This window comes from Mauremys reevesii, linkage group 9 (assembly GCF_016161935.1).
Source record: "Mauremys reevesii isolate NIE-2019 linkage group 9, ASM1616193v1, whole genome shotgun sequence".
NCBI lineage: Eukaryota > Metazoa > Chordata > Testudines > Geoemydidae > Mauremys > Mauremys reevesii.
In genome coordinates, this window is record NC_052631.1 from 38,026,788 (window position 1) to 38,097,483 (window position 70,696).

The 70,696-nt window shown below is 40.6% G+C and overlaps 2 long non-coding RNA genes across 2 annotated transcripts; both read right to left on the bottom strand.

Moving 5' to 3' along the window:
* Positions 1-32,549: 32,549 nt before the first annotated feature.
* LOC120372268 lies at positions 32,550-52,206 on the bottom strand. Its single transcript, XR_005584824.1, has 3 exons — positions 52,156-52,206; positions 50,573-50,685; positions 32,550-33,692 (listed from the first exon to the last, which is right to left on the bottom strand). It is a non-coding gene; the product is annotated as an uncharacterized LOC120372268 (long non-coding RNA).
* A 3,204-nt stretch (positions 52,207-55,410) lies between these two features.
* LOC120371506 lies at positions 55,411-59,606 on the bottom strand. Its single transcript, XR_005584415.1, has 3 exons — positions 59,539-59,606; positions 57,099-57,303; positions 55,411-55,625 (listed from the first exon to the last, which is right to left on the bottom strand). It is a non-coding gene; the product is annotated as an uncharacterized LOC120371506 (long non-coding RNA).
* Between the last annotated feature and the right edge of the window lie 11,090 nt (positions 59,607-70,696).

The window sequence follows — 70,696 nt, forward strand, 5'->3', positions numbered from 1 at the left end:
TTAGGAAATGATATTTTTTCAGTTGGTGCTTTTTCAGAATGGTAGAGTGAGACCAAAAATTACAACATTTAGGTGATTTCTATTTTCCTCCAAACCTGAAAATTGCTGGAACCCCATCAAGTTCCTCATGCTGTGATTTGTGCATCAGCCAGTGATTTTGGAGCTGTGACCTCATGCACTCAGACTGGGCTCAGAATTGTAAAGATGCTTTGGGAAACTTCCAGATCATAAGCAAGAGCAACTGTAATCAGCATCCAAGAAGAGTTCACAGAGTTTCAGACCTTTAAATGATAAACAGTAACAACCCAGCCTGTGGGGTTTAAATTTTAATAGACGCTTCTCCTACCATAGCCAGAGTGCTAGCTTTAAGCCAGAGTTCAAAGTGGTTAGAGTCACAGACACAGACTTCTGGGATTGGAGGAATCAGGGTGGAGTTTGATACAGTATTTTCTGATTTGCAAATGGAGCAGGCAAAAGCTCAACCACTGGGAGTTTTCCATTAAGGAATATTAAGTTTAAACAGGGAGGGGAAAAAAGTCTCTGTTCATTTTAGGGCATGATGCCACTTGCTAAGGTCCTTAGAACTCATGCAGTGTCCCACCACTAGTCATGTGGTCTCGAGGAACAAAGAAATTATAAGGAGGGGCCAACCCTAGAGGTCAAAAAAAACCTGAAGCCTTCAGGACTGAATCTGAAGAACACAGAAGCAACCCCAGCAGGTGGAGGAAGGTATGTTTTCTATAGTTTTCATTCTGGATGTCCTCACCCGCACGCTAATTAGATACTTTAACTCCTCCCACACTCCAAATTTCATTACCTCTGCAGCAACCTCTATGGAACTTGGAGAGAGAAGCACAAGCTGCAGGAAAGAAGAGTTTGGAGGTAGCACCAAGAAGTCGGCCTGTTTGTACATAATTTGAATGCTAGCTGCAGTTGAAGCATCTCTGTAAATAGTTCTTTTAAAAAGAATCAGTTTAGCTTTAGACAAATGGAGTCCTCTAACGTAATTATCCAGTATCCAGTACATGAAACACCTCAGTCACATGCCCTTGATACCCTCTCTTTTCTCCTCTGACCTATCTCTTCAATGTCCCTTCCTTTGCCTTCCCATCTAGCTAATCTCCTTCTTAACAGAAAAACACTCTGAGAACTAACAAATAACAGTGCCACCATCCCCATTCCCCCCAAAACAGTGTTGCTTCTTTCTGACCCAAGCTGCTAGTCAAAGTTTGGACCCCTGGGGAATCATAGAATATCAGGGATGGAAAGGACCTCAGGAGATCATCTAGTCTAACCCCCTCCTCACAGCAGGACTAATCCCCAGACAGATTTTTGCCCTAGTCCCCTAAATGGCCACCTTAAGGATTGAACTCACAACCCTGAGTTTAGCAGGCCAATGCTCAAACTACTGAGCTATCCCTGTTCCAGGTGGTAGTCAGGTATTTCTTTACTGCAGTTTTGTTTATTTCCAAAGATTGCACAAAGTCCTCTTTCTCTGAATGTAGAAGGAATAAAATAGCAGGAAATAGCTGCCTTTGCTCACAGTACCAAGACCATTCTTTACAGTCTGTATCTTGACCCAAAAACTCCTCCTCAGGTTTCTTCCAGTAACCATGTTTTTAACTGTTCCTTTTGGCTGTCTCTCTCTGATTTTCTTGTCTGTTTTCAATTTATTATCTGCCTTCCCCAACACACCCTTACCTGAAACAATATTCAGCAAAAGTTCGTGGGTGGCTTCACATACTCCTTTTGTCTTAGGTGGATTGTGTGCTTACTTTTATGTTAATTGAAGGCAAGTTCAACAGCTATCAACCTCAATCCCAAGTTTCTTCCAGTGCATAACAAGTGGAGAAAAAAACAAAAATGTGACAGTAACATGATCTTTGAAGAGCTTCATTCTGGTCCCTCTGCTTGGATAGTCTATCCATTCTTAGTCTCTTAGCCCTGGTCTACACTATGAGTTTAGGTCGAATTTAGCAGCGTTAGATCGATTTAACCCTGCACCCGTTCACATGATGAAGCCGTTATTTTCAACTTAAAGGGCTGTTAAAATCGATTTCGGTACTCCTCCCCCAATGATGGGATTAGCACTGAAATCAACCTTGCCAGGTTGAATTTGGAGTAGTGTGGTTGCAATTTGACGGTAATGGCCTCCAGGAGCTATCCCAGAGTGCTCCATTGTGATGGCTCTGGACAGAGCTTTCAACTCCGATGCACTGGCCAGGTAGACAGGAAAAGGCCTGTGAACTTTTGAACCTCATTTCCTGTTTGACCAGTGTGGCAAAGTGCAGGTGAGTGCAGATCTCATCAGCAGAGGTGACCATGATGGAGTCCCAGAACTGCAAAAGAGCCCAGCATGGACCGAACGGGAGGTACGGGATGTGATCACTGTATGGGGAGACGAATCCGTGCTATCAGAACTCCATTCCAAAAGACGAAATGCCCAAACATTTGAAAAAAATCTCAAAGGACATGAAGGCCAGAGGCTATAACAGGGACCTGCAGCAGTGCTGCGTGAAACTTAAGGAGCTGAGACAAGCCTACCAAAAAAACAGAGGGGCAAACGGCCGCTCCGGGTCAGAGCCCCAGACATGCCGCTTCTTTGATGAGCTGCATGCCATTCTAGATGGTGCAGCCACCAGTACCCCACCCCTGTGTTTTGACTCCGTCAATGGAGTAGCACGCAACAAGGATGCAGAATTTGGGGATGAGGAAGATGAGGAGGAGGAGGTTGAAGATAGCTCACATCAAGGAAGCGGAGAAACTGTTTTGCCCGACAGACAGCCCGGGCCCAGAATCGGCGTTCCACGGCATGAACATGCCCCATTAACACCATGATGTCCACATTGCCGGGGCCCGCACTTTGAGATAAGTCTGTGTCCATGTCCTCATCACTCTCGTTACCACGCTGCCATTGCCTACTCACCTGGTTTTGCTTTTGCAGGTTCTGGTTTTGCATATACTGCAGGATAACGTGCATGGTGTTTACAGTTCTCATAATTGCGGTGGTGATCTGAGCGGGCTCCATGCTTGCTGTGCTATAAAAAGGTGGTCTGCTGTTGCTCTAACAGAGGGAAGGGTGATTGATGACATGGCTTACAGGGGTGTCACACAGAATGGCCCCCTCAAGGATTGAACTCACAAGCCTGGGTTTAGCAGGCCAATGCTCAAACCACTGAGCTATCCCTCCTCCCCCCCCCTATTCATGGAGGGAGGTAAGGATGGGGGAGCAAATGAATACAAAACAAATCTGGTCTCTATTGTTTTGATCCACTCCATCTCTCTTATACATCTTAGGCTGGCAGCAGACGGTGCAGTATGACTGCTAGCCATCGTCATCTCCTGGCTTCTCGCCAGAAGACAGTGCAGTACGACTGCTGGCCATCGTTGTCTCCCATTTATGTCCAGGCACCCCTGACCAACCTCACCGAGGTCGGCTAAAAGAGCACCCAGGAGACAACGATGACAACTGCCAGTCGTAATGCACCATCTGCTGCCAAAAGGCAATGATCTGCTGCTGTGTAGCAGTGCAATACCACGTCTGGAAGCACCCAGAAGACATACGGAGACGGTGAGCTGAGCAGGCTCCACGCTTGCCGTGGTATGTCGTCTGCATGGGTAACCCAGGAAAAAAGGTGAGAAACAATTTATTGCCGTTGCTTTCCCGGGGGGGGGGGTCGCTGAGGACATTTACCCAGAACCACCCACGATAATGTGTTTTTGCCCCATCAGGCATTGGGAGCTCAACCCAGAATTCCAATGGGCAGTGGATACTGTGGGAACTGTGGGATAGCTACCCACAGTGCAATGCTCTGGAAGTCGACGCTAGTTTCAGTACTGTGGATGCACTCTGCTGAGTTAATACGCTTAATGGTCTTAAGTTGGGACACAATCAACTGTATAAAATTGATTTCTAAAAAATCGACTTCGATAAATTCGACCTAATTTCGTAGTATAGACATACTCTTAGATCTATTTATATTGTGAGCTCTTCAGAGCAATAACTGTCTACTCCTTTGTGTTTGTACAGTGCCTAGCACAGTGAGTTCTGGTTCTCAGGTGGCCCTTATCCAATACCACAATACATACTTCCAATGATACCATAATGTAAACTTGCTAGATGGGGATACAGGTACTGAGAAGGGCATTATGTACATTTGACATGGGATATAAATCTCTTGGGGTATTTTTAGGGGGGTGGTTTTTTGGGGGGTGGGGGTGGGCTTCTTGGGTTTGAAAATTGGGTTTTGGTACTGCTCCTATTTTCCAGCTCTGGAAGCCACATCAGGCTCTGTTGTGTTTTTTCATTGGGCCCACACCAGGCCAGCTACATTCACACACCACTACTCAACCTAGTTGACAGATACAGACCACTTGAACTTACTGACCACATAGCTTTTGACTGTCTTTAAAAACAAACACTCTCTGTGAATTAATGAAGGGAAAGCATTCTAAATGTATTACAGCAAAAGCAGTGAAGACACAAAATGTTATTCTATTAAGTATCCAAGGGTATGTCTGCACTAGTCCTTTTGACCTGAAATTAATTAAGTTAAGTTAGTCAACATGCTTGTAAAGACCAGGATGGGTTTGCTCCAGGTTACAAATACAGAGCAAAGCAGAAATATGCATTCGTCCTGGAATAAATATTTGGGAAGTGATTTCAGTTTTAGAATTGTTGTACAGGTGATTAATGTTTTTCCTCAAGAAATTTGAGAAATCTAGTTGGACTGAACCAGGGATCTCCAGATCTTCAGCTTTACCAACTATCCATCCATGTTTTACTGGCCTGCCATCATCAGCAAGTTTCTTTTCAACATAGTTCAGTCTATTTCAGAGCAGCTATATTCCAGATGAAAGAGTAGCAACCTAGGTCAAAATGTCCCCTTCAGACTGATCATCCCAATACAGTAAGCTGCAGTAAAGTTTTAGGCTTTGAGGAAATCTAAAACAATTTTTTGTACTACTATCTGAAATACAGCCATGAAAAAGAGCATTTCATTGCATGTTCTCATCATCAAAATATTTTGAAAGAAATGACGAAGCTTTGATAGCACCTAAGCAACGTGAAGGCATGCGCACACGCACGCGCGCACACACACAAAAACTCACAAATGCTAATAACATTATTTGAAAGAATTTAGGGCATTTTCCTCAGTTTCCTGCGAACTGCTGCAAGCAAAAGCAAAACAAATGAAGTGGGGCATTTGGCCAAAACACAAGGTATTAATAACTTTTCTGTTTTTTAAATGGAGCTGTTTAATATTTGTTCAGAAGCATATATAGGCAGTTGCCTGAAATTCAAGCAGAAGTCTGTCTTGGTTAGAGAGGAACAGAAAAGAGGCTACTATTCATGGAAATGGTACACGTCCTATTTTCTATTGGGGTTTGTGTGATAGTTGCCATCTTGGCTGACACACTCAGGATTCAACTGGGGATCTCCAGAGCAAAAAAGCACAAGATGCTACAGCTAGATTTAAAGAGTTAAGCTTGCTAGCTGGGGCTGCAACAAACACAAACTCTGTGGATGGGGCACAGACCAGGGACCTATAACTTAGGTATAAATGTAACCCATTTGTAAAAAGTGAGGTAATCAGTCACAAATAGCAACAAATGTCAGATTCTGAACCTAGAAGAGACCTTTGTAATCATCTTGTCTGACCCCCTGCATAGAACTTCCCCAAAATAATTCCTAGAGCATATCTCTTAGGGTATGTCTATACTACCCGCCGGATCGGCGGGTAGTGTTCGATGTATCAGGGATCGATTTATCACGTCTCGTCTGTATGCAATAAATCGATCCGTGAATCAACGCCTGTACTCCACCTCGGCAGGAGGAGTAAGCGGAGTCGACGGGGGAGTCGCGGCAGTCGACTCGCCGCCGTGAGGATGTGCAGGTAAGTCGAACTAAGATAGCTGAAGTTGCGTATCTTAGTTCAACCCCACCCCTCACTAGTGTAGCCCAGGCCTTAGATAAACATCCAATCTTGGTTTAAAAGTTGTCAGTGATAGAGAATCCACACGACCCTTGGTAAATTGTTCCACTTGTTAATGGCTCTCACTGTTAATAATGTATGCTTTACTTCCAGTCTGAATCTGTCTAGCTTCAACTTCCAGCCATTGGATTATGTTAGACATTTCTCTGCAAGATTGAAGAGCCCATTATTAAATATTTGTTCCCCATGCAGGTATTTATAGACTGCAGTCGAGTCACCCCTTTCATATTTGCATATGCCAAAGAATAATTGTGCAATACAGCTACAGTCAGGTGCTCAGTTATTGAAAATGGGTGTATTTTCACTCCTGCACATTTAAACCTGTTTTCTCAGTTACATTCCGTATTTTATACTGAGCTCCTCATATATGGTTCCTATAGGTTTTATATCTATCAGGTCTTTATTTAAGCACTAAAAATCTCATATCTCAATAGAATTTATTTTATGTCTTCCATTAATTCCACTGAATCCATTTCACTAAGAAAATGAGTGATGCAGCTGCCAACTTCCATCAGCAAAGAGATTACTATTTTGATTCTCCTCCTTTAATATAATTTGTGGTAATCAGTTATAGAGTTATGGGTTTTAAAATACTACATAAGAATTCCCAGCAGTTATTCTATCTGTCTCATATCCTATGTTGCACAAAACATTTATAAAAGTTGAAATCACTTCATTTCCCAACAATATGAGAGGATATAAACAATAGAGTCAATATGTCACAGCTCAAAAGTAGGCAACTACAGAATGTAGATGCTTTTACATTTGTGTATACACAGACTGGTTATGGAAAATTTTAGTCCAAGTGCAGATAAGCAATTTGGCATTTTGGAACTAGAATTTTCCATTCACCCTGCCCATTTGTATGTACAAGTGTTGGTTTGCATATACAGATGTGGACTTTCTGGGGAAAAAATGTTTTGTATATACAATTTTTCTCACCATTACTTCAGCCCTTGTGTGTACACATTTAGCTCTACATGTACTATTTTGTTGATCAAAAACTAAACAAATTGCAGAGTTCTATTTATAAGTTACATTTGCACAGAAGCTGACATCTGACATCATAACAGATCAAAATGATATCATAGGCTTGTGCAACTCACCACTGTGGCACCTCCTGCTGGCTGTCTTAGGAATTAGCTCTGCACCCTCTTCTGGTGGTTTCTCACCCGCCGTCACCTCTGCTCCTGGATCCGTGTCTCCCCAAGGACCGTGACATCCTCTTTAGAGCACAGCACTCCAGATGTGTCACACTCATTTCTCCCCACTTCTGAGGGAACTGCAGTCAACTTACCAGCCACTTCCTTCAGTGGCAACCACAGCCAATTTTATGGCTACTTCCTCAGTGGTGAGAAAGTTGGAAGGGGGGAACAAGGCCCACCCACTACTTCAGGTCCCTGCTCAGGGACCCTGTAGATGTAAGCCACATGCTGTGTCCCTTCCAACCTCTCTGTATCTTTCCCTGGGCCACTTCCCCGTGGCCCCCAGCACTTTGTTCACCATTACCTCAGGGCTTCAGCCTGCCAGTCTTATCAGCTAGCCAGGAGTAATCTCTAGCTTCCCTGGTCCCTGCTGGCAGCATTGCTCTCTCCAGGGTGCTGGCACTCCTTCCTCTTGCTAGGAGCCTGAACTTCCCTCCTCAAGCTCCAGGCAGCTATTGAACTCTTCTCTGTCCTGAAAACCTTCTTATATCAACCCGTTGGGCCATGATTGGCTACTCCTCTTAGCCCCTTTCTAATTGGCTACCTCTGGCGCAGCCTCCCTAGGGCTGCTTTTAATCCCTTTTCTACCAGTGAGGGGCAGCTGCCCTATCACCAGGGGCGGCTCTACCTTTTTGGCCGCCCCAAGCAGTCATGTGCGGGAGGCGCCCTGGAGCCGCGGGAGCAGCGGACCTCCCGCGGGCATGACTGCAGAGGGACCGCTGGTCCCACGTGGCTCGGTTGGACCTCCCGCGGCTGCAGAAGGCTCGCAGGTCCGGCGGCTCCGCTTGAGCTGCCGCAGTCATGCCTGCGGGAGGTCCAGCCGAGCCGCGGGAAGAGCGCCCCCTCCGCAGTCATGCCTGCGGCAGGTCCAGTCATCCCGGGGCTCCGGTGGACCTCCCGCAGGCATGACTGCGGCAGGTCCGCCGGCCCAGCCTGCTGCCCCCCCAGCGACAGGGGATGGGCCGCTCCTCTACTCGCAGCGGCAGGATGAGCTGGGACCCAGCCTTTTGCCGCCCCCTAGATTTTGCCGCCCTAGGCACCAGCTTGTTTTGCTGGTGCCTAGAGCCGCCCCTGCCTATCACAGGGCTACTGTTACACAGTCTTTTACCTATTAATACCTTTCAAACAATAGACATAATCTGTTAGATATCTACTGCAGTCAAAATGGATTTTAACAATCCTTGTTCTAGGTCTCTAAACTGCATTCTATTATTCTTAAAGAATTACTAATTTTGATGGGTATAGAAATGCACTAAAAACTCTCTTGCTCTCCTCTACAGGAATCACCATAATGTCAGGCAGACAAATGGGCATGGAAGTTTTTCACAGAAGGTTTTTCATTTTCCCAGTAGCAGGATGAGTGTAATAACTGGATTCAGTAATAACTGGACATAATGTTTGTTAAGCCACATATTTCATAGCGATTACAAAGAGTTCCAGGATGAAAAAATTCACCTTGCATAATCCACAGACTGAATGAAGAATAATACTCTCCTAAATTTCATTGAACATTGCAGGCCACGTTGATATCATGTACATGCACAAACAAATTAAGCTCAGCAAGAATGGAGAATAATTTTCTACTTTGGAGGGAATCCTATGTTTCAATACACTAATAGCCTTTGGAAGCCAATGTTTGAGAATGATTGCTGCATAGGACAGTTATAGTTTACACAGTTATGCTGTTTTATGTCTAGTGTGATTAAATGTTTCTCTTTTCAAGTATTTGGCCTTTATCTGCAAGTCCTTAGGCTAAAATAAAGGCCTCTTTTACTATGACAATGTCTGACGACATTGACATAGAAGAAACAGACGCCAATGAAGCATCATGCTATGAAGCTACTGAAATACTTCTTTCCTCAGCCTCTTTCATCCAGATATGCTAGGCTATTAGTGAGCTGTGGGAGTAACAGACATCACTCTTTACAGTAGAGAGGTGTGTTTGATCTGGCTAAAGATGTCCCATATAGAGCTGAGGAGGAAATGGTTTTCCCACATAAAAGTTTTTTAATTTTTCCCCCCATTCTGAATTGGGACAAATTCAAAGTTTTGAACATGTTTCTGAACTAAAAATTTAGAGGAAAAAAAAGTCAGATCGGATCAAAATGTTTCATTTCAATACTTTTGAAATGTTTTCTTTTTCCTGTTTTTCACAATAAAAATTTAAATTTTAAAATGCAAAGTCATTTTGAACCCAAAATGGACCTTTTGGTTTAAAAAAGTCAAAGCAGGACATTTCAACAATTCCAAACCTTTTTTTGCCATTTTTTTTCCAAAATAGAAAAGTTTTCAAAACTAACCGTTTTCCACAACAAGTTTTGATTTCTATGAACTGGCACTCTACATTCCCCCCCCCCCAACAAGTTTTATTGAAAAATTTCCAACCGCTCTAATCTCATCATGGTACCCAGATATTTCATCTCAACTCACGTGCGTGGGGCAGCACAAATAAATTGCATAGATCCAGCCTGGATCCAATAAAGCTACTGACCAATGGATACTGGCTGCCTTCTGTGGAGAATGTCCATTTATGAGGAACACTCTTTAATAGAAGTTGAAAAGATGTTTATGACAACACATGAAAATCAATAGGTGTAAAGGCCTGATTCTATTTCACACTGGGCAAGGAGGTGTTTCTGTTTGTTTGCTAGTTTATTTGTTTTAACAGTTGGAGTCAGAAATTTTGACTTTTTGCAGAGGTGGGTTTTTTTTTTGGGGGGGGGGGCCCTTTTACTAAGCGATGGTGGCATTTGCATTGAAGACTATTACCTATGTTGCACTGAAATGCTCTGCACCTAGGGTCTGTACACCTGATTCATGCCAGTTGATGCTACACTCAAGTAATCAACTTCCTTCCTTATGTATATTTTATTTGCTTTGGCCTCTGCATTAAACTCTTCAGGGTGACAGCATTATAAGCACTGATTCACTCTTCCAATGAGAAGGAATAAATCCAGTAGTATTATGAAAAGGAAAAAAAAAAAAAAAGACTTCCAGCAGAAACTATCCCCTAACCTTACAATTTAGATTAAGTTAAGTTCTTTGTCAATAATTAGCTACCCACCCTTCGGTACCTGTACACATTTATTGTGTCAACTCATTAGTTTAGCAACATATCCCGTAAGTAATATCACTAAGAAAGGGGACATGAAAAATAACAAAATGGTAAAGTAATTGCTATTCTCTGTTACTAATTCAGATATTGATCATCCAGCTTTAACTTTTTGTTTAAGAAATAGCAGTGGAACAGAACAAAAACAGCTATATTGTAGAATGACAGATCACCTTTTGACTCTCATTTGAACTGTAGTTAAAAAAGAAAAATACCTGATTTTTTTTTTTAGTCTTATATACCACAAAACAGGCTCCACAGTAATTTTGCTTTCTGAACTCAGTGTATAATCTGCTGGAACATTTAACTGTCATTGTAGGAGAAATATCTTCACATAGTAGTTACAAAAACATGGATACTATAGAAAAGCCTATGATAGATACATAGATAAGGTTAATATGCATCATTTGATTTTGATATTCAGTGAAGTTTTGCCTCTGGCACACTGCATGATTTAACTCAGGAAACCATGAAGTAGCCTTTCGTTAGGCAATGGTGGGAGTTGCTTGAGGCCAGGCTAATTGTAAAGAATCTGTTGCTTTAAAAAGTGCTTTAGATGGGAAGGCTATCCCGGGATAAAATCGAGCCCATCATTCCCTTGTGAAGTTGCAACTAACACAAGGGCACTGAGAGTAAATACGTCACTAGTGCATTTCAAGGAAGTTTGGACACTAAATTGGGAGAATAAAATTAGGGCCTAGTGAGCAGAAATCAGCCTGTATAAGGTTAAAACATTGGATTCTTGTGACCTAATGAGTATTATTTGACATATATGATATCTACTGCACATTACACTTACAAAGTAAACTGTATGCCATAACCACTGGAGTTATTGGTCATTGCATTGCATGTATGCAATCTGAAATATCATTAGTTATTAATAAACAACAACCTTTTAATTATACCTTAAATTACTATAAATAACCTGGAAAAAAATGGTACGTATCTTTTAGATAGAGATTTTTGAAACATCAGAGAAGAGATTGAAACAGAAAAGACAACAGCTAAGAGAAAATTACCCAGTTTCTTTATCAGCTGCCCTAGCCTGCTCAATTCAATCCTAGTTAGGAGTGCTCCTGGTTCCTTGCTTACGCTAAGATTCGCATAGCAACTTTCATGAACAGTGGGCTAAGAGATTTCATTTAATTTTGGTGAATGATGACACTGGCCTCAGTTATACTTACCTTTTCACCTGTCAACTGGACTACAGCAATGCAATATACCTGGGCATAAAGCCATCAGCCCTTAGGAAATTCCGGCTAGTGCAGAACATTGCAACATGCCTCGTCACCAACATGGACTATTATAAGCACATCAAACCTGTCCTCTGTGTACTACAGTGACTCCCCATAGAATATTGAATCAAGCTCAAGATCTTGGTTTTATGGTCAAGACGCTCAATGGACTGAGCACAGAACATCAAAAAGATCACTTAAGGCTCTGCAGCGAGGACTGTGGCCTACAATCCCGCTCCTCTGGCACAATGGAATTCTCTACAAAAAGGGTAAAGCTCATTTGGGGATGAGACAGTACTTTCCCAGGGCAGGTCTGAGACTGTGGAATGAACTCTCACAGGAACGAAGGACCACCATAAGCATGACCACTTTTCACTTCAAGTGGAAAGCACACTGCTCCAACCTACCTTCCCTAACACATATAGAGCAGTGTGTAAATTTAAACATTCCAATGTACTTACAATCTCTCATCCTCCCAAGAGGTGGAGAAAAGAACAATCTACATAACAGTTATTTGTCAAGTTGCTTAATACACTTCTGTAAAGTGCTTAAATACCAGATGAGAATGGCATACAAACCTACATAGAATAGTTTCTCCTTATGTGTCATTCTGCTGTTATGACTGCTTATCAAACTGGGCAGGGATTAATAACTACAGATGCTTCTTCAGATCAAATGTTGGCAGCCTAACAATTGGGAGAGTGCTTTAAAAAAACAGAACTATATCCAAATCCAGACTGTAACCCAATCAAACAGTAAATCAATCTGCTGCGTGTAGGAATCCAGAGGAAATGGAATCATGTTTGAGGTTTCATATACAAGACATGAAGACCATACAGTTGTCCATTATGCACAATAGCATATTTTTTAGAAACCAGTTTTCTTGTAAGTAAGCAGAGACACCAACACCATTGCATAAAATACTCAGTGAGCGTCCAGTTTTCATACTCAATGGAATACAAGGAATTTATTTCACTTCTACTGAATCATGTTTCAGTGTAACAATCTTTACACTGAATGCCATCCACTTAAATGCCATAGAAAACACTGACCTTTAAGCCACACAGCTGTCTCTTTCCCATTTCAGTCTGCCAGTTGTGAAGTCATCTTTGAAAGTTTACAGCTTCACAGGAAACACAATAGAAATAATGGAGCGAAAACTTGATGCTAAGGAGAGTCTTAAAAAATGAATTCCCTCACCCTGAAAAGTAAGCAAGCTAATGCTCTGAACCTATGAATACTTAAACACATGCATATCTTTATGAAACAACTCATGTGAGCAAATACACACAATTATTTAACTGTCCGCAGGATCAGAACCCAACTCAAGGTTATATCTACTCTGCAATTGGGCTGTATGATTGCAGCATTCATACACAAATCTGAGCAAGCTTTCATCTAGCTAGCTTAGATAGCAACAGCTATGAAGCTATGACAGCATGGACTTTAGTGCAGGCTAGCTGTCTAAGTAATTAGCCTGGGATCTGGGTGGGATTGTATTGCCCACACTTACCTCCACAGTGCTCAGCTTCACTGCTAGTGGTACCCTATTAGCTAGATTAAAACTAGCTCAGGTATGTCTACATGTGCTTCAATTACACACACTGACTGCAGTGTAGTCCTGCCCTAAGGCTTAGAGAATATTATCCATTTAATTGGTTTCCACTTCTTTTGTTTAACTTAGTTTAACTAAACTATCATAAAATACACATCCAAATGTGATAACCAATAGTATTGGATGCTGGTCCCCTAGCAAGTGTGTCTGGACCATTATGGTCAATATTAGATTGATGGCTTCCTATAAATCATAAAGAACTCAATTTACATTTTCAGTCAGGCCCATTTCTGCCATTATGGCACTGGAAATAGGTCTTAAACAAGATTTAAATTACTAGAATCCATTTTAACATTCCTTTAGACTGGCAGGGAGGACTTAGTGAAAATGTGCATTAGGCCCAGAGTGTTTTGTTTATATTGAGATAAGGGGATAAACAGAAAAGTATTTACTGATTTTTCCCCAAAATTGGTTTGTAGTTTGCAGAAAAAAAAGGATTGGAAAATGACATAACATATTCATAAAATTCAAACAATTGTTCATTTATGCATTCAATGGGCATGCCTGTTATGTGATCTTTCAACAAATCTTATTACACTAACAAAATTATACAGATTAACTAATTGGCAGCAGATAAACAACCAAATATATTGAAACAAGCCAAAATATTTTCTGTACCATTTTAATTATCCTGACTGAAGTACTTCTGTAATTCTGTTAACCACTCTGGACCTTTTTGTTACTTATTTCCTGTCACCAACTATTAAAGAGAAAAAAATTTCTTTCACTCAAAAGATATCTTACTAGGCCCTGCACACTCCACTTCACTTAACAAGTTAATGGTGCCTTTACTAGCACAAGATCCCAAAACACCTTAGAATCATAAATACAGAAATCTATAATGTGTGTTTTATTTTTTATATATACACACACCAAGAGACACAAACACATATGCAGACACACAGACCTCTATATTGATTATTTATATGATAACAGATCCATGGATTCCAAGGCCAGAAGGGACCATTGTAATCATCTAGTCTGATCTGCTGTATAAGACAGGCTAGGGTTGCCAGGAGTCTGGTTTTCGACTGGAACACCCAGTTGAAAAGGGACTCTGGCGGCTCCAGTCAGCACTGCCGAGTGGGCCATTTGAAGTCCGATTGGCACTGCTGGGGTCTAAGGCAGGCTAGTCCCTACCTGTCCTGGCACTGCGCTACACCCTGGAAGCAGCCAGCAGGTCCGGCTCATAGGCGGGAGGTGGGAGCATGGGGCTCTGCACGCTGCTCCAGCCACAGTCATCAGCTTTGCACTCCCATTGGCTGGGAACCACAGCCAATGGGAACTGGGGGGGGCGGCTGTGGGCGAGAGCAGCAGGCGGAGTCTCCTGGACCCCCGCCTAGGACACGGACCTGCTGGCTGCTTCTGGCGCGCAGAACAGGACCAGAACACACAGAAAAAGCCTGCCTTAGCCCCACTGCGCCGCTGACTGGGAACCATCTAAGGAAAGCCTACGCTCCAACCTTGAGCCCCAGCCCCCTGCCCCAGCCCCCAACCCAGAGGCCCCTCCTGCACCCCAAACCCCTCATTTCTGACCCCCTCAGAGCCCACACCCCCAGTTAGACACCTCCCCCAGCCCTATGAAAGTGAGTGAGAGTGGGGGAGAGTGAGCCACCAAGGGAAGAGGAATGTAGTGAGCAGAGGGCGGGGCCTTGGGGAAGGGGCGGGGCTGGGGTATGCGGTTTTGTGTGATTAGAAAGTTGGCAATGCTACGCAGGTGATAATACTTCGCAAAATAAATTTCTAGAGACTATATTTTAGAAAAACATCCAATTTTGATTTAAAAAAATGTCATCATGATGAATCCACTATGAGCCTTGGTAAATTTTTTCAATGGTTAATTACATGAAGTGTCAAAAATTTACATCTTATTTAGGCAGTATTTCCTGTCCATCATCCACCATTGAAACACATTTTGATTATGGACCACGAGTCCAATCGATTTTAGGAATTTAAATATTGCTAAAATAGTGTGTAGTCAATAGAACTAGATAAATAATTTGAATATTTGCCAATTGTGCATCTTTTTTCTCATTTGAAATTGTCCATGAGGACTGTGTATGTATTCTGTGTATGTATTCCAATGTATTCTTATTTTTAGATTGTTTGACAGCTAGTTTCTGAAAATTCTTGGTCTGTATCTTGTTTGTGACCAATTGTTTGTGAGTATTCAAAATGTGAGCTGATTTGTTGTGTCACACAGGTCACAGGGTGAAGGTGATGACAGACATTCCATGACTGAATAAGCATTACTCATTAACCTTCTAGTGTGAATAGTCCAATTACAACTTTGATGTACACTTTCTGTGAACATTATCCAATACTAATTAAATTGCTGTGTCAGTGACTTCCTGCCTGTAAAACTTATTCACTAGAATACTTACAGAAAAATAAATACAAGTGCAATCAAAATGAATTAAGAGATTCATATTAACATTAACAGATTTTTTTTGTGGTATTAGCCCATTACTAATAGTAGTAGTAACAGAAAAAAAAAACGGGGAGGCGAGTGAAATACTATGGGTATGCTTGAAAATCTCCCCCTATAGTCCTTAAATGCTATACTGCCATTTGTAAACTAGAACACTGCACTGGGATCAATTGCAAGCTAATTAGAGCTGTGGAATCTCCACATTTTGCTTTGCAGAGGTTCATGGAAATGTTTTTATTTGGTTTCTTTCATGGGAATTTGCACTTCTAACATTTACTGAGAGTTTCAGGTTCAAATAAATACAAGCCCTCAAAGCAAAATCCAATAAAAAACACCAACTTTCACATCATATTCACACACCACAATTTGCATGATTTTGAGACAAAAAAAATCAGTCCAGGTTTTCTTTGAACTGAGGCCACGGATGCCCAAAACTTTGACAAACATATTAGCATAATCTACATGTTTGAATTTGTGAGGAAATCTGAAAGCAGGCTAGTTTTACTTACTTGTGAACCTTAAGGACATGGCTTTAAAAAAGTGACTGATCGCCACTGAGGAAAAGAGGACCTTTCTTGCAACAGCAGTTACTACTTAAATAAATGATATACCCACAAAAGATAGAGCAGAGCTCTGTTGAATGAATTGTAACTAAAACATACCAAGACAGCCACATGTCTGCAGCACTTGTGTTTCTGATGGCTATAAATTTGTATTGCTTATTTTAATTTGTTTCATGTTCCCATGACCCTTCATGGTCACAAAAATAGATTCATGGTTTTCTATTTTCTATACTTACTAGGTGAACGTATTAAAGTCTAAAGTAGAGTTTTATTAAAGTTGATGCAAAAAAAATAAAACAGGAAGGAATACATCTTGCACATCTGTGGAATATTACCCTATTCTCTTTTACATTGGCATAAGTGAAGAAAGTCAATGAATTTAGACAAATGTAAAACAGTATAAGGAGAAAATCAGGCTGAATGGAGTTACTCAGGTTTTACATCACCATAAATAAGAGAATTCAACATTATATTTTTATACTTCCTTTACTTGAGGACAGGGAAAAGGAAAGTTGAGAGGTTTTTATATCCAGCAAATTTCTGTGTCATGATCTGCAAATGGATGGATGAGTGACATACTGTACTTACATGCTCACAGATTAAAAGGATAGTGAACTCGCAAATCTATAAAAAAAGCACAGTAGAGAGCAACCCAGCAGGATCCCATAAAATTCTCTACAGGACTCCAACAATTTTTATCAAAGGGCACAGTAAATATGTTCACCAAAATAATGTTCAGGATAACAGTAAGATACAACAATCTGATTTTGAAAGTGATGGTTTCAGCATATCTGCTGCTTTCTAAATTTAGCCCAGAAAAGTTTGAAATCATCCGTCCACACGAAAGGGCAATTTTTTAGTGACCATCCATTACAGAAAAGATAAATGACAAAGTCTGCAAATTTGAAGGCACTTGTTACTCAGAGTTGACGTTTCAAGCAAAAGAAACATTTTACTGTACAATAAGTATAATGAAAATCTTATCTAGTCCTCTTCATATGAAGTGCTCATTGGCAATCCTTGAGTATTTCACAACAATCTTTTTATATACAGCCTAAGAACTCAACAAACCCCTCCTCTCTCTCTTCAAAGGCTTGTTAACTATGTGATGAATAAATCCGTCACTTCCCATTCTGAACTTACTTTCTGTCCTGATTGCTTCAGGATCCTGTATCTAAGGCAACATTTCACCACTCAGCATCGATTAAAAAAGTGATTGGCTTATCAGCATCACTGTGCCGATAGACAGAACTGATTGGTTTCTAGAAATAGCAATCATGACAGATACTGTTATTTCCCTTGATTGGCTACTTTTCAGTGATACTTTGAGAATTCATTATCTGCTGTATCTATCATGGTTTGTTGAACTAACTTCATTTCCCCTCCCCCCTTTAAAATAGAGCTGTAATTAAATGTCCCTGAAATCAATAGCTACACTTCTGTTTAATTTGTACTGCCTTCATTTAAGGAGATTGCTACAGTTTACAGATCCTGTTAAAGACCTGAGCTGTATTAGTCCAACCGGGGTAGATTTTTATTTGCTTTTTTAGTTTAATTGTCCTAAGGGACAAGTTTCATTTAGGGAATTTGGGGACTGTTTTGCTTTTTTTTTTTGTTTGGTTTTTTTTTTTAAGTAGGAACTATCAGGGTTTCCAGTCAAGCTTAGCAAATGTTCAAATTAATTAGAGTTTGGTATTCTGATACACCATGAAGTGCATCCAAACCACTGCTACAGGTAATGGAATGAGAAAGGGGGAAATGATGGCAACGCATAATCCTCTTTAAATATTGTTTCAAGTTTATAGAACATCCTTCTTCTGCACATTTGTTAAACTATAATTAGATCTTAACTCATGTATTATATGTGCAGAGTCCAGGGACAAAACATTAAAGACGTTAAAACCACACTGGAAATGTTAGCGATTAATTTGGGTATTTTATCAAGTCTACACAGGGATTCAAAATCTGAGGAAGTGCTGGAGGAAAAAAAATCCTGTCTTATCTCCAAAGAACAATGAATGGACAAGAGTGAGTTTATTTGGGTTTACTTGCCAATGCATTTAGATGTTAAAACAGCAACCCCAGAACTACTTACTTCAAAGTAAAATGATATAAATTATCGCACAGTGCAGAACTTTAAAATAATGTAATTTTGGCTAATTGAAGAGAGAAGTTTAATTCACAATCAATTCTAATTATATCAATATCAGTATGGAACATCCAGGATGCAAGTTAGTTTAGTAATAGAGAGGAAAGGGATTTTGTGCAAATTTCTGAGGTAAACTTTCAAATTCCAGGTGCGAGTCTATTCAAGTTGTCTGCTTTTCCATACATACCCAGTCAACAAGTGATACAAATTTAATTTTGAAGTCCTTGTAGCATGATACCTGATACTAACTCACTTTCATTCAGATTATTCTTCAGTTGAATAAGAGTACTGAACTCCTGTCTCATCACATCTGCCACATGCCACACTTCTATGATTTCAACCTTATTATTTAATAAACAATTGAATGAGGGCCATGTAATGCAAATCAACATGGGTTCATGGAAAATAGATCCTGTCAAATTAACAATGTCTTTTTTTGATGAGATACAAGTTTGGTTGATAAAGGTTATAGTGATGACATATACTTAGACTTCTGTAAGGTGTTTGGTTTGGTACCAGGGGTTTTGATTAAAAAACTGGAAAGATATAAAAAATAACATGGCACACATTAAACAGATTAAGAACTGACTAATTGATAGGTCTCAAAATGTAATTATAAACAGGGAATCAAACAGATGTGTGTCCAGGGGGGTCCTGCAGGGATTGGTTCTTTGCCCTATGCATTTGCCATTTTTATCAATGATCTGGAAGAAAATACAAAATTATTGATGAAGTTTTCAGATGACATAAATTGAGAGAGTGGTAAATAATGAAGAGGATAGGTGACTGATTCAGAGTGATATAGATTGCTTGATAAACTGGGTGCAAGCAAACAATGTGTGTTTTAATATGTCCAACTGCAAATATATACACATCTTGGAACAAAGAATGTAGGCCATACTTCCAGGATGGGAGACACTATCCTGGAAAGCAGTGACGCTGAAAAAGATTTGGGGGTCATGGTGGATAATCAGCTGAACATGAGCTCATAGTGTGATACTATGGTCAAAATAGCTAATGTGATACTACGATGCATAAACAAGGGAATCTCAAGTAGGAGTAGAGGGGTTATTTTACTTCCGTATTTGGCACTGGTATGACTGATGCTGGAATTCTGTTTTTAGTTCTGATGCCCACAATTCACACTATATGAGCTGAAATTGAGATGTTGGAGGCCAAAGCCTGATAGCAATTGCTGATTTACCTTCTCCTAGGTAAATGAGTCTTGAGTTGGCCCAGGATATCTTGGTCACCATGACAACCAGAGAATTATCACAGGTGGTTGCAGACAACTCATTTAGCCAATCACACTGTCTGGTGTTTGTGTTAGAATTGGAGTTTGAATATTACTTCATGGATGGATCACTGACCACTGCAATATGAGGTCCAGACCATCTCACCTCTTGGGGCAAGGGATCTGTTTTGATGGTCCACTCCAGAGGCTAGCTAAAACTGATTTGCCAGGGGCCTCTAAGGGAGAATATTGCCAGCAGACAACTCAAGGTTTTTATGGGGTTTTAACAATATTTCGTCAGCCACCATCTATAAGGGTCTCCGTCTCTGGGTTCACCATCACAGGTCACTTTGGGTTATGGATGGCAGGGGTCAGATGATGCTTGCAGAAAAATGGTCAGAGCACTCTAAGAGGAAGTTTTGTATGGTTGTTTTGTTACAGATTTTTATGCAGTGGCTGAGAGGCTGGAAAAGAAGAGTATAGCTGGGGAGAGAGGCATTTGAATGACAATTCATTCACCTTTCCTCTCAGTCCTTGTCTTCCTCATGTACAATGGCTGATCAATTATACTGGTATGTATAGCTGTCACTATTAAAAGGCACACCGGACAACAGACCATACAGTTACCACCATTTTCTTCTATTCTTCAAGATATCTGTATCTCAGTTACCACTGTGTGGTCAACTGTGGCAAATCCTGTTTTTGTTTTTATTGGAGACCATTGTATGATTTTAAGGTGTGAGTACCATGCAGTAAAGTGAGCATAAAGGAGTCCTACAGGAGATAAAATGTCTCTAAGGCACAGAGACAAATAAGAGCACTGCAGTGAATTGAAAATAAAGCTGTTGGATATGAAATCTGAATCAGGAGGCTTGCTGTGTAAGGTATGTTTAGTAAATCAATACCATCACAAACAAATGTAATACATGATATATTGCAAAAATCATTCAGAGCAAGAAAACTATCATAATTAAAAAATGTTTTAATTCACACAGTCAAAAGCAGAGGACAAATATATTATACCTATATAATTGCGGATAACAATTCTCAAAGTGCCTAAGTACTGTTTTCAAAACTACAGGAACTTAGGATTGAAGCTGGGCAAAACTTTTTTCCCCCCACTCAACAATGTAGATCTGGGTTGACCAAAGCATTTTACAAATTCATAACAATTTTGACAAATTCCAATTTTCAACTAGATTCACAAGGGGCTTTAAGGGCCATTCTCTAAACTAAAGGTGTAGATGTATTGCCCTCCTATACACAGTACCCAGTGGTTAGGGCCCTTAGTAGGAATATGGGAGATCCAAGTTCAAATCCGTACTCCAGAACATAACTTTTTTTAAACCTGAAACTAATTTTTTCTGACTTTTCAATTAGCCATAAATTCTGAAAAATATCATTTTAAAATTCAACCCAAACTGATTTTATTTTTTTTCATAAGTTCCAATAAACCAGTGGAAAAAAATTATTCACAGAGCTCTACTTAGAACTTAAGTTCCAAAGTCAATCAGACTTCTGCTTCTAACTGACAAAGTCACTTGTGAAACCATCACCCTGTAGCTATATTAGCTTGAAATGGCAGCAAGACTTTTAGCAATTTCATGATGTACCAGTACATTATATACAAATGGTTAAAGAAATCTACACACTGAAACTTATGTTGACTTGAATATCAGCCTATGTACCATGCATCTAGAGCCTGATCCAAAGACAAATTAATTCACTGAGAGTCTTTCCACTGACTTCAAAGTGCTTTGGGTTAGGAATCTGATGCACAAGTTAACAGGATATGTAAATACAAGACTTCATACAAACAAGATGTATACGTAATATTCAAACTACTAAACTATTTTCTCAAAAAATAACACACGCATTAAGAATCAGTGTCATAAAATCTCTGAGTGATCTTTAATATGCTAAACATTTCTATCTGACTGCCTGCACTTGAAGGATTATCAAGTCAAGTAAGACAAGGCAAGTCAATTGCAGTGTTCCAGCAGTTAATAGGTTTTATTTCAGAATATGAAAGGTTAGTATGTATTTCAAAATCAAAGATACTCCAGCAAGAAGAAAATTTTGGGGGTAGTACTTGACACCTACCATTAAATTAACCTTTAGGAAAATTAAAAGGAAAAACTCTAATGCCTATTTAATGCCTTTTGCGATATTTGTTGTTTAATTTTAATTAGGATAATAATTAGGGATAATAAGAACATAGAAAATATTTTGCAGTTATTTATAATCCTATAATTTTAGACTAATGTTTTTCTTTAAATATTTCTAAATTGTCCTCATTAAGCCTAAATCCAGATATGAAGCCATTATTATGTGGAGAAATATCAAAGGAAACACTCATTCCACCAGGGGCGGCTCTAGGTATTTTGCTGCCCCAAGCACGGCAGGCAGGCTGCCTTCGGCGGCTTGCCTGCGGGAGGTCCACCAAAACCGCGGGACCAGCAGACCCTTCGCAGGCATGCCACCGAAGGCAACCTGCCTGCCGCCCTCGTGGCAACCGGCAGAGCACCCCCTGCAGCTTGCCGCCCCAAGCACGCGCTTGGCGTGCTGGTGCCGGGAGCCGCCCCTGCATTCCACCCTTGAATGAAGATTTTGAAAACTGGTGAAAAGATTACTTAGGTGGTCTCTCTGTCTCTCCTGCTTTCTTCTCTATGCATTAGAATGTTTTCTTTCCCTTTCTTCTGAGACCTTAGGGACACATGCTGTGGGCCATAATATTCTATGTGCCCTTTTGTCATAGCATCAACATAAAAATTCATAATGGCGACAATATGAAAATAGAGAATTGTAAACTGTGTTTGATTAATTTTTCATCTCTGGAAGGTATTTTAATTTTAATTTACTGCTAGATATTGAACTTTATGCCTACAAATGGTAAAAAGTGAATCTCAAAGGGCTTGATCCTTCAGAGACTTACACACATGGTGATCTTCAAAGGATTACTCACAGGCCTTGCCTTCACTGCGAAAAAGAGGTGTGTGCTCTTAACTCAAGTTAACTAAGTTCAGATAAAGACAAGGCAGTCTGTAGTCTTCAGATGAGTTAGATCAAGTCAAAGACTATGGGGGAGCCTAGTCTTTAACTTGACCTGCAAATTTTCATGAAGGCTATGGACCACCTTTTCTTCATTAGCATTTTACCTCAGGTCCAGAACACATTTTCGCAGTGAAGGCAAGGTCCCAGAGTCTCACATTAAAAGCACGTGTGTAATTTTTTATTTTTTTTTTAGGACTGGGGCCTGAGACTGGTGCACCTATTGGGATATAGACACAGAGTGCAAGCACCTCATTTCTTGTAATATATGTGTAGAAAACCCCAGAATAAAGTAAGGCTAACATTTAGTCTCTTCTGGAGTTTCCTGCTTTTCCTTTTGCTTGAGTGGCACTAACTTTAACAGGGCTGAGGAACAAACCACAACAGAGAACCATATGCTGGAGAAGTTATATCAGTGCTACATATATCATCTTAATACTGTAATGTGCTTTCCGCTTACCCATTAGTTGGGTTGCAGATGGATGTGGCTTCATGAAGTATGTGGAGCTAGGAATTGAAACAGAGTGGGTGGGACTGCCTGTTGCCAGCTCTAGGGGCTGCTGTGTTAGGACTATGACTGCACTAAAGTGTGTGGGATTTTTAGACAATGTAGTCTTACCTCATGTAGCCCACAGAGGTATCTTAAAGCTATTTTACATTGCAGCAGTGCAAGAAACCTACAGGCCTACATCTTGTAAGATATTAGCTTGAAGAGTTAGCATAAGGCTTTGAGGCCTATGAACTTTAGAATGAGTGAGTTGTCTAACAGTGACCCTGAGTAACTGGGAAACTGAAAATATTACAGTTAGAGGATTTTGGTATGAAATGATACCAGGTAACCACAGGGATATGAACCGATACCAGCTTTTGGATATTTTAGGATAGGAATATCCGCAGATGTCTAACCACAAGACTGCTATGGAAACTAATTGATATATATTCTAATAATCTAGAGGTAAGAGGCCTAGTAACCTATGGAAAAGGTACCCCAACATTAGTAAGGTGAGGAGATACAAATAAGGAATAGGGGAAAACTCGTTGAATATTCATTAGGCATTGTAACATCAGTGTAACACATTATAAAAGTTGTATCCCAATCTATGTGCTTTGGGAGGAAGAGATGGGAGGTGCCAGGATGATGGCCACTAAAGATGGTGAAGAAGAAGATAATGACTAACATTTCAGATTGTTCTGCATGGAATGGTGAGAGTATATGGGCAGTTAGATGTACGTTCTGTATTATCTCAATCTACCTTGCTGGGTTAGAGTTTGTGACTTTCCTGTTATCAATTAAACTATTACAAATACAGAAGTGTTCTCCTAAGTGAGTGTTGCAAGCATGCACATTGGAGTTCCCAACTGAACAGTAACTGAGTCACTGGACTTGAGGTTGGGACAAGAGCTTATCAAATGTCAGTGTTAGCTGGGAATTCTTAAGTAACCAATTTAATTAATACACAATCCATACTTCAGGCAATACTCATTCCTTAGTATGCTGCTGCTACAATATTTTGTATCTCTCTATTAGTGCACCCAAACATCCTATTCACGTTCATAACTGATGATGTGCAACAGGGAGATATCTTCAGGGCGATATCCATAATATGCCCTAAAATAGCCCTCATGCTCCAGTAAGCTTGGAGCCATTATAGTGCATATTAGAATTTTAGTTTATTTTGCAATGTGCATTTTCCTTGCACATTACAATGAATGATTTTCTTCTGTTACTGCGTTGCCCAGAATCTCCCACAACATATTTACATTCATTGGAGTTTGGTTATCTCTGCAGTTTTACTAACCAAAACAATTAAATGTTATCAAGCAAGCTTCATCAATTCACTCTACACTGACTTTTCTAAATTAGTGTTTAAAAATATTAAATACTGGTCCCAATACTGACCCTTGGGAAAATATGCTATGAACTTTTCTAGTAGTTGCCATTAGCACATTTCCTTTCTCTTAGTCTGATTTTAATCCAAAGAGATTAAAATCCATATTTTTTGCTTCTTTATATACTTGAGGAATTTTATCAAAAAACTCGGAAATACAAGTAAATTATGTCCACTGGGTTACATAGCTATTATTTTAATAATATTTTCAAGTACTAGCAGATTAAGGATGCAGAACTTTCTCCTATTGAACTCATCCTGGTTTAATCTTTCAGGTTATTTATCCAAGTGTTGTAGTATTTTCCTAATTGGACAATCCCTTCATTTTCCTAGAACTATTCTCTGAACCATAATTCTCATGCACTCCCTGAACTTCCTTTTTAAAAAAATAATATGCAGCTCATTAGTATCCATAAATGATTGGCAATTATTTTGTAGAAAAGAAGCAGTACAATATCTGAAATCACTAATTTCTTTTCACAGTAAACCAGTGTTTAATTTGTGCCAGGGCTAAGACATGTCACCTCTAGGTTTGGCAGTTCATAGCCCCAGCACCTCTGGGCTTGCTGCATCAGTTATGAATGTATAAAAAAATTGCTTGAGCCCTGTAACCTCTTTCATTATGAATTAAGGGCCAAATAAAATATTTGTGGCACTAGTGGAAAATATTCAGAAAGCATGTGCAATTTTTTTTACCAATTTGTTGCATGCTTTCATCTCCCTTATATATGGCGTTTTCAAAACAATGTGGATGAGTGATTCCCTCCTCCCCATACAGTGAGGCAAGATCACAGCATAGTACCCAACATCAAGAGACCTAATTATTTCTTATAAGATAACCTTCATCTTAGCCAACACACTGGATTTAACCAGAAAACTCCAGAGCTGAAAGCATGAGACCTCTACAACTCAAGCTAAAGAGCCCAGCTAAAAAGCCAAGCTCTACCACCAGGAGCCATCAGTCTCTCAACCTCTATAGGTCAGGCACTGACCAACAAGTTACACTAACATCTTGAGTAAGTCAATTAACTTCCTTCTGCTGTCATCTCCCCATCTGTCAAAACGGGGATAGTGCTATTACCTACATCATGACTAAATGATGGTTTCAAATGCATGCTAGGTAACAAAGCAAGGTAGCAGCAAGTTGTGGGAACTCAGGAGATCCTAAGTCCAAGTCTTGTGCCTAATGCACTAGACCATGCAGCTTTTCATCAATATCACTCCACCTCAAACAAACATCCAGATAGTGGATGAAATCCACTACAATTGCTCCTTCCTTAGCAGAAGTTTTTTGAATGTAGAACCAAGTATATTTTGATAAATAAATTCTTAATGGAGGTTTTACCAGCCGCAAACATTTGGCTAATATAGGACCACATTTTGCCATCCCTCACCTACATTGATTAGTACCTCACTCTGCAAGTAGTCCCATTAGTTCAGTGAAACTTCATGAAAAATAAGGTACTACCCCTCCAGGCTGCACCTTATGAGGAGAAATAAGTTGCCCCTGTGAGGCATCCATACAGTTTCACTGCAGAAAGGAGAAGAAGAAGGGTGAGATAAACAAGGGATTCTTACCCAATGATCTCCTCCACAGGTGGGCAGAGTTGGGGGGGGAATAGGTTGAACCTTGAATCCATCTCAACCTGGTCAGCCCAGGTAAACTAATACAGGTGTGAGAATAATATTCAGTAGCAGATTATCCCCTGAGAATAAGGGGAACAGGACACCAATTGTTTCTTTCTTTCTCTGAGAGAATGCAGTCTAATCCAACATGTGCAAGAGTGGCAGAAATGGATTCTTAATCTTCTACTTGGAACACAATTTAAGAAGATGATCTGGTTAATTCTAAAAGTTTTCTATATTCCATGCATTTTAGTAGAACAATAACAAAACCTAAGGGCATTTAGAAGCATGAGGAAAATATGCACAACAAAAATAGTTTGAGTTTATAGGGCAATGGTATCTATTTAAAGGGGAAAAATTGTATTTATGTTAAATGATGTTATACCAAATTTTGTCCATTGGAATGGAAGATACGGTGCCAGCTATGGCTTTCACACTAATATTTTCTTCAGCTGTTGATCATGCATAGTTTTTGTTCTTAGGTGAAAGTAACTAGTCTGAAGCCTGGTCTACACTAGGCGTTTAAATCGGTTTTAGGAGCGTAAAACCGATTTAACGCCACAACCGTCCACACTAGGAGGCACCTTATATCGATTTTAATGGCTCTTTAAATCGGTTTCTGTACTCCTCCCCGACAAGAGGAGTAGCGCTAATATCGGTATTAACATATCGGAATAGGGTTAGTGTGGCCGCAAATTGACGGTATTGGCCTCCAGGCGGTATTCCACAGTGCACCAGTGACCGCTCTGGACAGCATTCTGAACTCGGATGCTCTGGCCAGGTAGACAGGAAAAGCCCCGCAAACTTTTGAAATTCATTTCCTGCTTCCCCAGCGTGGAGAGCTCATCAGCACAGGTGACCACGCACAGCTCATCAGCACAGGTAACAATGCAGTCTCCTGAGAATTGAAAAAGAGCCCCAGCATGGACTGCACGGGAGGTACTGGATCTGATCGCTATATGGGGAGAGGATTCAGTGCTAACAGAACTGCGTTCCAAAAGACGAAATGAAAAAGTATTTGAAAGAATTTCTAAGGCTATGACAGATAAAGGCCACAGCAGGGACTCAGTGCAGTGCAGAGTGAAAGTTAAGGAGCTCAGACAAGCCTACCAGAAAACCAAAGAAGCAAATGGAAGGTCCAGGGCAGGTCAAAAAACATGCCGCTTCTATGCTGAGCTGCATGCAATTTTAGGGGGCTGCGCCACAAGTACCCCACCCCTGATCGTGGATTCCGAGGTGGGGGTTGTAATCTCTGCCATGGCTGAGAATTATGCAGACGGGGAAGATGAAGATGAAGATGAAGAAGAGGAGGAAGACCTAGCAGAGAGCACACAGCACTCCGTGAGCCTCAGCAGCCAGGAGCTTTTTATCACCCTGACGGAATTACCCTCCTCCCAGCCCTCACAAGCAACTATCCCAGACAATGACGCCATGGAAGGGAGCTCTGGTGAGTGTACCTTTGCAAATAGCAAACATTGTTTTTTAAGCAAGCCTTTTTTAATGATTGATTTGCCCTGAGGACTTGGGATGCATTCGCAGACAGTATAGTTACTTAGAAAAGTTTGTTAACATGTCCGGGGATTGAGAGGAAATCCTCCAGGGACATCTAGATGAAGCGCTCCTGTAGGTACTCCAGAAGCCTTTGCAGAAGGTTTCTGGGCAAGGCAGCCTTGTTCCGCCCACCATGGTAGGACACTTTACCACGCCATGCATGTAGCAAGTAATCAGGTATCATTGCGTGGCAAAGCATAGCAGCGTATGGTCCCGGTGACTGCTGGCATTCAAGAAGCATCCGCTCTTTATCTTGTTGTGTTATCCTCAGCAAAGTGATATCGTTCAGGATAACCTGGTTAAAAATCAGGAATTTAAGTAAGGGGGGTGGCCATTTTACTACTGGGTTCGTGGACTGCAGCAGCTTAAAAAAAACCCTTTCCTGCACGTAGCGAAGCGGGGGGAGGGGAGGAGTGAAATGCCGATGATCTTTTTTGTGTTTGGTCACCGGCGATCTTCCCCAAGCTACCAGCCACGCAGTAGGTGCGGGGGTGGGAAGGTTGTTGATTAGCAGGGAGCTAGCGTGGTATTAGCCATGCGTTGGGGGGGAGGGGTAAATCACTACAGAAGCCGAAAGACAGTGGCTTACCATGGCCGCATGCAAGCTGAATTCTGATGCCTGGACCTGTGTCTGTGAGATCTGTAACTCCAGGGCTGCAAGCACTCACTATTAAGATGAAAAATGCGACCTTGTAGGGAAATCACATGTGCTAGGTGAATAGTGCTGTTCACTGTGAAAGAGTATAACCATTGTTCTGTAAAATGTATCTTTCTAAATATTTATCTCCCTCATGCAGCTGCAAATTTTTCAACCATCCCTCCTCCATCCCAAAGGCTAGCACAGATAAGGCGGAGGAAAAAGAAGACGCGAGATGAGATGTTCTCGGATATTATGGAAGTTACACGCAATGAAAGAGCTCATCTGAATGAGTGGAAGGACGTGGTATCAAATTACAGGAAAGAGGCCAGTGAACGTGAGGACAGGAGGGACAACCGAGATGAGAGGTGGCGGCAGGAAGACCGGCAGGAAAATCAGCGGTGGCGGCAGGAAGATCAGCAGTGGCGGGATGCAACTCTGGGGCTGCTGCGTGATCAAACTGACATGCTCCGGCGTCTGGTGGAGCTTCAGGAACGGCAGCAGGATCACAGGGTGCCGCTGCAGCCCCTGTATAACCACCCTCAACCCTCACCATGTTCCACATCCTCCTCACCCAGACGTGTAAGAACGCGTGGGGGAGGCTCCGTGCACCCGCCCACTCCACCCCTGTGGACAGCCCACCCAAAGGCTGTCGTTACTGTGAATTTTTTTTAATGGCCTTCTCCATCCCTCCTATCCTCCTCCCAAACCACACCCTTACTTCTCTCCCTCTTTTTATAATGAATTAATAAAGAATTCATGCTTTTTAAGTGAGAGTGACTTTATTTGCATAAGTAAGCTGTACTCGAAGGGGGAGGGGGAGTTGCTTACAGGGACTGAGTCAATCAAGGGGGTTGGGTGTTCATCAACAAACACAGCAGTCACACTGTACCCTGGCCATTGATGAAGCTCATTTTCAAAGCTTCTCTGATGCGTACCACTTCCTGGTGTGCTCTTCTAATCTCCCTGGTGTCTCGCTGAGCGTAATCAGCGGCCAGGTGATTTGCCTCAGCCTCCCACCCCGCCATAAAGGTCTCCCCCTTACTCTCACAGAGATTGTGGAGAATACAGCAAGCAGTAATAACATAGGGGACATTGGTTTGGCTGAGGTCTGAGCGAGTCAGTAATGTCCGCCAGTGCGCCTTTAAACGGCCAAATGCACATTCCACCACCATTCTGCACTTGCTCAGCCTGTAATTGAACAGATCCTGACCACTGTCCAGGCTGCCTGTGTATGGCTTCATGAGCCATGGCATCAAGGGGTAGGCTGGGTCCCCCAGGATAACGACAGGCATTTCAACATCCCCAACTGTTATTTTCTGGTCTGGGAAGTAATTCCCTTGCTGCAGCCGTTTAAACAGAGTAGTGCTTCTGAAGACGTGAGCGTCATGAACCCTCCCTGGCCATCCCACATGGATGTTTGTGAAACGTCCCTTGTGATCTACCAGTGCTTGCAGCACCATTGAAAAGTACCCCTTCCGGTTTACGTACTGGGTGCCCTGGCGCTGCGGTGCCAAGATAGGGATATGGGTTCCATCTATCGCCCCCCCACAGTTAGGGAATCCCAGTGCAGCAAAGCCATCCACTATGGCCTGCACGTTTCCCAGAGTCACAACCTTTCCTAGCAGCAGCTTAGTGATTGCTTTGGCTACTTGCATCACAGCAGCCCCCACAGTAGATTTTCCAACTCCAAATTGATTCCCGACTGACCGGTAGCTGTCTGGCGTTGCAAGCTTCCACAGGGCTATCGCCACTCGCTTCTCTACTGTGAGGGCTGCTCTTGGTATTATCTTGGTATTATGGCGTTTCAGGGCAGGGGCAAGCAAGTCACAAAGTTCCATGAAAGTGCCCTTACGCATGCGAAAGTTTCGCAGCCACTGGGAATCGTCCCAAACCTGCAACACAATGCGGTCCCACCAGTCAGTGCTTGTTTCCCGGGCCCAAAATCGGCGTTCAATGGATAGAATCTGCCCCATTACCATCAGGATCTCCAAAGCGCAGGGGCCCGCGGTTTGAGAGAATTCAGTGTCTACGTCCTCATCACTGTCATCGCCGCGCTGCCGTATCCGCCTCCTCCTCGCCTCGGTTTGAAGGTCCTGGTTCACCATAGACTGCATGAGAGTGCGCGAGGTGTTTAAAACATTCACGATTGCGGTATGGAGCTGAGCAGGGTCCATGCTTGCTGTGCTATGGCGTCTGCACAGTTCACCAAGCAAAAAAGGCGCGAAACAGTTGTCTGCTGCTCAGGGAGGGAGGGGTGAGGCTGTACCCAGAACCACCCGTGACAATGATTTTTGCCCCATCAGGCACTGGGATCTCAACCCGGAAATGCCAAGGGGCGGGGGAGGCTGTGGGAACTATGGGATAGCTACGGGATAGCTACCCACAGTGCAACGCTCCAGAAATCGACGCTAGCCTCGGACCATGGACGCACACCACTGATTTAATGTGTTTAGTGTGGCCGCGCGCACTCGATTTTATACAATCTGTTTTGCAAAACCGGTTTATGTAAATTCGGAATAATCCCGTAGTGTAGACGTACCCTAAGAGTATGTAACCCTTTTTTCTTATTCATTAATAAAACTATGTCTCCACTTGGCAAACTGGCACTGTAGTAAATCCCTAATGGATTCAGAGTAGTCTTCACATATAACATACCATTAAGTTTTGACACGTATTCCATTGGCTATGATAAGTGACAGATTAAAACTTTAGACATGGAACTTGTTCCAAACTCTCACAAACATTATAGCTACTTGATCGTTTCAAAAGAAAATGTAGCTCTTCAGTCTGGAGAGATACGAGTGCTTTAACATTTACAAAAAATATCTATCTGAAGCAGTTTGGTCTTTGAACAATCTAAAATAATCCTTTGAAAAACATTAATATTAAAAGGAAAGAGGTTTGTTGACCTAAGAAAAGTCACAGACCACTTCATGAGCTATTCAAAGCAAAGTTAACTCAGCAGGTCAGGACTATGTTAGTATAATGTAAACTGCAAATATTTAGTTTTATTGAAGATAATTAAAAGAGACAGTCCACACAATTAGTCTCACTAGATTTCTAGGCTGTCTTTTCTGAATTCAGAAACACATTTATAAAAAATCTTTATGTATTTATAATTCCATTTTAAGATAGTATAGGTTTTAAACACACTGAAGTGAGAAACCTATAAAAAAGTCTTAGATTGTTTTTTAATTTTAAGAAAAAGCCTTTCTGCTGACTTTTGCCATTGCATTTAGTGAAAAAGAAACACCTTGAAGTTAGATTTAAGAGTGGGAAAAAACATTGCTAAAACTTAGCATGGTTTTTTTTTTTTAATAGATCTTAAAGCCATTTACTAAGAAAGGCAGCATCATTACCCCCACTTGTGGGGCTACTGAAGCAAGTTGATACAAGAACACAGGCCTCTCACATCTGTTCCACTGCCCTGTTCACTGAACCACACTGCCCCACACAACTTCAGGTGTTTCTATCACTAAGCGTTTGCTCTTGCAAAGTATTGAGCAAGGGTTCTGATCCAGCAAAGCATCTAAGCACATGCACAACTTTAAGTACTCAAGTGGTCCTAGTGATTTTAAATGTACCTCCTAAGATCCATCTCTATATTAATTGCCAAGCCAAGTTTTCTTGATTCTATTCTTTCTTACATTGATTTGATAGTAGTGGGACCCCATTCTCCAGTGTGGCTGGAGAATTGGCTCCTAGGCACCAGAAATCATCCATAAGAGAGGTTGAAGTGGAACCCCCAGCTTTCTTTCCTTTGCCTCTTGGGCAGTTATGACCGACATGACAGAGGAGCATACAACTTCTCAGTGTTGCATCTGGTTATACTTGCACAGTCATGATCACCACTCAAGCTTTGTAGGGCAGATTTTCAAAAGCAAGAGCTCAAAGTTAGGTCCCTAAGTCCATATTTAGGCACATATTGAAGTGGCCTGATATTCAAAATTCTGCACACCCACAGGTATCTATTGACTAATTTTAGACCCCCATTTTTTAAATAAAAATCTCAACTTGATGCTATATATGTTAAGGAGAGGGGGGGAAATGGAATCTGCCATGTTAACAGTTGAAGACAAAAACTTATCTTAATATTCTAGAAAACGATCAACATTATGAGTTAAATTTTGCATGTTCAACACCAAGAATTGGGGACAGTTTTTTTTCAAAAAGCCTAGCACCATATAATGAGCTCTTTTCAAATTATGGACACTTATTTTGGTGTCTAAATGAGAACAGAGCCCTTCTGAAAATGTGACCTCACTGTGGGTGCTAAGCTCTTTAAAAAGCCTGGCCCTACATACTATCAACTGCACAGTGTTCTCCCCTGCAGATCTCTGAATCTCCGGTGGGCCCGTCATTCTCCATGGTACAACTAATGAAATAAGTTCACATTCGTGACCCAGGAATTTTTTTTTTTTACACCAGCCATTACTTTGGCCAGTATATTGCCTTTTTCTCCCTGTCTCAGTTAAGGAACTAAATTATTTTTCACTGCTTTCCTTTTATCATGATTGTGCAATTGGTGGAGCTGACATAGCAGCGATGCTTATTATTAGTTTAGTTCTTCATTCCATGCTATTCTAGTTTCAGTTAATTTCTTTGTTTCTTTCAGCAACTCTCAAATTCTTGGCTACAAGGTAGGTCTTTATCCATGGATATTTTTGTAGTATCACAATGGAATGGAATAAATGTCTAAGACCAAACTAAATGTTTCAAAATAGAAGCAAATTACTGTTAAGAATGATTACAGTACAATGAACTTCAGTTGCCAAAACTTTTTGAAGGTGAGGGTTATGGTTGATCTGGTTTGTTTCAGCTTCTCAGTCTTGGCAACCTACTTTAAGTTTATTTATTGCCTTAATTTTAACATTTTTAAACAGTAATAACCCAAAAGTAAAATCCAAATCTTGTGACTTCTTTAAGATGCTTTAACAGTCAGTTGCCGGACTTCAAAAGAAGGGCCCAAGTTTCAACACCAATAAAGCAGCTATGAGTAAATTCTCTGTAGTTTTATTGGGCAGTTAGAGAGCTATAACCCACTAAAGACAAGACATAAATGGTTTAAAGTTACTTGCTATATTTTAATCATGCTCCATTACTAATATATCTGTCTGATTAACCATATCAATATTTTCATAACTCATTGCTCCTAAAAACGTATTGAAAGTTACATATAAATGTCAATCAAACTTATGTTAGTGAATTTAAAAATGTCTCAGTATGATCCCAAAACTGAACGGGCAAAGACTTTCAATTCACATTCTTTGTTTCAATTTGCCGGCACGGAATTTGCATCAGATTGGAGAAGAATCCCGGAGAACACATACAGTCTCAAATGCTTCATCAGATAGCTCAAGGAGCATTTGGAGTATTCATGTTTCATTGCAAAAAGCTGGAGCAAAATAAGAAAATGCAGTTCATATTCCAAAATGTAATCAATCCAGACACCATGGCATGACTGATGCTAACATTAGGTTAATTGAAGAGGTCAATGTACATATTAATTTAGGGCAAACATTCTATGGATAAGTTCACTTGTGCTCAGCCCCCAACCCCCAGCCCTATGTAGAACTTAATTCCCAATTAAATGTTCAAAATAAGGGTCAAGTGGGACTCAAGTAATGCAGAGAATTTGTGCTAGCCCTGTGCTCATTAACATTCTAGCCAAAAAATGCCCTTGAAGTATAAAAGTTATGACTGCAGCTTAATTTGTCACCCCCCAAATTTGTCAGTATGCTGTTTACACTCCCTACTTGGTGACCATCCAAAACCTTATATTAAAGAGTTGGCCTGGTCTTTGTTACTTTCTAGATGGGAGTCAACAGCAATTTCCACCAGCTAGCAGGACAAGCTCTTTCTCATCTTAACTAAAACTAAAGGGCCAGACCCTCAGCTGATGTAAATCAACATAACTCCATTGAAGTGGAGCTACATGGATTTACACCAATTGACAATCCATCCCATAGTAGCTAACAGGATTGACATTTTGTTCAGAAAGGTGAGATATTTATCTAGCATATCTAAATTATGTAGCAAAAACACTAAACCCGCTTGTCAAATCATACTTTACTTCCTCATGTGGGTAGTGCCACCACTCCATGTATGGTAGTTTGTGTCATTTCATTTGCTAATTATTTGCTTCTAGCAAAAATTTTACCACCCACAGACATTTTCTACATCTGTTTGACACAGCAGCATTTCTGTTTATACATAAATATTGCCAGAGGACATATCTTATCCTTAACACTTTCAATTTATTGTGTTTAATGAACTCTCAAAAAGTAGATTGCAACTTAAGAAAAAATCAAACAAAACAATGAGAAGTAAAAAACAAATACAGTGAAAAAAGTATTCTTTACCGACAGCTTTATTATAAGTATTTGCTACCACAAGAAACTCATAACAAAAGTAACAAATGTTTCAATATGGACTTTTTTACATAAACTAGTCTTATAACATTATAATCACTGCTGGAATATAGGTTAAAGATTCATTTGGAAATGATATATGATAGTAAAAATTTCCTAAGCAAATTAAAAAATATCCATCATGATACAATAGGCAAACAGAATACACAAGGAGATGGGCAGATGTTTTAGATCACTGGTTTTAATTACATGAGACTTTATGTTCCATGTCAGCTGGCACAAAATCACTCATTGGGTGGCAGCTAATGTACTGCTTCCTCTTAAAGAAAAGCTACAAAGCTCAAATGAAAACAGAGTTAATTCTAGATTTATATGCGATTCCCCTCCCGCCCAGCATAGAAATGCTGGTTAGCTATATTTTTACATGAACACACACACACACACACACACACACACCCCATCACCTACCCTCCATGCTTCCTGATGCACAAAAGGTATTCCAGAATACATCCTTGTTTATTTGTCTAGCACAGATTTTCCTATTCTTCGCATTATATCGTCCACACTGAGTTTCATGGCAGGGGTTGGCACCATCATGTTGCATGACGGACACCTGATAAAATTACCATACTTAGTGATGGACGGAGGGGGAGGGCGGGAGTGGGGGGGTTATGTCATTCGATTTTTTGAAAACTTACCATGGGTCTCAAAATTTTTACCACGGACACGTTGCTGATCCATTTCATGGTGGGTTCTACTCTTCACTTCTTTAGCTTTAGGAAACTCATCATTATGTCCCTGATCCTGCAATGAGCTTTATGCTGTGGGACCCCTGTGCATGTGCAGAACCTCACTGGCATCAGTCCATATGTGCAGGTCATGGCAGGAGTGGGGCCTAAATGGCACAACTGATGCCATGTGTGGCAATAGGCATTTGGTGTCTACTGTCACATTCTGGGGTATTTTTAGCAAGCTGGGAATTGCCACAGAGGATTTCACAGAATAGACTACTTGTATTTTTTAAAGGTTACTTAAGTCATTTGGATGCTGAAAGTTCCCCTACAGCATGGTGAATTGTGTGCCAGTAGGTGGAGAATCTTCATTCCATTTTACTTCTATGGTTTATATTGAAAAATATTTATTTAGAAAAAATAGAAACACCTAGCTACAACTGATTTTAAAATAAAGTTATGGTAGCACTGTCTAGCCCTTCAATATCTTCTCAAGGGCCTTCCAGGGCTGTAACCATAACAGGAGACTCTAAATAGATACCGCAATGAAAGCCGCATAGTATATAGCCATGTATGTATCTATAGAAGCAAAAGACACCCACTTTGCACATTTTTGGGCATTTCAAAAATTCTATTTGCTTTAACAATTAATTTATCAAGCTGTGCCTAATAGATGCCTAGGACACCAGTTTTCAATTCCATTGATATTCACAAACATATATCACATCTCAGATTAAGGCACATAGCTATTTATAACATGCCCTAAAGTTACTGATAAAGAGAACATGCAACTTTATGCACATAAAGTAACTGAATTAATCCATATTGGAACCAGACTCTATCCTACTCTAAAGAACAACATACATTTTGCCCACTTTCTTTCATGTGCGCTCATGTACAAAGTCTAATGAGTTACATCTGGGAAGCCAGGCAGTCTTGTAGTGTTTCAAAACATAAATACTTTTAATTCATTAATTCTTAGCATGCTACATATTGTGTCTTTGGAACTGATGCACAGTCAAAACCAAATTCTCCTCTTCGAACTACATGACCATCCCAGTTCAGATATTCTGCTCTTCTCACATGCATTTGACTCTCTTTTGGAGCTTCACATATGCAAAGAGTACAGGCTATCGGAGTCAAAATCCACCATGTGGGCCTGAAGGAAAAGTCTAGTCCTCAATCTGTATAAACACAATGCAGAGGAGATCTCAATATGGACAGACAGTTAAAATACTCCTGTGCTACCGGCTGTGGTTGGAACACTTTTCAAAGGCAGTGGTTTTTTTCCATCTATAACTATGGAAAGAAGCTATTGCAGGAAATACATCATATTTGTGCCCCTATTTCTCAATTTTTCTAACTCTCATTAAGGGAAATCCATTGTCTAAATTCTAGGTTAGATTCATCGAGTACGCAGTGGCAAGGGCTGGCAAGGTGGGGCAGGAATGCAAGGACTGCTCTCTACTTTCATAGGGAGGGAAGAACAGACTAGGGGAAGCCATAGACTCCATCTACTCTTCTAGCTCATAATCATAAATGCTGGCCAGATCCTTTTAGGAGTATGGAAGTTTGTATGCTCCTCCTACACAGTGCTATGGGACGGTATCACTCTGCACCATTTGCAAGGTAGGGTTGTGTCAAACTGACAATCTGGCCTTATAGCAGTTGCACTCGTATCCGCAAACAACTTTTGACTTTAGGACAAAGACCCCTTTTTGTGGTTATTTTTTACTTCCGCAACCTACTGAATAACAACACTGAAGTAATATTTTGTAGTATAAATGTGAGTATTTATCTGCTTGTAGCATGAGATCATTTTCTGAAGTTTATAATAAGACTTACTCTGTGGAAACAGTGAAGTGGTAGAAAGCATTAGATAAGGTGAAGTAGCATTTCATAAATAATGGAGAGCTTCAGAAGTGGGTGCATTGTCTCAGCTGGCCCTATGCAATTACCTGAGATGAAATACATGCTGTAGCACTGCTCTGCAAAACTGCTAGCAGGCTTTGTTTCTTACAAAGCCATGGCATTTTGTGTGAGAAAGTGCCCAGCAAAGCATTTTAGGAATGTAGCTCACCCCTTTCCTTCCTCCCACACCAACCATTACAACCCACAACAAACAAAAGCAGAAGAACCCTTAAAACTATTGTCCATCAGAAAATGTAGTTCAATCAAAATCTTGTTGATTTTGCTGAAATGTTTCATAGAAAAAATGGAAATACATTCCAATAATGTTGAAATAACAGATGACACTAAACTGGAGGAGTGGTAGATATGCTGGAGGATAAGGATAGGATACAGAGAGATCTATACAAATTAGAGGATGGGCCAAAAGAAATCTGATAAGGTTCAACAAGGATAAGTGCAGAGTCCTGCACTTAGGACGGAAGAATCCCATGCACTGCCACAGACTAGGAACCAAATGGCTAGGCAGCAGTTCTGCAGAAAAGGACCTAGGTGTTACAGTGTACAAGAAGCTGGATATGAGTCGACGGTGTGCCCTTGTTGCCAAGAAGGCTAATGGCATTTTGGGCTGTATAAGTAAGGGCATTGCCAGCAGATCGAGGGATGTGATCATTCCCCTCTATTTGACATTGGTGAGGCCTCATCTGGAGTACTGTGTCCAGTTTTGGGCCCCACACTACAAGAAGGATGTGGAAAAATTGGAAAGAGTCCAGCGGAGGGCAACAAAACAGATTAGGGGGCTGGAGCACATGACTTATGAGGAGAGGTTGAGGGAACTGGGATTGTTTAGTCTGCAGAAGAGAAGATTGAGGGGGGACTTTATAGCTGCTTTCAGCTACCTGAAAGGGGGTTCCAAAGAGGATGGATCTAGACTGTTCTCAGTGGTACCAGATGACAGAACAAGGAGTAATGGTCTCAAGTTGCAGTGGGGGAGGTTTAGGTTGGATATTAGGAAAAACTTTTTCACTACGAGGATGTTGAAGCACTGGAATGGGTTACCTAAGGAGGTGGTGGAATCTCCTTCCTTAGAGGTTTTTAAGGTCAAGCCTGACAAAGCCCTGGCTGGGATGATTTAGTTGGGGATTGGTCCTACATTGAGCAGAGGGTTGGACTAGATGACCTCCTGAGGTCCCTTCCAACCCTGATATTCTATGATTCTATGAAATAACCTATATCAACACTAAACATTTGGATTTTCCCTTTTGAAATGACTTCTCATTACACATTTTTTTTAAATTTTGTATTCTATTGCATATAATAAAAGTGAAAATCAAAATAAGAGATTTAAATTTTCCCCAAACAATTTTGGTGGGGGAGGGGGAGATTTTCTTTCACAGAGAATTTCAAAGTGTTTAGATTTCTTTTCGAATCAGAATGAAAACAAGTTTTGGAATCTCAAAATCCTTAATGTCATATACACAGCTCTAATTAGATGTCAGCAGTTTGTGGTTTCTAGTCCCAGTTAAAAACCATACTTCAATCAGCCTTTTGGTCAGCGACGGCCCACAACATTTTGGCACCTGAGGCAGGGAGCTCAAATGACACCCCCATACCCCCTCGCTTGGGCCAAAACTTTGAAAGGTCTCAATTCTGCCTTCTTGCTGTTCTACTCCTCTCATGGTACTGCTCTGCTACCTACCCCAATAAAGGAGAACTAACAACTTAAAATGTCTTGTTCAAAAATTTTAAGTAACACATCTTTCAAACACTTGAACAGCAAATGTAACTTTTCTTGTCTGCATAGTAAACACTGGCATTTTTATCTGTTTGAATAATCAAAGTGGTGCTTTCCATGCCTTCTTGGTTGCAAAGATTTGAACTGCTTCCTCAAGGTCCACAGTCGGGGCCAGCTCATGCTCTATTGAGATGGTTGCAAGTCTGACCAGCCTCTCCTGTATCATTGTGGAGCGTGGATGTGTTTTTATTAACTTCAGCTCGGAGAAGCTGCGTTTTCCACTGGCAAGTGTTACAGGAAGTGTTAGAAGTATGCTCAGAGCAACAAAAGCATTTGGAAACAGGGTGGTCATCTTAGTTGTGCACATATATTCCAGAACAGCCTTTGGAGTTGAACTGAAAGCCCTTTCAAGATACATTTCAGCAGGATCATCACCTAAATCACTCGTATCAATATTGCGCATGTCATCATGTGTCAACACTGTCTATAGGGCCCTGCATTGCTGGTGTAGGTCTTCTTCAGGTATAGTGAGGAGTTTTGGAATATCATACAACATCCCAAATATACTGCTGTGTTCCTTGAGCTGCATGAAACAAACATTCTTCAACTGACTGTAATGCACAATCTAGCACCTGGTTAAAGAATTCAACTTTGAATTGTTGTTTGGGGTCTCTTATGTGATTATCCCGTGCCTCATAACCAAAATGTCTTCTTTGGTGACTCTTGTATTCTTGAATGGGTGGGAAAATAGTTTCAGTGTGAAATTTCTCTGCCAACTTCTGTGCACTCTTCAGAACATTTTGAAATCCCTCATCTGACCAGTAGGACTGTAAGTATGACTTTGCTTTGTCCAGTTGTTCCATTGCTCCAGATACATCAAGGTCAACACCTTGGAGTCTCTTGCTTACAAGATTTAGTTCAAACAGTATGTCATGCCACAACACTAAGCCACACATAAATTTGAAGTTATGTATGTTTCTCGTGATTCCATTTCCCTCTGCCACTGTTCTCCCACAAACAGTTCCTGTCATAGCATTATCCTCCATAAGGGCAACTATGGCATCATCTATCTTCCCCATTTGGTGTTTCATAGGCTTTATCACCTCCACTTGACTTTCCCATCATGTGGCACTCAGTGGTTTCAGTGTCAGAGGATGTTCCCAGATGTAATTCAAAGCATCTATGTATTTTTCTCTGCATCAACTCATCGATGGAAAATTTTGAAGTAACATTAAAAAATTCAGCAGCCTTATTAGAAGCTGATGCTACATCACTGACCACCAAGTTCAATGAATGGGAACTGCATGGGACAAATAAAGCTCGAGGGTTTAAATCTCGGATCCATGTCCACACTCCTCTCTTCTTTCGTCACAAGTTGGCATCATTATTGTAGCCCTGACCTCTCATGTCAGCTATCGCAATTCCCATATCTTCCAGCTTTTTAAGAAGCACATTTGTCATACCAGCTCCTGTAATATCATCAAAGTCAATAAATTCTAGAAAATGCTCTCTGACAGTCACCATTGCAGGGACATTTTCACTAGGTTCGGTTATAAAATGCACCATTAAAGTCATTTGTTCCATATGGCTGATGTCAGGTGTGCAGTCCAGAATAATATCTTGCTGACTTCAAATCTGCCACAATCTTTTGTTTGATTTTTGTTGCCAGTAACTCTATGATCTCATTTTGAATTGTTTTTCCAAGGTAGTGGTGTGTACACATTTCTTGGGTGGTGGCTCTTCTTAGATGCTCCTGGAGTACAGCATCAAACTAAGCCATCAGCTCTGCAATTTTAAGGACGTTTCCATTGTTTGGCACATACAGCTGATCTGAAATGCCACGCAGTGCTAGGTTTTGGGTAGCAAGCATTCTCACAATGGCAATAAGCCTTTTCAGAACATTTTGCCACTAAAGAGAGACTGATGCAATCTTCTCTTGATGCTGATCATCTATGGTGGCCTTTACCTTAGGGTATGTCTACACTAGGGATTATTCCGATTTTACAGAAACAGATTTTTGGAAACAGATTGTATAAAGTCGAGGGCACGTGGCCATACTAAGCACATTAATTCGGAAGCATGCATCCATGTACTGAGGCTAGCGTTGACTTCTGGAGCGTTGCACTGTGGGTAGCTATCCCATAGTTCCCGCAGTCTCCCCCGCCCATTGGAATTCTGGGTTGAGATCCCAATGCCTGATGGGGCCAAAAATTTGTCACAGGTGGTTATGGGTAAATGTCGTCAGTCAATCCTTCCTCCGTGAAAGCAACAGCAGACAATCATTTTGCACTCTTTTTCCTGGATTGCCAGGCAACCATGGAGCCCGTTCAGCCTTTTTTCACTGTCACTGGATGCTGCTGACAGACGCGGTACTGCAGTGCTACACAGCAGCATCCCCTTGCCTTTGCAAGTTAGCAAAGACGGTTTCCAGCCATACTGTACCGTCTGCTGCTGTCCTGGGTGCTCCTGGCCGGCCTCGATGAGGTCAGTCAGGGGCGCATGGACAAAAATGGGAATGACTCCCCAGGTCATTCTCTTCTTTATGTTTTGTCTAATGGAGAGTCAGTCCTGCCTAGAATATCAGGCAAGCCTACTAAAGAACCAGAGAGGCAAACAGTCGCTCCGGGTCAGAGCCCCAGACATCCCGCAGAAATGATGAGCTGCATGCCATTCTAGGGGGTGCCCCTGCAACAACCCCACCTGTTGGTAACCCAGGAGGGGTGGGGGAGGAGGGAAGCATGGCAGTTATTCCCCCATTTGTGTGATGAAGTAATAAAGAATGCATGAAGAAGAAACAACACTGACTTTATTGCCTCTGCAAGCAGAGATCAAAGGGGGGAGGGGAGGGTGGTTGACTTACAGCGAAGTAGAGTGAACCACCATTCTGCACTTACTCAGCCTACAGGTGAAAATGGGAATCTGTGACAAGCACTAGGATAGAAGCACAGGCAGGACTGAATCTCCATTTGTGTGTGGGCCTTTGGTTGACACTGGTAAAATACAAAATGTCCCAGGATATATATGTTGGGGGACAGTTCTAAATGGCAGCTTAATTTTTTTATTTGCAGCAAAATGTAGACGTCTAAGTATCTGGTTGTGAGCCCTGGTAGCAAGGAGTAGGCATGACCGCACAGTGCTGCTGACTGGGGAGAGCAGCCTGAGGCAGAAGCCTCCAGCTGCCATGATATTCCAGGCAGGACTGAATCTCCATTAGACAAAACTTAAAGAAGAGAATGACCGGGAGTCATTCCCATTTTTGCCCAGGCGCCCCCAGCCGACCTCACCAAGGCCAGCCAGGAGCACTCACAAGACGACAATGACGGATACCAGTCCTACTGTACCGTCTGCCGTCCGCAAGGAAAGGGAAAGGAAGGGGATGCTGCTGTGTAGCGCTGCAGCATCACGTCTACCAGCAGCATCCAGTAGACATCCGGTGACATTGAAGAAAGGTGAGAAACGATTTTTTTTCCCTTTCCTTTCACCGGGGGGAGGGGGGGGGGGAGAATTGACGACATATACCCTGAACCACCTGCGACAATGTTTTTGACCCTTCAGGCTTTGGGAGCTCAGCCAAGAATTCAAATGGTTTTCGGAGAGTGCAGGAACCGTGGGATAGCTACAGTCGTCAGTCACCCCTCCCACCATGAGGCTCCATTTGATTTTTTGGCTTTCTGGTATGCTTGTCTCAGCTCCTTAAGTTTCACACAGCACTGTGTTGAGTCTCTGTTGTGGCCTCTGTCCATCACAGCCTTGGAGATTTTTTCAAATGTTTTGGCATTTCATCTTTTGGAATGGAGTCCTGATAGAACAGATTCAGTATCTCCCGTACGGTCCATGCTGGAGCTCTCTTTTGATTCTGGGACCACATGGTCACCTGTGCTGATCAGCTCTCCACGCTGGGCAAACAGGATATTAAATTCAAAAGTTCGCGGGGCTTTTCCTGTCTACCTGGCCAGTGCATCCGAGTTCAGATTGCTGTCCAGAGTGGTCACAATGCTGCACTGTGGGATAGCTCCCGGAGGCCAATACCATCGAATTGCGGCCACACTAACCCTAATTCGAAATGGCAATACCGATTTCAGCGCTACTCCCCTCATCTGGGAGGAGTACAGATATCGATATTAAGAGCCCTTTATATTGAAATAAAGGGCTTCATTGTGTGGACGGGTGCAGGGTTAATTCGGTTTAAAGCTGCTAAATTTGTGATAAACTCATAATGTAGACCAGGCTTTTGTCTCATCTCAAGCTCTTTCCACCTATGGTATGCTCTCTGGTGATCTGCTGCCTTCTCATGGCATGCCAGATTTCTAGCCAGATTTTTCCAGTCCTTTCTTTCTGTAGAACCCAATGTAGATGGAACATTAGACTGGAAGAGTTTGCAACAAAAACAGTATGCAGCATTCTGGGGGTTTGAGTGGCCTTTCCACTTTGTCACCATTGGGGATTTAACATCAGTAATGTGTTGGATAGAAACTTCTATTTTCATTGTCTTTGGGGAACATGAGTTTTTCACTTGCTGTGGCCCATGCAGTACAAGGAAGTCCCTCAGGCTACTGCTCAAATGGGTCCATAGTCCTGGATCATCTAGACTTAAGGAACTAAACTCAGTAGCAGCTGTTTCTTACACCTCCACCACACTCTTCTCTGATCGACACTTTTCTAAAGGAATGTGCATGGTTACATCCATTTGAGATGGAGATGGATGCTGCAGTCGCTGCCAGGTCACCTGCACTCTGAGTAACTGGAAGCTCAGACATCTCCTCACTACTCACATCATCACTGGGGCCGGAAGGCTCACCGTGAACATTTATGTCTATGTATCTCAGGAGACCTCCTTCCTGCTTAGATAGAAAAGCTACCTTTGCTTTCTTTCTTTTTCTGAATGCTGCCCCAGAGGGTCATTTTCTTCTTTCACTCATGACTGCTGTTCTGTGCCAGCTCTCAACACTCAATTGAAGGGGACAAATAAGCAGGCTGGTAGCAAGGCCTGAGTGAGGGAAGATATCAGCGTCTTAATGGCCTAACTGGCTCCTACTACTTCAGTTGACTGCCTGTTCTCCTCAAGTGGGTTCAGGGAAGCAGCAGGAAATAGGAAGCTCCCTGAGAAGCTGGTGTTAATCAGTCCAGGCTCCTGGGGGTGCTAGAGAGGTACATAAGAGGCTCCTCCTCCTCTCTCTCCCTGCAGCTCCTGCTGTTTTCTGTTATTCCCTCTCATCTTTTCTCCTGCCTGCCTATTATGTCTTGTGCCCTTCTTCCTCCAGCACTCCACCATCTCTGTGCATCTAGAGCAGAGAGAATACATATGCACCAGCAGCAGACACAATTTTCTACACTCTGGGTCCTCCCCCGCCTCCCCCGGTCTGGCACCTGGGGTGGCTGCCTCAGTTCACCTCTTGGTAAGGCCAGCCCTGCTTTTGGTGTCAGATGGGAAGAAAAAGGAGGAGACAAGAGGATCAGATCTGTCATGCTTAAAAATTCAGGTGTTCGCTCTGCCCACTTCTTCCGTGGGATCTTTGAGAGCTATTTACTTGCTGTCATAAATATAAAGGGAAGGGTAACAACCTTTCTGTATACAGTACTATAAAATCCCTCCTGGCCAGAGGCACAAAATCTTTTTACCTGTAAAGGGTTAAGAAGCTCAGGTTACATGGCTGGCACCTGACCAAAAGGACCAATAAGGGGACAAGATACTTTCAAATCTGGGGGGGGGAGGGCTTTGTTTTGTCTGTTCTGTGTGCTTGCTGGAGACAGATCAAGAAAGCAAGCAATCCAACTCCATTAGGATTATTAAGTACTAACAATGGAATGTGTTAGCTTACTTTTATTTCAGCTTGTGATTTACTGTGATCTGAGAGGGAGGTGTATTACTGGTTTTCTTTTTGTAACTTTAAAGTTTTTCCCAGAGGGGAATCCTCTGTGTTTTGAATCTGATTGCCCTGTGAGATTATCTTCTGTTCTAATTTCACAGAGGTGCGTCTTTTAACTTTTCTTTCTAATAAAGTTCTGGTTTTCTTTAATCTGATTGGGGTTTTTTTAGTGGTCTAAAAAACCCAAGGTTGGTTTGTGCTCATCTTGTTTATTCTCAAGCCTCCCCAGGAAAAGGGGTGTAGGGGTTTGGGGGGATATTTGGGGAAGGTAGGGCTCCAAATGGCCCTCCCTAAATGTTTGTTTAAATCCACTTGGTGGTGGCAGCATTACTTAATCCAAGTACAAGGAGGAATTTGTGCCTTGGGGAGTTTTTAACCTCAGCTGGTAGAAATAAGCTTAGGGGGTCTTCATGCGGGTCCCCACGTCTGTACCCTAGAATTCAGAGTGGGGAGGGAACCCTGATACTTGCAATTGAAGATTATTGTGATAACTGAAATGGCACCTCAGGTAGGTCTTATTGACGCTGAACAAAGAGTACATACATCTATTCTGTCTTCCTCATTGAGAGCATGTTCAATTAATATTACTAAGTCAAATTCATCTACCTCCATTGAACTCGATAGATGAACTTAGACTTATCTGTTTTGATCTGTAGAGAGAATCCTGCCAGTGAAGCTAAACAGAGAAGCAGATCAATGTGCCACTCTTTAAAGAATGAAGCACTTTAGCTAGGTATTTATCAGATGAATTCCACTAAGAGTGCAAATTCCAGATTATTTTTATGGTCTGTTTTACTGATGGTATCTGGTTAGCTCCCCTGGTCTAACAGTATGCATTGAGGAATGGTCCCATAAGTTGCTTTTTAAAAATCACACTGTAAACAATCCAGCTCATATAAATACCTTTCCACCTGGAATTTGGTGGCTAAGTGTGATGGAGCCTTAAATGTTATTACTCCCACCAAAAGACAAAAGCTTTCCACAATGAATTTTCTTCAAAGCCTTAAAGAAAGGCTGTTTCATGTGAATCTGTCAAAACGCTTCACACTTAGCATCTGAATGTAATTATGCCATTCAAAGAAAAGTCAGGCAACATTGATTACATTTGCATTTACAACTTTAGGCTGCTTTATGAAAGAAAAAACAAACAAACTTTGAATTTCTTGGAGTTTCACTAGTCATAGAAGCAACATCTTGCAAGGTAAAAAAGACACAGTGTTGATATTTACATAGTAAAAGAAAGTTTAGGTCAAAGTTCAGGGCACAAAGGTACCGGTATTTATGAAGACAGGGCAGTATGTTATATATCACTGACAGAAAGCCCATCATTTACCACTAGTACATAAAGTCTTTCTTCCAGTTTCTATGGAAAATGACAAAATGGGAGAATATACCTGTAGCTAGTAACCAATGAAAGCATTGTATGAAACCTATAGTTCTTCTGTGAGACCTTAGTGCCTTGGATCAGTGCCAATGCTAGATGTTTACTGAAAATTAAAGTGCTCTTATTTTTCTGGAACCATACTTGCATTGTCTTAAATAATCCGAGTGACCTTTTTCTTGGGGGTACCAACCCCGTGGTTAATTTTGTCTCAGGGGAACATGGGCAAGACTATGTTAGCAAATCTGTTCATTTATACAAGCACAACTTTCAATTACAAAATGGACATGGAAAATAATAGCAACAAATTGTACTGGATTAAGCCACATAAAGCTATATTTTGATAAATAAACAAGCCTTGAGTATTTGAGATGAAGTTAGTTCCCCCACGAAGATAAAGTGTCTACCTAGCAGCCAGAAAAATTATTCCAGTATAATCAATGTTTGTAAGTAAGTCACTTCTCAACCCTTCCATTCAAACACTTGAGTTGTGCTAAGAATCAGCAAAGAAAGGTCAAATTCTGATTTTTATGCAATGCTATATGCCAGCAAGACAAAGCAATTTAAAAAACAACCGTATTGTACTAGGTTTTCTCATTACAAATAAAATATCCTAGATTGAACCTTGTTGTTCAAGTAGCACACAGCAGTGAAAACTGTTTGGTCACCCCTTACTGTGAGAAATTCAGAATAAAACAAAAAATACCAGATCCACAAAGATAGCAACTAAATGTAAAAAACAAATGCCTTCGGTTGCTGCCCTGTTTTCCCTGTGAGGGAAGCATGTGAACGTGGTGAACCACAGATTTATTTTTTCAAACCAAGTAAGGGACCACCACACAGATATTAGCTGATGAAAATAATTACATGGATGATCTTACTCCAAGATTTTTAATTCAGATGAATATTTAGGGTAATCTCTAGTGTAGTTATTTATAAGATAAAGGAATTAATTGTCCTCCTGAAAAAAATAATGGTTCAATAAAATGTCAACTTTGTAACTCAGGCGATTAAGAGAAGGTTGAATGGCCAGTGTAAGGTAGATCTATTCTTTTAGGGCCTGATCCAAAGTCCATTGAGATTCCTAACAACTTTCACAGGCTTTGGATCTGGCCTTTGGAGCCATCCCAGATTGTTATTTTTCGTTAAGACATTTTCACTTACATTAGAGGCACATTTTATTTTACCTACTTTACCTCTGTCAAGTCCTTTCTTGCCTCTTCAGCCATTAGACATTTAGAAATGATTTTAAAGTCATTTTACTTTCCTTCGCATAACTGTTCTAGCAGATTCCCCATGGCATCATGCTTCAAAAGTCACATACATTAACCCCAGAAGTCTGAATGTTCTGGCAGGGGCGGCTCTACGTTTTTGGCCGCCCCAAGCAGTCATGCGCGGGAGGCGCCCCGGAGCCGTGGGAGCAGCGGACCTCCCGCAGGCATGACTGCAGAGGGACCGCTGGTCCCGCGTGGCTCGGCTGGACCCCCGCGGCTGCGGACGGTTCGCGGCTCCGGCGGCTCCGCTTGAGCTGCCGCAGTCATGCCTGCGGGAGGTCCAGCCGAGCCGCGGGATGAGCGCCCCCTCCGCAGTCTTGCCTGCGGCAGGTCCAGTCGTCCCGGGGCTCCGGTGGACCTCCCGCAGGCATGACTGCGGCAGGTCCGCCGGCGGCAGGGGACGCCCCCTAGATTTTGCCGCCCTAGGCACCAGCTTGTTTTGCTGGTGCCTAGAGCCGCCCCTGTGTTCTGGACAAGTCTAGCACCAACATTTGGAGTCACACGATGATATTTAAGCAGCACCCAATGGTTAACTAGTTTAAAAGGTTCTTGGGACTTGTGACGAGTGGTACACAACTCCTGCAGTAGAGATCTTCTGAAGAAATATGTTCAGAAAATTCCAGGTAGCAACATGTGACTTTCCTTTGTCTAATTAATCCTACATACATGTTTAAAGCATAATCAAAATTCTTCTGAAACTCATTTGAAAACCCCCTGATATTATTCTTCATACTTCACTTCAGAGTATAAGCTGAACATCAACTGTGAACAGGAAGGAATTCCCCATCTGCATGCATCCTTAATGATACAGCATTGCATAATTCCCCACATGCATTTTCTAGTGGGATTTTCACTTTCTTCTTAGCATCAAATATAGACCAATTCCAAAATTAGGATATTTGTCTAGATGGTCTAAGGGAGACACCTGAAAACAATGGTTCTAATGTGAATAGACTGTTTTCAAAGCTTAAATTAAATTATAGGACTAATTACTTGCTACATTCTATTATAATTTGCATATACATTTGTGCACAACCAAAATCCAACCACAGAAATTTAGCAAAATCCAACTGCTTATATTCTAATCTAGGGTAATTCAAATTATGATTTTTCAAAAGTTAAACAAAAAAAGCTTTATGAAGAGTTTGAGATCTTGCCTGCAAACTTTCATGATTGTGTCTTCCCCCCTCAACACAGGCACATGCTGCAACGTATATTTAAATAAAAATCGGTTTCTCTGCATGTGAAATCTCAATACAAGATCCACACACCCATGCGCAGAACAAGTGGCAACCTACCCTACCTTCAGAAAAAGTCTTTGTACATAAATAGATTTTGTATGATCCCCTTGAAGAATCTACATATTCTAGGTTCTGTCCAACTAAAGGGAAACAAAGGGAATGAGCCATTTATTTCCTGCCCAGTTGTACTAGAATTGGTCTAGCTTCAGGTAACTTTACAAGGCTACGATTATTTGTACATATTAGAATATTATGCAGCTTGGGAGATGAACTCTTAAATTGCATAGCTGTTTATTATGTTGGGTTTGAACCCTTTTCTACATTATCTTAACTGCCTGATTAATTGTATATCATGTATATTTGCTTATGGATCTAATTGGGCCAGTTGACCTCAGGATAAGGCTGGACACAAAATATCTTAACTGTTTGGCAGTTTACCAATGCTATAGCATCTTAATTCTCCCCCTTCCCCACTCCCCCATTACAAAACAGACAATGCTCAGAAGTGTAGTGCAGGTTCACTGGGACGTGATGTCATTTTGCAAGGATTACCAGCATTGTTTTAAAAGATGCCCCTGAGGAAAGATGAAGAAGCTGGCAATGTGATCTCAGAAATTGGAACGGAAAGCTTTTAATTCCCCAGTTGCAATTCTATTGTCAATGATTGTTGTACATGCTATTTTCCTGCAAACTATTAAAATCTAAACAAAATATATAATACAAATAAATGACAGTACTTCATTCATACTTTGGGAAAGAGGCCAGACAACAACTATTGGTTTCACAGAAGTCAAAGACCAGCTTATACTGCATAAACAAAGGTAGTTTAATTATAGTCTTGATGACCCACGTTGGTTTTTTGTTTTTAAGAGGACTAATTAACTTGTATCTGGAATAAAATTATAGAATCTAGAATAGTAGTTAGAATCTTTCTGCTAATGCAGAAAACAACATTTGACATTGGAGTACACCAAATACCAAAAACTGCTACAATGAAACAAAACATGTGCTTAGCACAATATTCTGAACTGTATTAGCAATAGAAAAGTTAGCATCAAACCCAATATCTTTGTATCACCAGAAATTCAAAATAGTAAACAAAAATACCTTAGCACTTCACCAGTGTCTTGTGATTAAAACTGAGGTTTCTTATTGGAACCATAATGCGTGATCCAGAGAAACAAAGAGGTTCAATATTTAAATTTGTGGAATAAAGTAAACAAAGCCTGATCACAATTAAACACTTGTAATGAAAATGTCTCCAAATGCCATATTGCCTAAGGGAGCAGAGAGACACCAACTGACCACAATTCTTTGTTGCCACACTGGAATGGAATGGCTTTAATTTGAAGTCCCACATGCCCCAAAACAACGTACCTGCCTGGTACATGGGGCAACATCTGCAGCTCACTCATTCCCTTTGGAGTGAAAATGCACTTAGCAGTTGTAATTTGGTATCCTGTAGCGGATAATAATGATTAAGAGATATGGCCCTGATCACACCTTATTTTTGGGAAACCATCCTCAGTTTTTCTAAAGCATACTCAAAGTGTTAGCAAGCCCTATTTGTTGATTTTTACCTTTCCTTGATCCCTTAAGAGTAGAACAAAGCGCATCTTAGAGTTCTTTACACTTTTTTTTAGAAGATCAGATTAAATTTACACTTTTTTGATGAATCGGGTGCTACCCATTAAATAGGATAATTTGGCCCCATGTTACTTATTCAGCAGTTATGCACATACATTACCTGTGGTGTTATCTACTTACAGTTATGTTATCCGGCTGCTTAATGTCTCTGAATTGTATTGGGTTTGAGAAAAGATGTAGTTCCTTTTATCCAGACAAAAGATGGAAGCTAGCTTCATTTCCTTGTAGTTTTCCTGTTTTGATAACACATGCATTATGACGTTATTCAGCAATTGGATGGTTAATATTCTACTCATTTGTAAAACTTATGCCTTAAAAGAACAGTTGATCAAAGCATTTATATTTCTTCAAATTCTTTGGCAGCTATTGAAAATTTGATAAATACAACTTAGCTGAAAGCATGGAGTTACCATAACATCTCTATAGAGAGCAATTAATTGCCTACATTTATTTTTAGACTTATAAAATGCACTCGAAGAAGTACTCTATGGGTAAATATGTCTTCCTTTAAAATATATACATTATTGTATACTTTGTTTTGCTGGACATTCATTCACTCGAGAGCAGAAAGCATTTGGGGTGAGTTGGGCATGCTGCGACTTTGAAGGCCGTATATTTCCGTTCTACTCCTACAATGTCATGCATGTATACAATAAGTACTATTCACAATGTTAAAGTTTATGGTGATATAATAGAAAATATTGATCCCATCAATACATCAATATCAGTAGTTGAGGGTTACATAAAAAACCTAGCCCATTTCATAAAGCTTTAAAAACATAAATGCTAGCTAGCTATCAAATACATCAGAGATTACAATACAAGTCTAGGAAATATAAGAGCCCGTAATGACCATAGTTTATTGCTTGCCTGATAGTTTTTGACTGCTTATTCTACTTTCATACCCCACTCATCCACCCCTGCCTGTTTTTTTGAAGTATACCTATTGTTGCACATTGCAAAAGGTCACTTTTCCTACACTGGATGAATGAGAGATCAACAATATACATACTAAAAATTTCTACAGCAGTTTACTCATTCAAAGCATTCTACAGACATTGACTTATTGACAAAAGATCTCTGGGAGGTAGGCAACTGCTGGAGCACATATAGTGGGTTAGTAGCAGAGTCATTGCAACAACTCAGCAACACTTGGTTATCACTTCCATGCCTTTCCTGCTGGACTACAGTGCCTGTCGGGCAAGTTGAGTTAGATACTTATGTGGAAATGCACATAAAAAACTTGGATCATGCAGCTTTTGTTTGGTGTTTCTAGTTACTTGACTCCCCTTCAGTATCTGCACTGGGAAATAAATGTATTAACAAATTGATCTCCCTACCAACCTCCATGCAATCAAAAAGGCTTCAGCTTGTAACAAGGAATATCAGCTAAGAATGTAGTATAAATACAATTAAATTCAAACATTTTAGAAGCAGAGGCCACATTTATTTTTTTCAGACACACTTTCCACATGTATCATTAAATGAGATTCTTGTCTGTTAATATGGATATGCAGGTGCCTAGCTAGCCATGTAGGGGTGCAAAATAGTGGGCAACATTCAGAGGTAATGCATAAGCTAGATTCTCCTCAATTTCAAAGAAAACAAAAACAAAGCACAACCACTTTTTCATTAGTGGCTAGACATACAGCATCTGAGTTAAGCAAAAATGTAACAAAAACAAGCCTTTCCCCACAGTTTACAATACAGTTGGGGTGCTTCCATTTCAACCAACTCCCTTAGCCAAAAGAAACACTCTCTCAATTACTGTCTCATTCTATCCTTTTATGTGGCTCAGAACACCTGGCAGTGAATTGCTATTTTCACATAATTAGTCTTTAATCTTTACTGGTTGCATTATCACCTGTTCCACTTGCAAATCCCTGGCCCTGCTAGTGTCTCCAATTAGCATGCTCTTACGCATCTCCCTCCAGCAGGTTGTGGGGAAGCAGCATTTCCACTATGGAATTAACTCTCACCTGGAGTACTTGCAGGTTTTGTCATACCCAGGGTTACACTTCCAGCTTAAAAAAATAATTGCCTTCCTTACATTATATCCATAGTGTGTGGTCAAATGTTGTGCTCTCTTTATGGAGCAGGTGGTTCCTGGGTTGAGAGGAAACAGACATTACCAATGTACATATTATAAGCCTCCCTAAGATGACTTAGAAATGTTACATAAATGACAACTAGATCAGCTAAAATATTCTTTAGTTGCTGTTTATTAACTGGTTATTAATAGATATGTGCTATGGTGCACCTTAACAACAGCAGCTACAAAATTAGATCCCCCAGCAAAGTGGGTAAATGACATGATTCCATAAAGAAAGTCTTGTCTCTGTTTATTATTTGATGTGATGGGACTCCGCAGAGGTGGTTGTTTTCCTCAAGTATATGCTTTTGTTACTCACATAAAGAAAGACCAGATTGCGTGATTTGCATATGGATTCAACAAGTGTAACAACAGTGAGTAAAACATGTCTACTCACATTGAAATAGATTGGAAGATGTTGTGAAATGGGGCAATCCAGTGTCTAGTCATTGGAGTAACTGGGTTTCAAAGTCAGTCCCTTAACTCAGTCCACCACTTCCCCAGACAGGCAGAAGGCTCTGCAGGGAATTGTGTTCACTCCCATGAAAGTTTGCAGCAAATTAGTTTTGAATTCTTTTTCCCTGCAATTCCAGATGCACTGCTGGTGGGTTCTTCTTAGCACTGCATCTTGCTCATCTTTTTAGTAGAAAGACACTTGGTCTTCTATACAGCCTTCCCCAGTTCTCAATGAAGTTAAAGGGAATCCTTCCAGGGACTTCAATGAGAGTTGGATAATACCCATATAGACAAAGGATCTGATAAAGGAGAAAATGCTATCTTGGAGGGAGACCACTCTCCATAAAAGATGTATTGAAATGTAATATGTGGATCCCATTACTCAAACAGAGCTTTCAAAAAAGCCGCACCAGCAAAAGTATTTTCTTTTCTCTTTCTTTATGTCGTTTTGAGCATGTGACTTTGTTATCTACATAGCTGGAGCTGCTGTGGCATCAGTATCAAATATATACTCAGTGTCCCTAAGTTTTCAAACTGTTATATAATATTTGGGCACTCTGGAATGGAGTAGCACTTTATCCAAATGACCCCAAAAGCCTCCAAAGTTTTCAAAGAAGCCAAAATTGTTTTCTCTTCATTATCCCCTCCTGATTAAACTCCACCCTCAGAAGCCTGCTAGTTGAAGATTTTTCAAGACAACTGCTTCCTTACACACATATCAGAAGTCTTCCAAAAGTCTTCCTGAATCATATGAAAGTCTTGGGAACTTTCCTAAAATTGTGAGGAAAATACTATCACTGGAAGACATAAGAGCATTTGGGGTAAAAAGAAGTTTCACATAATCAGAATTTGCAAGATCAGGTATTACATAAGTGTTTGTTTAAAGTTCATAAGAAACTTTTCAGTAATCTGTAAATGCTCCTGAGTGCTGCTTTCATTTTATTTTTTGTCTATGTATCTTAAGCTCATAAGGGTTCTAAATGCCCCACTAGGCACCTATCTATAATCTTTAGCCACCTAAATATCTTTAAAAATCTGGCACTAAGTGACATGCAATTTGTGAAGAGAAGGGACTTGAACCCAGGTCCTAAGTAAGTACCTTAGGATATATCTATACTGCAATTAAACACCTGTGGCTGGCCTGTGTCAGTTGACTAGGGCTCACAGGGCTTGAGCTGTGGGGCTATAAAACTGAAGCACAGAAGTCTGGACTGGAGCCCTGGGGCCATCTGCCCCCTTGAAGAGTTACATTGCTTAAGCTCCAGCCTCAGGCTGGACATTTAGGCTGTAATGTTATACCCCATGAACCTGAGATAGCTCACACAGGCCAGCCACAAGTGTCTAATTGCAGTGTAGCCATACCCACAATGATTGGATCATCCTTCCTCTTTCCCTGCCTCAAGCATTGGATATACTGTAGGGTCCAGGCATGGCTATTTCCTTACCTGCTTCATAAAATCAGACAGAGATGGAAGCATCCCAATAAATAGCCTAACACATACTCTTGTCATTGAATGATTGCTTCCCACAATACATTCTAAGGTGTTCTGTGCAATCTAGTTTTTAAAAGGTTTCTAGAGTGGGGGCTTCCACTATCTCAGTTGGAAGACTATTTCACAGTCCTTCATTTAGTCTATTTGGTTTTTTCCCCCCTGAAATTCAGGCCAGTTCTTGTCATTATAGCTTCCTGCCCATGCCATGCTAAATAATTCCTCCCTCTCTTCAAAAATTGGTGATTGTCATCTGCTTAGCCTGTCTGAGACATTGGCAGAGTGGGTGTAAGAAAGCTTCAGTCCTGTAATGAGCTCTGCAGGACTTCAGTGGATCTCTGTGTGGGCACCAGGGTCTATCTGCCAGCCTGCAAGGAGCTCATTTCAGCATCAGGGCATAAGGTAGCCAGAGGGGATCTAATTTACATATTAATTCTGAACTTGGCCTTGTTAGTCTAAGGGAGTTTGAATAATTAAGGAAATCTAAGAGAAATCCAAGTAAATGTACAGTGAGTCAAAGTTTCTTTAACACATTAAAGGGCCTGGCCTAAAGTGTCTGTTTGCCAACTTAGACACCCCCTAGACTTTCTTAAGCTGAGTGCAACACAGCATCTCAGTTGTTCAGTCTATCAGTGGATGACTACAAACATCTTAAATGCATTCATGTTTAATTCAAGCTCAAAATCATTGTCCCGTTTAATAGGTGAGGATAATGAGATTCATTTAGCTTCAGTGACCTGCTTGTTTGTCCTGTTTCTTTTGAGAGTTGAGAACTATTTATGTATCTTCAGAGGAAGAGAAGATGGATGTGCCCTACTTCGCTAAATGTATTGATAAATTTAAAAAATGTTAAGAAGCTATTTCCAACACACACACACACACACACACACACACACACACACACACACACACACACACACACACACACACAAATATAACAACAGTAAACTTTATTTTGCTTGGTTTGAGTCTATTAACTCCTGGATAAACATGGAAAAATCTGATTTGCACTTCTGGGTAGAAAATTCCTGGATCTTTTTCTATCTTGCTCTGCAAGTGTTGATATTGACCTGCAGGCCAGTTCTGAAATCCAGTAGCACTTGTCCAAATAAACAGTACATGTTCACTAGAGCTCCTGTGCAAACAAAGTATAAAATACAATACCAGTTACAGGTTTCTCATTTGTTCATCTAGTTAAACAAGCTTAGGGATGTATATTTTAACTAAATCTGTTTTCAGTCACATTAAAGATAGAAATCAATCATAGTTTGAGGTTTATGGGGTAAAATATAATATTTCTTATTGAATTTATAATATTGATATTACTTTTCTTCTGGTCCTGGTTCACCAAGCAATCTTCCAGTATCACCCACAGCATTTTGGTCCAGATCCATAAAATGATTTGGGCAACTAACTGCCACTTTAGATACTTACATCCAATATTTAGGCACCACTGCTCAGCTGCCACCAAATCCGGCTGTAAGTGCCTACGTTTCTGCCTTTGGACATGCACACTGTCACCTGTCTTAACGGCTGGCACCTCTCTTATGCCTAGGCCCCAGTGGGCTCCTCAAACTAGGCATTCCTCCACCTAATTTCCCTGCTGGGTCCAATCCAGCAGGCATGCTCAGGCCACTCTTAATGACACAAAAATGATGGGGGGGAGAAAGATGCTAGGAAGTGACAGCTGTGGTCTCCATTATAACTTTTGCCTAATGGTTAGGATGCATGACATCCTGGTTCAGTTCCCACCTCTGGCTGACATGTGGAAGGGATCTGAACGTAGGCTTCCCACCTCTCAGGTGAGTGTTCTAACCACTGGACTATAGAGTAATTTCCCCCCTCACTCTGGCCCACTGCATATTTAGTTAGTTATACACAGTGGAACAGCTTCAGTGGTTAAAGCAGTCACCTGAGATGGGAAAACCAAGATCAAATCCCTGTTCCACCTCAGTTCTAGAGGAAGGGGCAAGCTATCTTAGGCAGCTCCCCACTCAGCTTGCTGTCTTTTGTGGATCCATGTCTTTTCCTAGCTCTGAAACTATAGGGATGCTGGGTGCCTAACTCAGGGCTGTGGATTCCACTGGATTTCAACATGCCTAAAAGTTAGGCGCTGCAATGCTGAATGTTGCACTGCCTAGGTCTCTCTGTAGAATTCTTTCTTTCCCAAAATAACTTTCTGGTTTTGTTCCCCCCACCACCACCACCTCCAATTATATATGTCTCAGGTCAAATACTGTTTGATCTGCTTGATGCTGGTGGAAAAAAAGGCATATGCATATATTCGCCTACTTCTCTGCATTGCAGCATCCTACACAATGGGGATGGACCTGAACAGCAAAATTCAGGTCTAGATCTGGATATCAAACCACCCTCTCCTGCAAAAAGTTCTCGACTGATCAGATCTAATTCAGCCCATTATAACGGTAAAGACTAGCTTAGAAATTAAGAATTGAATCTAGGGGCAGGTCTTCACTACCTGCCAGATTGGTGGGTCTAAGGCCTGGTCTACACTGGGAGGTTGGGATTGATCTAAGATACGCAACTTCAGCTACAAGAATAACATAGCTGAAGTCGACGTATCTTAGATCAACTTAGAATCACTTACTTCGCATTGCGTGGGATCGATGGCTGCCACTCCCCCGTCAACTCCGCTTCCGCCTCTTGCCATGGTGGAGTTCCAGAGTCAACAGCAGAGTGATTAGGGATCGATTTACACTACACTAGATGTGATAAATCGATCCCCTATAGATTGATCCCTACCTGCCAATCCGGTGGGTAGTGTAGATGTACCCTTATTGGATTCTGGACTCCTGAAAAATGTAGATGAGGTTGGATTAGGGAATTTAGTTTTGATACATCATATATCATATCACATATCCCTAGAGCCAAATCTTTCTGTATATTGATCTACAGTTAGTTAATATATCTATGTATTTGTTTAGTTCTGTGCAAAAATTCATAGGACGCTTACGGAAATGCCCTATATAATTGGTTAGGAATAATAGTAGCAAGATTCTAGGACTTTATCTATAAGCAATTACTCTAAAATCTTATAGAACAGATATTATTGCCTATGTTTTCTGAATCCTGGAGAATTTTACAGCAATTAATTTTCTAGTAAATTCTTTAGGATGGTTCAAAACCTCTGTGGAAAGGTTACAAATCTATATACGAATTTGTAGAATTCTATACAAATTTTCCACAAGGGTAAAAAAAGAAAAAGCATGAACTCAGAATTGTAATGTTTTCTTACAAATGGGAAATTACAGACTAAGTTCCCAGACATGTATATGAGTACTTTACATGTGGGAGTAATTGTACTGACTACTCTGCTGAACAGAGTTAATCTCATGTGCATACGTGTTCGCAAGATGTTTGCCAAAAGGTCTGATTCTGCAAGATGCTGAGTTCAATGGGAGTTTTAGGGGTGCTCAGCAGTTCCCAAGAGACACCTCAACTATCTGATCGGAAGCAATAAAGGCAGGCAGGAGATGAACAAACCGCTTTCCATATAATCAAACTAAGGTAGATACTCACCATGCTTTGCCTACTGTGCAAATTACCTTCACTCTGGTGCTTTCAAACATCTCTACTTCTTCCAGCCATGTTTACTGATGTTTATATTTAATCTGAGTCGTACTGTGCAGTTCATTAATAATACAAACCTCAACTGCCATTCCTCGGTGCTCCTGAGAGATATTACAAATAAGGCTATGCAAAGGGGGGGAAATGAATCTGACCTAAATCAACAGGTTTCCTCCTAACTTGGAAAAAGCTGCTTCTATGTTTTCTTAGGGTAGAAGTCTGTTAGTTTAGCTCAATGTCACTCAAACTCTAAGGGTTAAAAGGCCATAGCTTGTTTACCTTAGGTTTTGATATTAACCAGTTAAAAAGACGGAGAACCAGGCTATATGACTCTGAAGAATGGTATCTGAGATATAAAAAATGCAATATTTCAAAAATTAAACAAACGCCTCACTATTATTTATTGTCCACTTTTTTATATAATCAATAGAACAATAAATCACAAGAGGATTAAGGGCATCCATAAATCATTTTCAGATGTGAAGTCAGCATTCAGATCTCCAAGCCTCAGAAAGGAAAGATCAGTTTTAGTTCCAGTCTGCTCTCATTTTCCAACCTGAGACATCACTGGAATTGGCATTGCTGACCACAAAATACAATAGGAAAATTGTGGGCTGTGAAAAAAAAATGCGAGTCTGAGCTGCTAAGGATCAGTCTTTTGTCACTACTTTTTATTATGCCATCCCATCTAGGAGAATAGCATATTAATCAAACCCTGTTTTTAAAAAACCTAGGCTAACTCTTGTCCTCTCTCTTTAGATCAAAAGCATATATATGAAAAATGTTTGTGATGAATCTGCCATTTCTTTCAAACCTACTGAGTAATTTTTTCCCTTCTCTTTATGAAATCAAATAGGACTCAAACTCCTTTACCAGACTTTTATGTGAAACCTCATCTTGGTCCTAATCAAGATTATACTGCAACACCAACTCAGTCCAGTTTACTAGCTCTTCGGTCATGTCAATCAACTTCAAAGGACTCAAAGATAAAGTTTCAACTGCACTGTATCAGACTGAAGATATTGTGTACAATTACCATCTCTGATTACACACTATGGGCAAGATTCTTCACTGACATAAATAAGCATAACTCAATTGAAGTTATCTACCTCTTCCAGAGAAGATTACTAAGAGGTTCTCTCTTAAAAATAAAAATTAAAAAACAAACAAAAAAAACCCCCAGCATTTTAATAGTCACTGTCTTGGATCTCAATCTGAAAGAAAGCTCTAAAAAGTATGCCTTTATCACCACTCTAAAATTTGCCTTACCTTCCTAACAAACCACAGTAACTGGAGAATTAAATGTATATCAAAGGAGATAATGATTTCATGATATAAGGCCTCACAGCACTGTAGATATTGGCCTCAGATTTTTAAAAGGACATCAAAGTCTTAGAAAGTGTTTTGACCTCTAGATCTGATTATTGCAACACAGTTCACTCAGGGGTGAAATTACTGACCTTAAAAAAAGCTCCAATTGGTTTAAAATATAGCAGCTGTCTACTTACTAACACAGGCAACAGAAACCTCACTCCACTATGCTGCTCTTTATACTGGATTACTGCTGAATAGCCAATGAGATTCAAGGTTTCTCTCCTGATCTTCAAAGTCCTCCATAAAAACAACCAGAGCTGCATAAGGGACTGCCTTTCTGTTGCAACTTTGATTGTTCTCAGCAAACTACATTATACTAGAACAATGGATTTTCAACCACAGTTATTACCTTTGCCCTCCTCCCACTTATTCTTTGCAACTAGAGCTGTGCAAATGACTGATATTTCAGTGTAGTGAAGGAACTGAAATATTAACAAAATAATAATTTGGGATCAAACAAACCATTTTGTTTAACTACAAATTAAACATTCTTTTGTTATTAGCTTTAACTATATATAATATTATAAAAATTGCATATATAAAATCAAATCAAAATTCATTTAGATTTTTTCTTCAATGAAACAGTTCGGTGAAATTGTTTCAGTGGACCAAATATACTTTTTATCAGCTAAAAAAGATTTTGCATGAAAAATCTTACCTAGTTCTAATTTGCTACATTTACTTGCTGGGTCTTGCTTTGAAGTAGATTGTAACCTCTTCAGGGAAGGGCTTGCTAGGTTTTTTTGTACAGCTACTAGCACAATGGGCTTTCTGATCCTGATTGTGACCATTGGGAATTACCACAATAATACAGAGTGAGTTTAGCAGATACTGGAGTCAGAGTTTTCACAGCTACTGACTCACATCTGAGAAACTCACTTCTAGAATTAACATGATCATCCTCCTCTTTAGAATGAAGTGATAGCTTTCTTACAATAGCCACAAACAAAAATAATTCCTGTGGCTGGGGAATGAAGGGAGAGAGAGAAACTGAGATCCCATGATTTGCTTTTCAAAATTGCAAGGCACTTAGAGGCAACTGTGGTCAGTATATATTTAAATGGGAAGACACCCATTGATTTCAATTGACTTTGGACAAGGCTTTATATGGCTACAGGATTTAACCATATTTGGGATTTAGATGAAATTTAGGAAACCTCTTAATACTCATCTGGGAAAATCCTGTATAATTTCATGGAGCAATAACTGTCCCATAGTTTTTTGGAACTGTCATATAGAATTTAATAAAGAATTATCCATGTTATAGAATTCTACTGATTGGTTTAAGAAACCCAATAGCATGGATACTATTCTCTATTAAATTGCATAGTTTTTTTGAAGTCATTTCTACAGAAGGAGAGGGGAGGGATAGCTCAGTGGTTTGAGCATTGGCCTACTAAACCCAGGGTTGTGAGTTCAATCCTTAAGGGGGCCACTTAGGGATCTGGGGCAAAAATTGGTCCTGCTAGTGAAGGCAGGGGGCTAGACTCAATGACCTTTCAAGGTCCCTTCTAGTTCTAGGAGATTGGTATATCTCCAATTATTACCTAACCCTATTGTATTCTTATGGACCCTATTGGTTTAATGGCTATTGAAGATACTAAGATACCAATCATACACAATGACAGATTTTTTTTTAGGAGATGGTTGTAAAACCCAGAAATATTGACTTAAATTAAGAAGGGGGCTATTTAAAATGAAAACTTTCACTCTGAAATGAAAACTGAATCTCAAAGCATTTACAAAAGGAAAGCTGGAATGAAGAAACAACTAGGGCTTCATAGGGGGGAAGGATAGCTCAGTGGTTTAATCATTGGCCTGCTAAACCCAGGGTTGTGAGGTCAATTCTCCAGGGGGCTATTTAGGGATCTGGGGCAAAAATTTGTCTGGGGATTGATCCTGCTTTGAGTAGCAGGTTAGACTATATGACCTTGTGAGGTCCCTTCCAACCCTGATATTCTATGATTATAACATTTCTGTGGGCATTTACTAAAACTCTAGAGACTCATGGATTTAGAACTGGAGGTCTTCAGGTCAATCTCTGGTGTTGGCCAAGATGACAGCTGCTATAACAGCACTGGCCCAGGAAGAGGAAAAGCATAGGATCAGCATTTAGGCTAAGACCATTTGTAGGAGTAGGCTCTCTCTTTCCTGCATATCCTAGATCCTGCAGAAAAGTAGGAGATGGCCAAGATGGTTATGGTGCTATAAACAATCATAAAATTTACCATAAATTTGGACCTTGGCTCTTCCATTCAGCTACAGAAACAGTTTCAATCAATTGGACCTACCTCTTTTTGTGTTCTCAACAGCTATTTAGGATGTTCACCATGAAACAAAAACTACTTGAAGCTTGTCTGATTTCAGGTTTCCTTAGAGTACATTCAACACATTATTTGCTAAGGTTCACCAATCATTTCAGCAAATCATTCTCAGCAAGCACTGCCTGCTTTGTGGTCTTGCATCAAACAGGCAAAATTTGCATTTTGGCATGATTTTGATAGGTGGAAACTCAGTGGTTCTGGCTGAATTCTAAAATCAAACCAAAACAGTGTTTGAGGTGGGTAAGGAGGAGAAGATCAAAATCTGTTCCCTTCTAAAGGAAAATCACTGAGATTCTCCCAGCTTTAGTTCTGTGCAAGTGGCCATATTATTTTTCAGTTTTCCATATTCACAGCAATGATCCTCTTAATCCTCTTCAAAAGAGTCAGACAAGGCTTTTGAAGAGTAGCAGTGATTCTGTTAGCAGTCACTGGGAGAAGGGACCTGGGAGTCAACGGAAAAGAGTGACAGTTAATGACAAATGGCAACACTTTTTTATTTGTCCATATGAAGAGCCCTTTGAGAAATAAGAATCAATAATGAATGAACATGGTTGTTGAATTTTCTGCACCGGTGTTCCATCATACATAGAACGAGTTAGAGAGAGAAATAGCTACTCACCTTGGAAATGGATGTGCCCAGTAGGGATGGGCATAGGTCCCAATGGTAATATTCTAGAATGTGTCAGATATCATCCAGAATTTCCCCAACTTGTGAAAACTGAGACTCTTCTTCATGAAATGAACCACTATCCCCCTGTCCCCAGTCTCTATCTTCATTTTTAAAGACCCCTACCCATCTTAACATATACATCTTCCTCTTCTACCACCAGCTGGTTCTTTATGCCCCACTTTGGCTCTCACTATCCACACTTTGGGAAACTATGACATGACCTAAGAGAGAGGCAATTCTGCTTAACTCAGGTTTCTGCCTGCTGGAAATGATAACATTTTGTTCTGGGGAAAATAATCCCTTACGGAATAATGTTATATAATAGGCATGAACCCAACAGGCTTCATGAGAAATTGATGTGAACAGTTTACATACTTTAATTTAAAAAAAGTCCATATGATAGAATTCTATATGACTTGTATATAAATCTACAATACAGTACTTCATAGTATTTTCCATAAGAGATCCAGATGAATAAAATAAGTGACTATGATACACAGATAATATATTAACATGGTGTTCAATTTAACTCTGGCTGTCACACATTTTCTCATTGGCTTTGAAAGCTATATTTTCCTAGAGAAGTACACATGTCTCCACAAATCATGCAGGAAAACGTAGTCACGGATACTGCAGGATCCTGACCTGTTGATGACTTAAAAGACCAGGCCTAAGGCCTTGAGCTGGAAGTGGAAATTCAGCTGGAGCCTGCAGAGGGATCGAACCACACAGGTGATGTTCTCACAGTGGCCTGTGCCACTGAGAAGGTGAGCTGCTGCATTCCACAGTAGCTGGAGCCTTGTTGTTGCTTCCCTTTTTAACTTCAGATACCCAGTGTGAAAATGACAACTATGTGGTTCCTTGGGGCCAGGATAAAGGGGTGAAGTTACCTAAGAAGAAGAAGGTATTTTTCACCACTGACACTACTTGGGTAGCTAGACTTAGTAACAAGACCCAGAGTCTTCACAGCACTTTGACAACAGGGGCAGACACCCTTGGCAGAAGAGAAGGTCAGTATCTTGCCCAGCTCTTCAAAACTCTTCCCCTTTATAATGAGCATTTATGGGGTTTAGCTGGCACTAGCTATTTCTCATCCATACATTGACCTCTCTTGAAGGCATCACAACATCCTTGCAATTGCACTGGTTGTATCTGTATTCCAATATATCTTAGTACAAGTGGAGATTTCTACCCTGTTAAAACTCAGAAGGACTATCTGTTTTATTCTTGTATAATCTAGACTCTTTGCTAAGAATAAGATTCATGAATGACAACATTCAGTGAAGATCTCAACTCAGCTCCCTCACTCAGTGTTCCCTTTGTCCTGTAACTCAATATCCCCTTATCCTTGTTTTAAACCCCTATTCCATGATCAAAGCTCTTGGCTTTTAGCTTGTCTACTGAGGAAATGAATTAGTGCCTTGTAAAATGGGGCACCTTTTCTGAGTTGGAGAAAACCACTGGCTACGTCTTCTACACTATGAGCCAGGGGTGTGATTGCCTTGCTCATGTTCACTGAGTATATACCTGAAACCATCAGGTACGTACTCAGTGAAGCTCAGCCATGCCTCCACTGCTGCTACCTAAGCTACCGTGCCTACTCTACTATTTATATTTATGCTAGCTCAATGAGAGCTAGTATAAGTGTGTGTACACAAGCAGGGTAATCACACCCTCAGCTTGTAGCCTTAGAGTACCAAATTCTGTTATTAGTTACACTGGTGTAAATCCAGAGTAAGTCCATGTAAGTTAATACATACTTCAGCTTTACACCAACACAGCAGAGAACAAGAACGAGGCTAATAATCACCTTGAAACTAAGGTACTATTTTTATTCCTAAATCCTACCCCATATCACACAGTAGGATAGTTTACTATTCTGCATAGACGTTACTTGATCCTCTTATGTTGCTGGACAAGACATTAGTTGAAGAAAACCCACATTTTCCTTGTTTGCTTCTTTATCCTTTCTTTACACTGTACTGTTGTGACAGGAAATGGCAAACAGATGCCCCTGTGACCTTTTGTTCCCCTAAGGTGACCAATCAAAGTGCAACATGTGGTCCCCTCATTTGGGCAGGAGCCAAAGTCTGTTCTCTTTAATTGGCTGTGCAGTCCCCTACAGCTGCAACAGATTAGTGACAAATTCTTTTCAAATAAAGCTGTGCTTTTTTTTTTTGGTTTGGTTTTATCATGCCTGGAAAAAAAAAGTAAAGTTAATAAAAATGTCAGGTAGGCAAACAAAATACCATTCATTATTAAACAGCAATAAAAGACTGCATTGATGAGTGTAAAGAAACAGGCAAAGAGGAAGCTTCAAGAGAAGTAAAGGAAGAGAAGTAGAATCCTACGAATCATTACAAAAGTTTGCTCCATTCTTCATTGCTAGACTTTGCAATCTATTTTCTTTTTTACCTTAACATTTTAAGTCCCCAACATAGGGCCAAACGCTCATCCTTCCTCCCAGACCTACAGATGTATATGGCTGAAAGGTAGTGAAACCAGTATGGTTCTGTTGTGATGCCACTGTGAAAAGAGGTCTGAGACAAGTTAGAGACCCAGGGGAGTCTCCATAATACCAGGGCCAGTGTAACCACTAGGTGAACTAGGCGGCCGCCTAGGGCACCAAGATTTGGGGGCGCCAAAAAGCGGTGTCCAGCATCATGGGTGTCAGCTGAGCGGGGCAGGGCGGGGAGTGAGGCCTCCATAACAAACCCACCCCTGCAGTGAGGGGTGCCATGCAGGACAGTCAGTGGGAGCCTGGGGGCATTCTCAGCCTCCTCCTTGTTCATAGGTTCCCCTGGGCCAGAAGGGACAGTTGTGATCATCTACTCTGACCCCCTTGTATTAATTCTAATGAACAATGCCACATTATGCAGTATTCATTTTTGAAAGTTTATAATAAGCGATGCTCTGGTGGGGGCAGAGGAAGGGAGAGAGGGAGTGAAAATGGAAGTTTCACCTAGGGTGCAAAATATCCTTGCACCATCCCTGCATAATACCATTGCTCCATGGGTGGGAGAAGGGGTTAGATTAATGGAAATGAGTAGGGAATTTTGAAGATGAGTGCAGAGGGCGTGTATATATCTATAAGGATCCACTGACGATAAACTTCTCATGAAAGTGGCTGTACCACTGGTAAATGGACACTCCATGGCCTGTCTGGGGGAATTATTCTTGTACTTGCCATAAATTAGGGCTTTCTAGTCTTAAATTTCAAAAAAATTGCTGCAAAGTGACCCAAAAGCATATGACAATCCAAATGATGGACATTTTCAAAATGGGGTAAAATTTCATCCTTTACATTTTCTACTGCCAATAAATAAATTTTAAAAATATTTAATTTTTGGCATCTTCAGTTTTACAATCACTAGTTCCCAAAGTAAATCCCAGCAGTCTGTTGATTTTTCTCAGTGCAGAGTGAGAATTTTCCAACCAATCTTGCACCAGGTTCATATATAAATCACGTTTTTGCAAGGAAATGTGGCACGAGTATCTGTAGGGAAAGTCAGATCTTACTCAGTATTCAGCATTTTTGTAACATTATATTGTCATTAACTCCTATTGTGAACTCCAGATCAGTTGCAGTTTCTGACATTTATGTAACTGCACTGCTATGCAGTAAACATTTTTTCATTAGTTGATATTTCTTACCAGTTAAATGGATCAATATGCCTTTTCTCTCTCCCTCTTTCTATGAGAGCATGTCTACTCTTGACAGCTTTTAAAGTTGGGCAGAGAGTTTCATTCAAACTGAAATACACAACAAACTCTGGTATTATGAAGTATCCAGCTGCTCTTCTATTGTTAAGGAACTATCAGCATCTCCATTTTAAACCCTCTTTTTAAGGAGTTTAAAATTCAACTTTAAATAATTTCTTTGGACTGAAGCTTGGCATGCTAGGCTATGTAGCTTTCCCTCCCCCCAGATTTCCATTAGACTTGTTCTGCTGAGAAAAGTTGGTAGATTCAGGCCAAAAAGAAAATAAGGGCATGTTCTGATTTCAGAAACAGTAGTAAACTTTTAAAGTTTTATATTTTATATTTTATTTACATATATATATATATACACACACACACACACACACACGCCCCTCCCATAATCCAAAGTGTGTGTATCTATATTATTAAACAAAATTAATGGGGGAGGTGTTCGGATTTGACCATCAGCTAAGGTCTGATTTTCCAACACTAACTCATATGAGTCAATGCGACCACCCGTCAATGGAGATTACTCTTGTTAATAAGAGCTGCAAGATTGTACACCTGCCATACAGCACTACGCATTCTGCAGTATATCCTTTTTATCCTCATAATAGATCAATACATTAGACTGCTATGTTATGTTTTAATAACACTGAAGTAGTCATTAGATTATTGTGCTTCAATTCTGTGGCTTGCTGATTGATGAGTTCATGTTACACATTAGTGCAAAATAAATCTATGACATATATTGTGTCAATAATCTGCAGTACCCAGTAAAAACCCTACATTGTTGACATAATATATTATCAATGGCTAAGACTTAATGTACTGATACGATGAATAGTCTAGATACATTGAAAAACTGGCATACAGCAATTGCTGGAGTGATTATCAATAGATTAGTTTAGGACCCTCCAGCATGAAGTCCATGTCTCCCTTAAGGATGCTAAAATATCTTTGCACTGAGACAAAGTTCAGGATGTATCAAACCTGTGTACTACCTGCATTGTTATAAGGGTCTGAAACCGGACCCTCTTATACGAGTCTTAGAGTGGCTAGAGGCATTCTATGTGTACTGCCAGCAACAAATCCTGAGCATAAAGTGTTTTGACTTTGCAGGAAATGTCACGAACTCGCAAAGATCCAGTCTTCCTTCAGTTGCTCAATTCATTCTAAAGTGGTGCTGCATGCTCTTCGCCCACGTGATAGTGAACAAAAGCACCCCAGCTCACCGTGCTTTCAAACTGTCCAGCGATGCACAAAGGGGTACATGCCCTGACTCTACCTAACTTTGCCTGTGGGGCCACTCCAGTGATTTGTAGGACTGAGTCAGATTAGGGAACTTCATTACATGATGCCTGGTGCAACCATGGTCACTCTGGCTGGTGCAACGGTCTTTACTAGACTGTGAATGTTTGATGATGATCTATCCTTATCAAACCCTTCTGTGTGTAGGAACTAGTCTATTGCATAAATTGTTTTGATATACTTTATGTACACCTGGCACAGCAGAGTACATTAAGGAAGGAGCTTCAGCTTTCACTCAAAATTCCCTCATTTTTCTTGATTTTATTTAGAACCTGGAGCAAAAAAATAAAAAAGGTAGATTTCTACTTAGCTTACATGTGTGCACAAAATTGTAGTCCTTACCATTCATTGTTTTATATATCTCTATTGTAGTCTCTTCTTCCCTCTCTTTCCTAAGAAGCAGTCCTAATCTTTTCATTCTCTTGCCATATTAGTCTTTTCACACATTAAGCATTATTTACTCCTAATGCCAAACTTCAAAAAGTTGTATTTTAAAAATTGTATTTACTTCCTTAGAGAAGTTTCTTTTGACTCTTACTTATGTGGTAGAAGTGTACACAGTTTACCAAAGAAAATTCAATACTGAGTTCTTCATACAGTTATGGCTGATTGGATGACAAATAACTCCATAGCAAAAGACTGTTTTCATTGGTTTTAACAGATCCCTGTCTCTTCCCAAAATTATTGAAGTTTCACACATGGAACTACTCTACACTTTCTACATTAAGTGGCTCCAACAAAGAATGGAACTCCAAATAAGATCTTGCACGCAGGTTTTTCCCCTGAAAATGTACCTTTGAGCTTCTGCAGCTATAAGGAATGGAAATAGGGGAATAATTGGAAATATATCACTGGCTATTTCCATTAGTGGTATGTAATCAAAGACAACTTTTAGTAAGTTTCACATACGTGTAAATCCATCAAACAAACAAAATAATTTTTTTTCACAAAAAAGAAATGGCAAATCATCCTTGTTGGTAAAAGGCAAACGTGTCTTAAGTGAGTAAACATATTAAAGTTAGAAAAATGACCCACATTTTCAATTGATCTATATAAAAATTTAGGTGACTTTGGAGTCAAAGCCCCAGCCATTATGGCATGTGTGTTCTTCATAATGTATCATGACACACAAAAAAGACAGACATTAAAATTTAAGTTCAATTTCAACTTTCTGCTGGAAACCTTGGGTCAGGCTTCTATAGTCTAAAATTTGCCACTGTTTGGGCTAAATGAACTGTTCCTTACAGCTCTCATCATGGTGTACGACACAATTTTGGCCACGACTATTTCCTCTTTGTCAGACGTCCATCCAGAGTTACTGTTGGATCCAATGTGCACAAGTGGATTGATTTCTTGACATTCTGTCAGTGCCACTTCTCCCTGCATGACCGCTGATCTGATTAGAGAAAGAAATTTGCTTTGGTGAAAGGCATGTGTTCCATTTCCTGCCCTTGGCAGCAATAAGCTCTGCAGGGTTCCCCCTTCAGCTAGTGTTCAGTAAATCTCTTCTCTTCCCCCTCTCCCCCTCACCATGGAGTGGCTGACGAAGAAGAAAAGTTGCAAAGAATACAAGTAAAGAGCTTGAGAAATCAATACAGGCAGAAAATTACTCACTGTCCCTAATCCTTTTTCTCTTCTTTTCAGAATACAGTGGATCAGACTGGCTTGATTTTAACACTTTGAAGCCAAGGACAGTACAGAATAACAAAATGGTAAGCATAGGAGAGGGCAGGGAGACAATGAACTACCACATTGAGATCTTAAGCAACTCAGTGAATGGAAAGCAACACTTACTCCCATTCTACGATTGTGCACAATAAATACTAGTATTCCCACACTGAATGGTTAAAGGACAGCCTGGAGAAAACTGGAATGAGCTGCTAACTAAGCATCCCAATGAAGTGTACTTGTGGAGCCAGGACCACCAACTACCCTGATTAGTGGCCCCACGGCCATCTTTGCAAGTCAAGCGATTGTTGCAACCATAGGTGTATTTCACTAAGTTCTTGGAAGCAGAAAACAATCCCTAAAGAAGAAAGATTGAGAACTATTGGAAGAGGAGGATGAGCGAAGAAAGGGTGGGAGAGAGATAGATGGGCTTTAGCAGTATATATGATAAGGATCCATGGGTGAGCACTTTACAAGCAGTCACCACCATCGCCACTAACAAGAGGAAAAAGGTAATGGAATTCAAACTTGAACCTTGATTATTATTGTACTTCAAAAGTATTTGTTAAAGTGTTTCCACATCTCCAGCAGTGCTTTTTCCCACAGCAACACTTGTTATTTGCTATGGCTGTTCTAGTCATAACATATTTTTGCTGCACAAAATATTTAAATAATAACAAAACTTGCATTTTCTTGATGGAAGGCAATGAGGGAGTTGGTCTCGCTCACCCAAAAATATGTCCATACATGCAGTAGTGATGGGCTCTTCACTCCCCCATGCTGTATGAAGCAGGGCCAGATGCTTTTGGCTGGCTGGGCTGAATACCTAGATAACCACTCCCACTGAAGAGTGCACCTCACTCCCGCCACCCAAAAAAAGTTGCTTCCAAAATTAATAACTGTAATAACTAAATATAAAAGCTTTCAACACGTATTAACAATAAGAGATAAAATTGTCCAACACTAAGTAGCACTAACTGTACAAGCTAAGGGAAAAAATACATATAAACCAGGATGACCTCGAAGGCCATTGATTAAGGTAAGTTTTCTTCAGTTCTTACTCAAAACAAAAAAAGCAAAACCATCCACAAACCAGCAAGGCTACTGAGAATTAGCTTCCTCTAAGGAGGAGATAAAAAATACAGGGTGACATGAATTTATGGACCCATTCTGCCACCAGAATGAAAAAAATTCAGGAGTGCAAGACATTTTCTCATTCTCACGGCAGAGATGGGTCCACAAATTCAGTATTTATGGGATTTTTTTGTAGCAGTACTCCCTTTCCAGCCAGCTACTATCAATTGTTGGATGGGCTTAGGGTGAGCTATGGCTTGCAGAACCCTCCTGTCAAAGGCCACTTAGCTCAACTGAAGTCTATTTTATAGAACTTTGTAAAAGTGCAGGGACAACTAAGTTGCTGCCCTGAAAATGTGGTCATATAGTGCATTGGACCTGTCTGCCTGAGTAGCAGCCATTGACCTTGTGGAACAGAATTCGATCTTGAATGGAGAAGTTTTCCCTTTGATTTTATATGCCTCAGAAATATGCTACCTAATTCATCTTCTTGTG